The sequence below is a fragment of the Rhynchophorus ferrugineus genome, unplaced genomic scaffold (genome assembly GCF_030347505.1).
Source record: "Rhynchophorus ferrugineus isolate W39M unplaced genomic scaffold, kcgeb_rfMv2 rfM3, whole genome shotgun sequence".
Classification (NCBI taxonomy): Eukaryota; Metazoa; Arthropoda; class Insecta; order Coleoptera; family Curculionidae; genus Rhynchophorus; species Rhynchophorus ferrugineus.
Window position 1 is genome coordinate 54,615,630 of NW_027472582.1, and position 52,959 is coordinate 54,668,588.

Below are 52,959 nucleotides of genomic sequence, written 5' to 3' on the forward strand. Positions count from 1 at the left end.
GGTTTATATGTATAATACATGCATAATATACTAAGGCAACATTGCTAATTTTAGAGGTTTCTAACGTGATGTCGTAAATTAACCTATTTTTTAGGCTTATTTAGCAATTAGCAAAAACGCTGCCTAACCCTACGAGTTAGATCAAATTAATGTACTACAGTATTGTACACCATAAAAAGGTCTACAAAAAAGTCCGCGATGGTATATGTTTATCTTTTAGGGATAACCCACATTAACCATTTTTATTGTTTACTTTTTACGTGAGAAAATGGCTTATTTACGAAGCTATTTTAAACAATACGGCATTAATCCTTATCGAATTAAGTACCTTAAATACAGTGTGCAATTAATATAGATCAATATCGTTCCTTACAGCATGTAAATTAAACAAATATTTTCGGAGATATTACAAATTTAAAATTTGCGTTTAAAAATGTGTAATGTAATAAAAGTTGTATGAATTTAGATATTCCAAAGATAGCAGGAAATCTTCATAGTAAGTATAGGGGAAGAGGAATTGTTTTACTCCAAATTTAATGCGTGCAGGCCAAGGGCAGTAATGAATGAACCAAAAATATTGGATCGATTTTAATCATGTTTTCATTGAGTGACATAGGCATATATATTTTATGCCCGTGCAAAGTCGGAGCGGGCCACTATGTTTTTATATACAATGTTCATATTTTTTCTGTAGTGTATTTAATTTAGTATCAGCATTGCACCCGTGCGAAGCCGGGGCGGGTCGCTAGTTAAATAATAAAAAAAATTATATAAATCGGCAATAAAACATTTATTTTAACTAAAAAAAAGTGACATAACATAACATAAAAAAAACATATACAAATTCAAGATCCTAACAAAATATAAAAAATGTAATTTTTAGAAAATATAAGTCAGCAGTAAGTAAACAATTTAATTTGAATAAAATGATTATTTGCATACAAATAAAATATCAAAACCTAGAAAATAAAACAATACATTTAACTTATAAACCAATTAGAACATATATTATGTCTATTGTCAACATAAGAATGAAAATGAATCAATATTAGTTCCTATTAGATTAATTAAAAGTGGAAAATATTTCATTTCAAGGAAAAAAAAATTAGAAACCATGCTTTACAAATGAAAAATCAATTTACAAATGACAATATTAGACGGAAAGACAAATAAAATATGCTAGGTGACAGACCAAAAAACCTTTTCTATGAATGAATATAAAAAGGAAAATCAATCAATAACAATTAGATTAATTAGGAGCCCATTATATAAACAGAATGTATGACAGACGTTGAAATTGGCGACGGAACAGGTGAATTAGGACGATTGCACTGAAAATGATGAAAACAAATTTAAATTGTATGGGACACATATAATATAGGGAACTAATGAAATGTTCAATCCTAAATATTCAAAAAAAAACTTTTATTTGGTGACAATATTATTGTTTGAGACTGATTTGTTATTTCTCTAGCTACTATATTATAAATTAGAGATGATTGTTAAGAATTGTAAAAAAGTGTTATTAATTTTTTCAAAGTAATATAATAACATTTAAACTATAGAAATGCCCCTATTACGTAGCTAGCACATGCAATTTTAAACTCACTTATGAAATCAATAGAAATAAAATAGACAAAAAGAAACAAATGAAATGTATTAATTTAATGTCTTCATTTAAGTACTTAAATTACTTAAAATTAATAGTAGATCATATAAAAATAACAACATGAAGTTAATTAATTTTAACAAACAACCTAACATGTAGTAAGCACAGGTGTAGATGGTTTATCCTATCTTTCCATCCACCTTACCGAAATCCATCTGTCTCTGGATTCCATTGGCTGGAATGGGACGATACCGTCTCATCCCGAAGATACCCGATCGCATCTCTACTGTCAGTCGACACATCCATGCTCTTCCCGGGTTTAAAAATATGTCACTTATGACTGTCATCTTAATTACGATATGGTGTTTAAATGGGTAGCATGGACAATTTTGGATCCAGCCACCACAGATACTTTTAATTGAAATTGATGGCATAGTGAAGGTGTTATTTTTCGTTTTTTTTTATTTTATTTTTATTTCTATTCTGTTTATTTCGCGTTTATTTTGTTTTTGTATATACATTTTTTTTATTTTGTGCTACGAAAAAAGTGGAAAAGTTCTGTTTCCCTTTCAACGAGAACATATTGGAAAAGAAGGTAAGTCAGTTTAATTGATTATGATTTTTATTATGTTTTTAACTTTATATCTTTTAGTTAGAAAATATATATGCAATAATATCAAAAATATATACAAAATATAATTCAAAAAACTCATGACTTACGCAGAAAATTTAAATAAATTTCGAAGTATAAATTTTTAAAAATTTATGGTTAATTGAATATTGTGTATTTTCAACAATAAAATCATAAGAAATCACAACAACTTACTAAAAAAATAAAACTAATCCTAATTATTGATTAGTAGTAATGTTTAAAGTATGAACTTTATTAATAAAAGTAGAGATACTATATTATACTTACATTACTATTATCATATTACAATGTTAAAAGAATTAATTTAGTAACAATTATTACATGATGAAAATAGTATAAATAAAACCCAATCTAGATTCAAATTATTAATATTAATAGTTCTATATTAGGTAACATTTTGTACACTTTAGATCATTTATTTTATTTAATTTTTTAAAATTGTTATTTTCTATACAAGTATATTTATATTTTTAATTCAGTAATATTAACCTAAAATTATTCTTTTTGCTTGGCACTTCGACAAACTTTACACAAATGTCTTAATTTCCAATGTTCTTTGATTTCAAAATCTATAAAAAATGACTAAATTACTTATCTATATCATATACTAGGTCATTATTAAATTATACGAATGAATACCATTTTCAAAAATCGAAGAAATTTAAATTTCGTTCTAGAATTATTTATATCCAGTATCTTAATCTTGTAATAATTTACTTTAATTTTATCTCTAATTACATATAAAATTTTCAAAGGAGAAGCTTCAACATACAGCTAACATTTGTTAAACATATTTTTATTGAAACCGTATATGAAAAAAGTGTTTAATGAATTATCAAAGTAAATTAAACATCTAATTAAAACAAATTTATGTACATTATTTACGCTATATATCAAATTTCATCCCGACTCGAATTTCAGCCATCAGTAATATGTTACTAGAACATTTCATTGTAAATTTCCAGTTTTTTTAATAACGATAAAAACAACATTTGTTTGTTTTAAAATGCTTGATTATTTTGATACAATTTCAGTAGCACCAAAAATAAATTACCAAAGAAATATAATTTAATCCCAAATAGCATCCATGTTTATGGTATTCTTTGGCTATCTTTTGAATCACTCTAATCTTCAACCTTTTTTTCACCTTCTTTATAATGCTGTAAGTAATAAAATTCTTATTGAAAACAAAGTTAAATCAGAAAGAATATATGGTCTTATTTTCTGGTAAGAAAATTCAATACATTTCTTTCAGTGATTTTATCCATCTAGCAACATGTTTCTGCATATTGTTTTGCTTTGAATCTTATAGAATAAATGCTATTAGGGCAAAAATTAATTATAAAGAAAGATAAATCTTAAGAAACAAAAAATGTTTCAATGTATTTTCGCTCTGAATGACTCCATATGAGTTGTATATGTATAATTCCGCTATAATTTATTTTAGGACGATTTTTTCTAATATTAATATTATATAATAATATTACCATGTCCGAGTAACATAAAAGAACATTTTTATACTAAAAACGACAATCTGTAGTGAGTATTAACAAACATATTATGTTTTTTTTTATCAAAACTTTTCCTTTTTTGGGTTTTTAACAATGTATTTTTCCATTCTCCATTTTTTATGCATTATATCTTTAAGAAAGAGAGATTTATAAACAAAATTAAAAAGGCTTCCGATTGGTCACTGCCAACTTAGCCATTCCTTCTTAATGGGTCGAACTGAGCGACCTCTGTGTCCCAATTATGAGGAACCAATATCAATCTTTCAGATTTTGGCGAAACTCAGAAATATATTAACTGCCAGAACAAATCATAGTTTGTCTGATTCTTCGAGGGATGCGTTCTTACCTCAAAACATGCCCAAATTATTTGATTTCCTCAATGATCAAATTTTTGTTGTTGTTCTAGCTTGGCCAGAACATTTGTCAAATCATCTAGGTTAGATAGCGGACCCGGATGCCTGAAGCGTTCCTTATTTTCAATCATTGTTTCTTTATTCATATTTTTCCTCATATGGGCTGCACCTTTATTTGACCTACTCATTATAATACTTCATATAATAACTGCGTAATTTATTGAGTATATATCTAACACTGAAAAGAGAAATATTAAATATTTTTAACAAAAAAATTGAACCGACTTCAAAAAATAAATAAGGAACTCGTTAAAAATAATCAAACTTAGATTTTTAAACAAAAAAAAAGTTTTATATTATTTTATAGCCCAAACAATACAAACCTAAAAATATAATTTTGTGAAATACACAAAAAATTAAATTACGAAAAAAACAAATCTAATTTGTTGGTAGTACTTAAAATAATATTGTAAATAGATAAATAGGTTTAGGTAGGGATTAAACTAAATTGTGTGTATATAGTAGAATATAAAATATGTGTAGTGGATATGTTAAATAAGGTTTTTGTTTATTTTTATTATTTATTATAACGACTCTTATCCACATATTTTATTTTAAAACGTTGTTTTCTTGTGTTAAAAATCTAAGTACGATTATTTCTTTAATTTTTAGTGAGTTCCTTATTTATTTCTTGAACTCGGTTCAATTCTTTTGTTAAAAATATGTTATAAAAGACAAGAAGATGACATTTATCTATAGCCAATTTTATTAATTATTTAATTTATAGCCAGTTTTATTAATTATTTGTCTAGATATGTGTTTTATTGTTGTGTCGGTTTAGTTACTGTTTTATTTCATTGTTTTTAAATTCTAATAATTATAACTGTTAACTGACCCTGCCTTATTGTATTTGGAATTCCTTAAAACTAGTAACTGACTGTGGGGGTTTCCATTAATATTTCTTGGTCTGAGTCTCCAAAAAATGCTAAACGTTGAATGCTAAAACATTCAATGTTTTTGTCAATTGAACATTTTCTAGGATATAACAAAATATTAGTTACATTTTTTATTAGAATTAATGGATAAGTATTATATCTAATTTATTTTATCAAACAAAACTAATTAAGTATTATTTTCAAGATGTTGCAGAAATCCATCATGGAAGGACCTTACGAAGCAACAGAGCCAATATACAACCCCCTGAACAATTACACCCAAACCGAATTAATGGAGAAATTCAATCTGGCCTTCTATGAAGCCCAGTCGATCACTAAGTCGGACATTCTGGAAACGATCAACAATTTTACAACCGCCCCCGCTACCAAGACCCCGTCGGCGTTTCCTAACGAAGATGACGACAAATCCTGCGACGATTACCTCATCGATTATCTGATATCGGAGGATTCGGCAGCTAGTCCCTCCAACTGCGACATCAATTTCGACTTCAACGACTTCGTTCACGACTTCGAAAACGTCCGAGAATCATTTTCCGACTCCACCACGACCGTGGAACTAGATACCGAGACGTTCACCACCGAAAGCTCGACCGAGACGAACGATTATTGTACGAAATCGAATCAGTTTTCTAATTTTTATATTCCTCCGCCTTTGCCTGTCAGCATGGAGAGGCAGAGACAGATCTCCGAAAGTACCGGATACGGGGAGACGGAACCTTCTCCCAAGTTCGCCAACACATTCGACGACATCGATTTGTGCGAGGGTTTGTCCAACACATCTATCACCGATATCGGAGACTGGACCGAGATCCAAGACTTGGACGAATGCGAGCAGAGATATGCCAGTCCTCTACCACCAGTTGGAACGATAACCAAAAATAATTTCGATTTTAACTGCTACATTCGCAGTATACCGGTGAACGATATGGGTTTCCAAAATTTTAAACAGGTTGGTAAACCCTAATGTGAACATAAAGTTAACAACATTAAAAAACGAACCACTTGATTTTCAGGATTTCGAAAATAAAAACGAATACGGCCATTTACTTGGATCCTACACACGCAACAATGAGTATATATCAAATTGTAGCGAAAAAGAAAAGAAGTTATGTACGGGCGTTGAACAAAACCAAATGGTCCTCACCCAATCAGATGCCCTGCTTAATGACGATCCATTATTAAGGTACGTTGTCCATGCAGTAATTTTTTATTTAAAATTTCTAGTCGTTACTTTTTAGCTGATAAAAATAACAGTTTTTGACCTTTTTCTTGTTTTTTAATTTTGTTTTTTCTGTTCTAAGTTATGCTAAATTAAAGTACTATAAATAGAAGCAGTATGAAAATTTTAAATTATATTTATTTGTATTATTAATTTTATTTAAAAAATTTAATATATATTTACAAATAAACAATGAATCAAAATAGCGCAGGTTTAAGTGGTCAATAGAAAAAGTAAGTCATATATTCTGAAAGAAAATGACGAAATATTAACTTTTCTTGTTATGCACAGTAGAATCCTCTTTCATTATAAACTAGTATTAATCTGCTAACTTTTATCATTCCATCTTCCTTGATAACGCTCTTCTATCTGTTTTATATCCTGGTGAAAGCACACCTTGTACGTCACTCACCATTCCAAGATCTGAGGGAAAAATCGAAATGGGAATACATGAAATTTATTTTTAAAGACATTCTGTACTCCATCATTTTTATTTTTTGTAACAAGCCGTTCTCTAAAAACTCGGTATTTTAAGTTTTAAAATTGCCTAAACATCCATGAATTACTTTCTTTGGAGATAACCAAGCCGCTAACTCTTACGCGACAAGATTTTCATGGAATCCATTGTTTTTAATACGTTTTCTTATTTGTGGGCCAACAAAAATGCCTTCTTTTACTTTAGCATCACTTAATTTAGAGGAAACAAATACAAAAATCCTTTACTTTTTTATATGTAAGGGTAGAAGAAACACATATTCTTGGGGAATAAGATGTTCATGTGCAAAGTCAGTTCTTTTTGGCCATTCTTTAACTTTATTTTGGTGTCTCTACTGTCCCACGAACAGAGTAAACAACAGTACTTCCTGAAAACTCCCTGTAGTCCACGCAATATAGCAACAACTTTTAAATCAGTGCAAACTTTCCAGTTATATTCTTTGTATTTGATTAAGTCTAAAATTAGTTTCAGGTTTTCATACCTTTCTTTTAAAATCACTGAATATGCATTGTGGAATAGCACAGCTTTTAAACGTAAATAGTATTCACACTGTTACTAAGGAACGTGACGTGTTAGGTAACCAAACCAATAGACAATGTTTTTAATAATATTCCAGAAATTCAAAACACATAATCTTATTTATGTTAGAAAAATTAGGTCACATGGTGTAATTATAATATTTTTATTTAATAGTATAAATACTATGTTATGTTAGGTTATGAAAGAAAATCATTACTTCCTTTTTATCCATAGCCAGCTATTAAAATATTATGTTGTGTCTAGTTTATGTTATTGTTCGTCTCTTATTAGAAATGATCATCTAGCCAGCATATATAGCGGACAAAAATATAAGTTACGCCTTAAACATGTACATTTCAAAAGGATTTTAGTAAATATCTTTGATTTTGATTTTTTTAAATTATGATATAATTGAATATTTAAGAACCTGTATATTAATTAACACGGTGAGACAAAATAATAAGCAATAAAAAGTGTCAGAACTTATAAATTGTTAACCACATTGATTTCTAATGCTATAATATACCAAAATATGCAAAACAATTGCTTCAATGATGCTGGAAATGTAAGTCTACACTTCACTCTTTGCTCTAAATCAATCTACGATGGTTCAATTATATTGAGGTCTGGCGGTTGTTCTATCCGGTGAAGATGTTTGGCAGCAATATGCAATAGTGGTAAGAACTTCACTATTGAGTGTTTCAAGTTCATTCGCTGTAATCTGGCCAGTGATGTGAATAAGAGAACCAGTTGAATATCACGATATTGCTGCTCAAATCATAACAGATACTTCTTCACTATTAACTGCATGAAGCAGGCAATACAGGTCGTAGACTACTTTTGCGGTTCACCATACCGATACGATTGATTGGACCATACCACATTTTTCCAGTCATCATATGTTCAGACTTTATGACCACACAACATTTTTGTAGCTTAGCGCAGGCTTCCGTTATAAAGAATTTCGCAACCGCAGCTTTTCCATGACTGTCAGCTTTGTGGAGTTATCACCAATAATCCGTCATCAAGAGTAAAGTTATTTTTGCTAAAACAGTTGTATTCCACAATTGTGTTTTACCTTCTGCCATCACTTTTACCGCGGTAGATGTGTGCCAAAATCCATTTAATGTTCTTCGGTCTATGTTAGTTATCTTTGGGTTTCGTCCACTAATCCTCTTCGTTGATCTTCACCATGTTTGGTGTATGTATATACGTTAAATATTCCAGTTGTTTTCGTGTTATACACTGCAAAAACATATATAACACTAAAATATAACCTACAAGTCCTGGCATGTAAACAGAACAATACACACATGTCGCCTTATTTACACGAAAGCAATGTTGCCAACATGCAACAAAAAGTACAATATTACATGGTATTTATATTATGTTGCCTATCCCCTGTATATAATTACTCAACACACATTCCTTTTGTTTCTATTAAGTTAAATAATGTCAACTACTGTTCTTATTCTCATTCTTATTATTATATCTTATTCCGATAATTTGTTCGCTTTAAGAGGTTTTTATTTAAAAAAGTCGATATATTTAAGTCGATAAAATAACAGAACAATTGAAAAATCACCGGCCTACCATAGTAAAACACATTTTTTTGGTAAAATTAGTTTTTTTATTCAACATAATCCCTTCAAGGGCGATATACTGATTATAGCGATCCTCCAACTTTTCGAAACCATTTTTGTAGTATGATTTGTCCTTTGCTTCGAAATAGGCCTTAGTTTCAGCGATCACCTCTTCATTTGACGAAAATATATTCCCAGCGAGCATTCTTTTGAGATCTGGGAACAGGAAACAGTGGCTCGGGGCCAGATCTGGAGAACACGGTAGATGAGGAAGCAATTAGAAGCCCAATTCATGGATTTTTACCATCCTTTTCACTGACTTGTGGCACGGTGCATTGTCTTGGTGTAGCAGCACTTTTTTTTCTTCAAATCCGGCCATTTTTCGGCGATTTCGTCCTTCAAACGGTCCAATAATGCTATGTAATAGTCGCTATTGATGGTCCTTCCCTTTTCAAGGTAGTCAATGAAAATTATTCCATGCGCATCCCAAAATGCAGACGCTATAACCTTGCCAGCGAACTGTTGCGTTTTGCCACGCTTTAAATGCAGTCCACTCGGATGACTGTGCGAATGATGGAGCCATGTGTCATCCATTGTCACATATTGAGGCAAAAACTCTGGTCTATTACGCTTAATAATCTTCAAACACTGCTCCAAATCATCAACTTGTCGTTGTTTTTGGTCAAAAGTGAGCTCACGTGGCACCCACTTTGCACACAGCTTTCTCATACCCAAATATTCGTTAATGATATGATATACACGTTCCGTTGATATCTTTAGATTGTCTGCTATTTAATTCAGTTTCAATTTACGATCATTCAAAATCATTTTGTGGATTTTTTAATGTTTTCGTCGGTAACAACTTCTTTTGGGCGTTCATCGTCTTCGGTGCTCATTTCACCACGTCTAAACTTAACATACCAATCCTTAATGGTTGATTTTCCTGTGGCAGTGTCTGAAAACTCGGCATCAAGCCAAGTTTTTGCGTCAACTGTATTTTTTCCTTTCAAAAAACAATATTTTATCAACACGCGAAATTCCTTTTTATCCATTTTTTTCACAATGACAAATGTTGCTTGACTTAAAATGCTATAATTCACAAACCAATGATCCGACAGCTGTCAAATTTATACACGCAACTTTTGAGCTAACTAAAAAACAAATGAACTTAATTCTCGTAGCGCCATCTCTGCCAAGCCGGGGACTTTTCAATTGACCTTGTTATATTTTAAACTAGTTATTTGTTGTCTATATCAAAATAATAATTTTTAGCCGGCTTGGTTGGCGCAGTGGTAAAGACGGCAGGACGGTCCTCCTACTCTTGCCCTAGTCGCAAATTTCGTGATCGGTTGTAAATTTATGTTTGTGATTGTCCTAGGCAAGAGTGCAAAATCCGACAAGGAATATGATCCGAGTCACGCCAGTAACCAGGCTCCTACTCTTGCCCTAGTCGCAAATTTCGTGATCGGTTGTAAATTTATGTTTGTGATTGTCCTAGGCAAGAGTGCAAAATCCGACAAGGAATATGATCCGAGTCACGCCAGTAACCAGACTGAGTAAAACCGGATCTCTTCTGGGATGATCATTGGTCACTCGCCAGTCGGTAGGTTTAATGCTAGGGACCGTGGTTCGGAGCCCACGTTAAACTGTAGGTCCAGTCCAAATAAACCCTCGTTGGTAAAAAGGAAATTTTAAAGTATTGAAAAAAAATACAATTTTTAAATATTTGAAAATAAAACTGACTAATGGGACATGATTGAGTAGCATCATCATAAGTTTCTAAAAGAATGGATGTAGAGAAGTGTCAATTAAATTTAACAGTTGTTTGCTTAGATGCACCTAATAAAAACTTTTTAATTAATTTTAATTTAAAGAGATTCATTTATGTACTTGTGACAATTATTTATATAGTCAGTAATGATCTTAAGCCAACACTATGGTTTCATGTAAAATTGAACATTACTGTTAATTTTAATATCTTTCTGTAGCCCAAATACCTAGATGTTTCCCATATTAATTTTACGAGATCTATACTACGAGAATGTATTTAAACATTATCTTTAAATCATACGTATGATATAAAACGTAAATATAATTACTGGGTGGAATATATTGTTCAATTCTATCATATCGTTCATTTAGTTTGCTTCATCATGTGCTTCAAATAAGATAAGTGGTACTGTTCATTAAAACCTTGAATTTATTCAACCAAAAATGCTTTTAAAAGAATTTCAGCTTTATAGAACATCAGAAAAAATAATAATTGTAACAAGAAAAAATTACAGGTTGTTTGAAGAAAGAAGTTTCTCTGTTTTCGATCTGAATAATTTTACATGAAATGATATTTTTAAAAAATTATAATTTTATTCAAATTATTCATACTTAAATTATTATATTCTGATCTAAATATTTTGTTTTCGTCAATTGGCTTATTAGATTAATGCGATTTAATATTTTTTACAAAATATATGATATCTAATGTTTCTTTTTAAACTCTCAATTCGTTTCTATTTCATTTTTTAATTTGTATGAAATATAAAACCCAAGAGAAATCCAGTAATCAAATATCATTGTATCTACTCGTTTCACTAAGGAACTCCAAACTATAATCTTAGAGTCATAGAACATTCCACTTACTGAGGCAATATCATTGAAACATCTAACTAACAAGATTAAAGAAAAAAATTCTTTATTAACGTTCACTTACCTACACCATTTAAACTGCATATTTAGTTCCAGCAATACATTTTACGTGAATCAATCGCACGCAATACCTCCGGAATATGAATACGACCAGAACGTACCTTACGTGGAAACACCGGCAAAACTTCAATGCAAATGGGAAAAATGCTACCAAATATATAATAGTCAAAGCAGTTTAGTGGCTCATATAGAAAAATCTCACGTGGAAGTAAAGAGAGGTAAGTAAAATTTCCTTTAACAGGAAAATTCCATTTAAGTAAACTCTTTTTATAGGAGATGAATTCACGTGCTATTGGGAACAATGTCCAAGAAAAACCAAACCGTTCAACGCGAGATATAAACTTCTCATTCATATGAGAGTACATAGCGGAGAAAAACCAAACAAATGTCCGGTAAGTAAAAAACAAATTTGCATTGGCACAGAAACGGTATAATAAAAACACATTTACCCTTAAACGCTATAGGGATCATCAAAATATTAAATTCAAAGACGTAATTGTACTAAAAGCGCCTTTTAATTTCGATTTACAGTGTCATCATACATATATAAATCCCTTATATAAATCGCATTATTAATACCATGTTATTATTAAGTGTTATATACATCAGTTACGTTAGTCAGTGTTATATAAAAGCTCCTCCATTTCAGTAACACCTATTCCCAAAGCAAAGAAAGTTATTTTTAAAATCAGGATGTGTGTCAATTCTAATAATATTACCAAATTTATATAAGAATTTTTTAATGATTTCACAATATATTTTTACGTATCCTAAAATTGTTCAACTATAACTTTCAACTATACTTTAATACTTCCATGTATTAATAATTAAATATTCTAATTCTGGATCATATACAGATTGCCTTTTGTATGTTGTTTTAAAACACACCATAAGACAACTGCTGCGGCTGGTAGACGGTTAGTAAATTAAACCGTGGTTTGTCACTTCTCACCTTCCAAAATAATAAACAAATGCCGTCTTGGTATTTAGCTTAGGTTAATAGGTCGAGGCTTGACTAACCCTTATATAATATTGTCTTTATAACAATGATTTATTATGGACAATAAATTTTGCATTAAAATAATTATTCAAAATTGGCCGAACTATTAATGTGCAAAGAAATAATCAACATATGCAAACGTTCATTCATTAAATTGCACTCGAGCAAACCAAAGTATAAAATAGGAAAAAAAAACAAACCAACAACACGACATCGTTTATAAACGTGAACGGTCCAAAAAAAAAGAACACCCAGCTATCTAGATACGTTAAAATAAAAATAAATATCTCGTAATTAAATCTACATGAGCTCATATGTGCCAGGACTTGTCTGTTTTTCAGTTCGGTGTTTTTTTATTCTTCAAGTCATCACTGAAAAGCTCACTGACTTTCTCGTTGTGGCAGGTGGTTGTATATATTAACAGTGTCGGCGTTTCGAACATGTGGCAGTGGCGTACACCAACCCTTGTTTGTTTACAATATTTTTTCGGTTTGATTATAGCCATTCATAATTTTTGTTTGAATATTGTAAGAATAATATTTTGTAATTAAGTTGTAAGATTTATAAATAATGTCGTAATTTAAAACCGTGCATGTTTTTAATACTCTTTTTATTTGTATAGATTAAAACAAGACCTATAAAATTACACTTCTATAGTCACTATGAACACGTACCCTTCAATGAAATCGTTTTTCATGTATGCATTTGTGGTGAAATGTGGGAATAGTCAGGTATCAAAGAAACTTTAGTATGGCAACAGTTTAAACCTTAATTGATTGTTTTCGTACTGGGTTTTAAGCTGCGCTGACTACATGAAAAATAAATATTTTCATAAACTATTAAAGTATTTTCCCAGAAATATTTACATTCAGCTAGTCCAAAATTATATTATATTATAACTTCTATTATAACCTGAGTTTACACCCAAATTTTCATACAAAAAACCCATTTTCATACAAAAAAACTAATGCTAATATTTTCATTAATTATTGAATGTCATTTTACTTCAGAACCGAATTATACAGAGTTCATCAATCTTAAAACTCAATGGACTCAAGACTCAAGTCATACCCAAAACTTATGAAATAGCCTAAATTGTCAATTTGTATATATGTAGTGTATATGTAGATGAAAATAATTATAAAATTTGTTCCTAAAATAAATTAATATATACTACGCCAATGGTTGCAGAATACGTTAGACACATATGCTCAATACAGAGGATACGTCCAGATTATATTTCTAATTCTATTTTTGAAATCCATTATAGCTTAGCGGTTCTAATAGTCTTATTATGTTAACTCTAATGACCCCAGAAGTTATAGTATAATTTGATACTGTTCGCTTGGCGATACAGACAATTTGGCTCGAACGACCAAAAAAAAGTATGTCGGAAAACGGAAGTGTCGATTTCGTACACACATATTATTTGTTGTCTTTGAATGGCGAACGAGTGACACAAAAAATTGCACACATTTGCGCTTGTATTCAATTACATCCGACCATGATGTAATATGATTATAACGAAAGCTGCTGCAATAAAAACATTAAAATAAAATATTAAAAATATCCAGAAGGTGGAGAAATAATATTAAAAAACGAAATCGTAACAGAGATATAATACATATATTTTTACAGTTTAAAGGATGCAACAAGGCATTTTCCAGGCTAGAAAACTTGAAAATTCACCAAAGGAGTCACACAGGAGAACGTCCCTATCTTTGTCAGTTCTCTGGTTGCTCTAAATGCTTCTCAAATAGTTCGGATAGAGCTAAACATCAACGTACTCATTTTGATACTGTAAGATAAACAAAAAATATTTGCGGGCCGTTACTTAATATTTATTTTTAATTTTTAGAAACCCTATGCTTGCCAAGTTTCTGGTTGCTTAAAGAAGTATACAGATCCAAGTAGCCTACGAAAACATGTAAAAAACCATACTATAGAAGAACAGATGCAAATTAAGAGAAGATCTGTGGAAGATTCAAACAATGCATCAAATATTTTAGCCAAAAAGTACCTGGACCCTAGCAGACAAAAAGCTATAAAAGTTAAACCTCAAGTTGTGTACAATACTAGTATAGACCACACCTACTCAAATGTCCCTCAGTTATTATCAATTAATATTAAACAAGATTTAAAGAACAAAATTGAAAAAAATAAACTCAGACGTATCATTTATTAATAAAAATATTTTGATGTCTTTAGTAATTGTATATTGACCAATCTCATGTGATATATGTATTTAAGTATTCTATAGTTTATATTTTTTATTTTTATTTTAATAAAATATTTTTAATAGTATATACATTTATTCACTCCATTGATAACAGAAACATACAAAGACCTACTAAAACATTCATTCGCTGTCTTCTTCATCACTAAAATAACAGTTTTTCTTAATTTTCTTTCTTCTAACATCTGTATCATTAAGTTCATCATAACAACCAGTAGCAACTTTATGCCTATATTCTTCCAATTCACGTTTTTCTTGCTATAAAATATTTAATTAGATTGTTAAATATGTTATATCAGAAGTTTAATACCTCACTTCGAATAGCAGCACTTAAGCTTTCTTCATCTGGAAGTACCTTAATTTTATCTTCATCGGAACTTTCAAAATATTCCCTTTCTTCCTAAATTAATATAATATTAAACTAATTAACTATTCTTTTCATTAATATGAAATTTACCTGTGTTAATTTACGCTTCTCCTTTTTCTTCCTAATTCTTACCTTTTTTGGAGGAGGCTCTCTATTACCCAATAAGTTTTGCGAACAACTATAACTTAAATGACCAATTTGACCACATTCAAAACATTTTGTTTTATCGGGATACTCCTATAAACTTTTTGATATATATTACATAAATTTTACATATTTAACATACCTTTCTTCTAATAAATTCAATTGTCCTGCCATTATCCTTAGCTATACTGGCTTTTAATGTCCTCCCAAACATCTATAATACTAGTAACATCATATGATAAAATCGAAATATATTTACTTGCCTCTTTTAAATTTACTTCCTGGGCACATAATTTAGCATCTTCCTGCTTCAAAAATAATATAAAGGCCACCCCTTTGCTTTTTCTGGTTTGCCTGTCTTTCATAACAGTCACCCTACAATTAATATGTGTAATAACAATAAACAAGGCATATATAGTTACACCAACTTTACTATTTTTCCATATTTCTCAAAGATCTTATGCAAATCATTGTTTTTTAAATCAAAAGGTAAGTTAGAAATATAAACTGTAGTTTTACTAGGAGCTAAACCACCACTCATTATTAAATTAGCAGATCTATATCACAGAATAAAATCTATATACTTTAAAAATTAAAAACACCCTTCTCTGAATAAATGTTATATTCATAGAATAGAGAATGAATAGAGAATAGTCTCTCTATTCTATGGTTATATTTAATCATAATACAAGGTTATGTTTACTAAACATGGAATACGGATGCGGAAAAATATCGATATTAAATTCCTTGTCTATATTTTTATATTTGTTATATCGATATTTTTCGATATTTTTTCAAAATAAATTGAATATAATTTTTAATAAATATTGTAAATAGGTACTTAAGTGTAAAGGTTCATCACATTCACGTTAAAGGTTCATTTTTAAAAAAAATATTGGGATTATAAAGAAAACTTACTATAAAAAGATGTAGCAACTACAAATAGTATAATTAAAAATTGGCTTATACATTCCCTTAATTTATTATAAATTTGAACAACGTAATGTGAGTTTAACTAGAATTTTGTAGTTTTGTAGTTTTTTTAGTAAAGGTATGTCAAAAATATCACTACTTCTTAAGAAATTTAGAATTTTTTTTTTGCTAATATTTTAATATTTTTATTTCCTCTTATAATTGTAGATATATATTTTTTTGTAAAATATCTTTTTTTTAAATACTTTTGAAAAAAAAATTATTCTCTGATATATCAATAGCTCAATACTTTTTTAAAAATATGAAAAACCATATATCGAAATTTTTTTGAATATTCATAATGTAATATCAATATTTTTGGGGGGCTAACACCCCCAGTTACAACAAAATATCGAATTATTGTTATAAATAAAAAGAAGAGGATTGCATCTTTATAGCCTTAACTAGTGTTGGGAACTATCGACTGATATCGACTAACAACAGTTTAATAATTAACTACTTTTTACTAACGACTATTTCAGTCGCTATTTTTGGTTCGACTGTTTTTACTAGTAACTGTTTTCAGTCGACTGTTTTCTGTCGCTATTTTCGGTTCGACTGATTTTATTACTATTTACTATCGACTGTTTCAGTCGTTTACTTTTAGTTACTATTTTCGGTTCTACTAGTTCATTCGACTTATTTTTAACGTTCTGGCCTTCCGTCCTAGCCGCGACCTTGCAAGTAATGCGCCGAATTTATGCTTATATAGATTTATATATAATATATGTGCTTTTATGTTTTTTTTGTAGTTTGCTTGTGAATAACTATATATTGTAAATTAATATAGCAGCAATTTGGGACGCTAGTTTTCGAGGCCAAAAAATTAAATTGTAAATGATAAATAGTAAGATACTTTTGACTGGCATAATAGGTAATACTTTGGACTGGTATAATAGGTAATACTTTTTGATAAACTTTCAAGATTTTTGACCAAGCCTCTTGTTTGACGAAACTTTTTTCCTAAAATCTTGAAAACTAAAATTAGGTTCCAAGGGTTTCAGAAATTGAATAGATCCAAGAGATTTGAAGAGTTTTTTACAGTGGCAATTGTTAAATTTATTTTAAAAATATTAACGATAAAGAGGTGAATAAAGTATATTAAATACTTGTAATAAATACATTTTCTGATAGGAAAACTCTACTTTCATATTTTGTTAGCTATTAAGAAGAGCGCCACAGTTTTTATTTGTTAACGAATGGACTATCTTAACAGAATGTCTTCAACATTTAAAACCCATTGAAATAATGATCACCGAGTTATCTGGTGAAAGATATTCCAATGATGTCTTTAATTATACAGTTAATAAGAGGACTGCAACATTACATCAAATCCAGGATTTTAACAAGTGAATGGGGCAATTACAAAATTGCCTATTAGATGTCATCAATAAAAGAGTGGCAATTTTAGAAATGAATACGATATGCGGGAAATCCACATTTTTAGATCCTAGATTTAAAAAAATCAAGAGTTGGTATTGCAAGTAATGCTGAGGCGATACAAAAAGTTGTCACAAAAGAGGTATCTTCCATTCTAACTTCAAAAAATAAAAATATAGTTCCACAGTTCGAAATTCAAGACAAAACTACTGACCAAGGATGTATTGACATCTGGAGATATTTTGATAAAAAAAATGGCTAGAATGAAAGAAGTAATTACTCCTAAGTACTGCAGCAACTTTACAGATTTAGTAGTATTTGGAAATTCCATTTATTTGGCGTAACCCTTTGGATTTTTAGCAAACCCATAAAATGAAACTGCCTGAATTATATCAGTTACACATAAAATATTCCTTTATACTCGAAACATCTGTCCCCTGGGAACGAGTTTTTTCAAAAACTAGGCAAATAATTAACGATCGAAGAAACCGCCTCACAGAAGATAAGTTGAACATGATAATATTCACAGTAATTTAAAAATATTTCTGTTCAAAAATAAATAAAACTTTTATTTAAAAAGGGTCTGGTAGTTATTGTATGATCATTTTTAGGTTCATCATGGATTAGATTTTTCAATGATTAGGTGTACGTTTACATTCTGTTTAGTAGTTATGGTTATTGAAAATCATTAGTTCTTAGGTTTTATTTAAGTTATATTGTACTATTTATATTTATCATGCTATGTTATTTAAAAATAGCAATTGACATATTAAAACACGATAAAACATTTGTGATGTTACTATTGCATTACTTTTTAGATATCCACAGAACATTCAGTATAAAAGTAATCCTACTTCCTTTAAAATTATATTATTTATTACATGTTAATAGAAATTAGTAATTTTTTTCTTTTCTTTTTTAAAGTTATCAGTTGAATGAATATATATACATCTCTGTTTGGCTTATACTACCATTGGCTAATATATAGACATTTAAAATTAACTGCTCCAAGTATTTATCTCCGTCCTTTCCTATCTCACATTTTATACAGACAAAAATTGGTTCATCTTTGTCTGACATCACTAAAAAACAGTCGAATCGTGCATTTGACTGAAAATAGTAATTACTATTTATTTTTTTATTAGTTATTTTTTTGACTATCGACTGTTTCGGCTATTTTGAGACTATCGACTGTTTCGACTCTTTTCTGTCGATAGTTCCCAACGTTAGCCTTAACATTGACAGCTATGACACTTATGATAGTTGATGTACTTGTTTTTTCTATGACTTGTTTGTCCCTTGTTATTTATGTTTTGTGTATTAAAAAGTATTTTGTTATTAATTTAGAAGATTTTATACATTAACTTGTAAAATATTTAGTTATACATGATATATCAAGTGTTCAGTATAGTAATAATGATTTAAAGTATGGACGAGAAGTTCCAGTTAACTCAGCGTCTTCTAGTAATTCTTCTATTCCTTGTGTTTGTATGGATATGTCGTCAAATATTTGAATATAATCTTGCAGATTTGTCTCTCTGAATAGTGATATTGATTATTATTTAATTAGCCATGTCAAAACATCGAGTTTCTTATTTTTTTAACCCAGATGTGGGAAACTTCCATTATGGTACTGGTCATCCAATGAAACCTCATCGATTATCTGTTATTCATAGTTTAATCCTCAATTATGGATTGCATAAACGTATGCAAGTTTATAGGCCTTATGTAGCTAGTGCACATGATATGTGCAGGTTCCATTCTGATGAATATATAGGTATAGAAATTTAATATATTTTTGAATATATAAATTAATTTTTGTTTTTTTAGATTTCTTGCAAAAAGTTACTCCACAAAATATATCTTCTTTTACCAAGCATTTGAGTCATTACAATGTTGGTGATGATTGTCCAGTTTTTTATGGTTTATTTGATTTTTGTTCAATGTATACTGGTGCATCTCTGGAAGGAGCAATGAAATTAAATAATAATGACTGTGATATAGCTATAAATTGGTCAGGTTAGTAGACTTCATAATTGTATGGCCATGTTTTAATTGTTTTGGTTATAGGTGGTCTCCATCATGCCAAGAAATTTGAAGCTTCTGGTTTTTGCTACGTAAATGATATTGTAATAGGAATATTAGAATTATTAAAGTATCATCCTAGAGTTCTCTATATAGATATTGATGTCCACCATGGTGATGGTGTTCAGGAAGCCTTTTATCTTACTGATCGTGTTATGACTGTTAGTTTTCATAAATATGGAAACTACTTCTTTCCCGGTATGGAAGTATTTATTATTTTCTATATACTTTAATTACCTATAATTTGTATTACAGGGACTGGCGATATGTATGAAATTGGTGCTGAAAGTGGTAGGTACTATTCTGTAAATGTACCATTAAAAGAAGGTATTGATGATGCTAGTTATTGGCAGGTTTTTAAACCTGTTATATCAAATGTTATGGAGTTTTTCCAACCAACGGCTATAGTATTACAGTGTGGTGCAGATTCATTAGCAAATGATAGGTAAATCCATAATTGTGTATACATTTTTTATAAATTAATGAGGTGTTTTACAGGCTTGGGTGTTTTTCACTAAGTACAAAAGGACATGGAGAATGTGTCAAATTTGTGAAGAGCCTAAATGTTCCAACATTAGTTGTAGGTGGTGGTGGATATACATTAAGAAATGTTGCCAGATGTTGGACATATGAAACATCTCTTTTAGTGGATGAACAAATATCTAATGAACTTCCATATACTGAATATTTTGAATTTTTTGCTCCAGATTTTACATTGCATCCAGAGGTTGTAACTAGACAAGAAAATGCAAATACTAAACAATATTTAGAAGCAATAACAAAGTATGGTATCTCATTATTTGATTTTCTCTAAGAATTAAATATTTCTTGTTTTAGGTTTGTTTATGATAATTTAAAAATGTGCCAGCATTCACCTAGTGTACAAATGCATGATGTACCAGGCCCTGCCATTCCAGAAGATAGTAAAGTAAAAGAAGAGGAGGATCCAGATGTTCGTATAAGTCAGGAGTTGGAAGATAAAATGGTGGAAGCAAAAAATGAATTTTATGATGGAGATAAGGATAATGACAAAGATGATGTTAAAAGCTAATGAACTTGTTTGTCCATTTTTAAATTTAAGAATATTGACAAATTAATTTATATTAGTTATGTAGTCTCATTTGCGTTGTATGCACCGCTGGTTATTTTCAATATTATGTGCTGTCAAATAAAAATATGAATATTGAATTTGTTTTTTAAATCATAAATGTAGCATAGTGTAAACCCTGAAATAGAAATAATAGAGTAGCGAGTGTATTTTAGAGCTTATGTGTTTTTATAGTTTACAACATTTTATGAATATGATTCTTAATATGTATTCATAAAGTATATAATGAAAATTCAATGCAGTAGCGAGTTAGCTACAGAATAACTATAATAAACCTACTAGTCTTATCTCACTCTTTTAAATGTGTTTTAATAGAGAAAATGTTACCTAACTTCGCTCCTTACAATTTGAATTTTTTAAAAGTGACATCTGTCAAAGTTCTTTTTCGATCGTGTTATTACTTTTAGAGACACGGTTTTACTTATCATTTAATATTTTAGCCATCGGTAAGTTTTCTTTTTATTTACTGTGACAAATAATCTCATTTATAAGTTAAATATCAGTTCTTATTAAAAGTTGTGTGAACTGCGATATTAATTCAGTTATTATTGGTAATGTTTATGTATATGTACATATAGGTTAAAATGGCTATCCGACCAGTTTATAGGCCTACTATTGTTAAAAAAAGGACAAAGAAGTTCATTCGCCATCAGTCCGACAGATATGATAAACTTAAGGTATGTATAACATTATCTCTACCGTTTTTACTTCATTTTCACAGTTTTGAATTACAGTTTCTAACCATAACCTATAACGTAAACTATTTTGTTTAACTCGTCCCTTATAAATCAATTGTAGAGAAACTGGCGTAAACCAAAGGGTATTGACAACAGAGTAAGGAGGCGTTTCAAGGGACAATACTTGATGCCAAATATTGGTTATGGATCAGCAGCTAAAACTCGTCATATGTTACCAACTGGTTTCAGAAAAGTTTTAGTCCACAATCTTAGAGTAAGTTTTTATTCTTGTGTTATCTACCTAATTAGGTGTATTTTTAAACATGATGTTTATTGAGGTAATTTGCGCCTGAAGTTAAACATGTTGCAGATAATTTAACTGATCTCATGCAAGTTCTTTATATATTATATAGGTGATACTAAAACATTATTGATATTTATATTTTGTTTGTAGGAATTGGAAGTTTTAATGATGCAAAATCGGAAATACTGTGCAGAAATTGCCCATGGTGTGTCAGCAAAAAAACGCAAAGAAATTGTTGAACGTGCTAAGCAATTAAGTATTAGGGTTACAAATGGACATGCTAGGTTACGCAGCCAAGAAAATGAATAAGTTTTAGTTTGAACCTTAAAATAAAATTTTAAAAAACCTACATGTGTTTAAGTTACTTTTCACTTCAATAACCACAACAATTTTCAAATTTTAATGTGTTGTGTACTATAAATATGGTTTATAATTACTTCATTAAATACCAGACAAAAAAATCTAAAGTTGTATATTCAATAATAGTAATATTTCTAATGTAAAGTTCAGATAATATGTCGGCATATTTAATAGTTAAGGACTATTTGATAAAGTAGTAAGGACATTTTTAAATTTCAAGTCATTTAGAATAGGTATAAACTGCTTTCTTTTTGAAAGCAGTTTATCATAAAGTTGTCTCTGGGGTTTAAGAATTAGAAAATTATTTGAAGGGGTTGGTAAATCTAATGGATATGATGCATTTGTCTAAATCAACTTGAATGTGTTAAAATATTTCAATCATTTTTTACATCTAAAACAAATATGTGAAAATAAATGAAAAAAAATTAAAGTATATTTTAAAACATTTATTTTATATAGATTAGAACAATAATTTTTGTAGCAAAGTGTAACCCATAAACTATTACAAATGATTTGTGAAGCTTATATACTAAAATCAGAAATGTTTTCAAATGTAAGATATTTAATAGATTCAACATCGATTTCAATATTGTAAAATCTGGAAAGGGTTTGCTTGATTTCCAGAGCCATTATAGAATCAAGCCCCATTTGCGACAAAGGTCGGCTTGTGTCTACCACAGCTAAAAAATAAATAAACGAAAAGTAACGTTACTAAGTTATGAAGGTACATATACCAGTTACCGATATCTGTTATCCCTAAAATAGAAGATACTATCTCAATTGGCGCTTTCTTTCCTGAATTGGATGATGCTGAGGTTTGTTTTTCAATAACATAACTGGTAGCAATAGTAAGCTCTTGAAGAATAAATTGTTCCAGACTATTAAGACAAGAATCGATGGTTTGATGGGTTAAACCAGCCACTGACAGAGTCTAAAAATTAGTTACTGTTATAGTTATTGATTTATTGAAAAGTCTCCGGTCTGACACTATAATGCGCTGTCGATTGGACTTTGGAGTGAAATGATGGAACCATGTTTCATCCATTGTCACATATCGACGCAAAAACTCGGATTTATTGCGCTCGATCATCTTCAAACACTGCGAATCATCAACTCGTTGTTTTTGGTCAAAAGTGAGCTCGCGCGGCACCCATTTTGCACAGAGTTTTCTCATACCCAAATATTCGTGAATGATATGATATACACATTCAGTTGATATCTTTAGAGTGTCTATTCTAGAGTCTGAGAGTGGCTATTTCATTTAGTTTCAATTTACGGTCATTCAAAATAATGTTGTGGTTTTTTAATGTTTTCGCCGGTAACATCCTCTCTTGGGCGTCCACTGTGTTCACCGTCTTCGGTGCTCATTTCATCACATCTAAACTTAGCATACCAATCCTTGATGGGTGGTTTTCCTGGGGCATTCCGGAAACTCGACATCAAGCCAAGTTTTTGCTTCAACTGTATTTTTTCCCTTCAAAAAGCGATATTTTATCAATACGCAAAAGTCCTTTTTATCCATTTTTTTCACAATAACGAAAGTTGCTTCTCTCAAAATGCTATAATTCACAAACTAATGATCTGTCAAATTTATACATGCATCTATTGAGGGTTTGGGCTAACTCAAAAACATATGGATTTAATTCGAGTAGCGCCATCTATGTGTCAGGCCGGAGAGTTTTCAATTCCTCTGTTATGTTAAGTACAAAGTGTTTATCGTAGAATAAGTACTTTGTAATTATAATGGTAGCAAATTGGAATAAAAACAAACAGCTTATAAAAAAAAAGAAGCGCACTATTAAAAACTCCTGCAATTCCCCTAAACTGATATTATCAATCGAAAGTAACTTCCTAGCGAAGCTATTTATAGCAAAATATTGTAAGTAGAGTTGCACACCTATTGCCAAAGGTAATCCTTATATTACTGATTCATAATACTCATATGATTTAATTACAGAATTTAAAAACACCAAAGTATATTCCCTTCATTCAAAATTAATTCAATTTAGTCCTATATCTTGATAGACCTACTTTATCAGTATTTTCTGAGTCAGCTACAGCTCCAACATCTTTAACAAGACCAAATTGTATTGCTAAAGCAGGAAGTCCGTCTTTACGCCGTCTCTCGCATAATCTTTCTATGGCGGCATTACCCATTCCATAATTGCTTTGACCAGCGTTACCTTTGCCACCAATTACCGAACTGAAAGCTACAAAATACTCTAAATTTGGACACCGTTTCCTAAAATAAAGTTTAAACATGTATTAAGGATTAAGTTTAGGCTGTTTATCGAATTAGATGATATCATCATACCTCGTTACTTTGTCCATGTTATTTGTAGAGTATATTTTTGGTGCTAGGACACTTTTGAAGTTATCTGCAGTTTGATTTACAAATGTTCCGTCGACTAACACCAAGGCTGCATTAAAAATACCTAAAATATTGGATAACAATGGCATCGATCTTTTAATAACGTTTAGTATTATTTTTTACATGCATTAAATGACTAAAAATGAACTTTAGCTTTATAGCAACCTAATTTACAAAACATTCATCGTACTTTAGATATAATTCAACCAAAATAAATTGTTAGCTGTGGAATACATTTTAAATCAGAACACCACCTCATATTCGAAAAATGACAAAAAGAAATAAGATATTGACAAGAATAGCATCGATATGGAGCATTCTGATGTTGAGTTGGAGAACACGTGACCGTTGAAGGCTTTACAAATATCTGCGAGTTATGGAAAGAGTGAATTTTTTATTTGTTTTCACAAGTAAAAAATAATGTAACTCAAGCCAAAAAAATCCTTTCATAATAAGATGTCTAACTATTCTTTTATTTGTTAGATACATTGTCTATTTTCTACTTCTTGCTCTAATTTCTTGCTTGTTGAAACTACTCCTATTGATGCTTTATTGTTTTCATCTACTCTACTATGGATAAACATATATCCTTATATTATTATATTATTCTTAAACATAAATATAAATTTTTTTTGGGTACCGCTGGAATATTCTGTTCAAGTGTTTCCACATTCACATTTTCCAAATACTTCTAATTCTAATTTCTAATCCCAAAAATTGATGATGGTTTTTCTATTCCTCTCTCACCTCTACCATCAATCCATCAATTGCTTCAAGTCCATATCTGCTCATATATTATTAATTTCTGATATCTTTCCTTACTGTTTTGTCCCTCTTCTTCTATCCAATCGCTTCATTTTCCTTATATTCTATACATAATAGTCACACATTGTTAAATCCTATAGCTGAGTAGTAATAATTTCTATAATTATTAATACTATATTATTAATATTATATTTCTTAAACTATATATACATAGCATGTAGAAAATCACTTCATTAAGTGATCTCCTGTATAAAATACTATTTTTATTAATTAGCCTTATTCTAAAGCTTATTCTGAAATGTATGTCCAATAATCAGATCAGATGATGTTTTAGTCTATGCACTTCACTGTCACTTCGCATATTTAGCTGATTAGCGAGCACATTCGGATGCACTCTTTCGAAGTACTTCACACAAATACGTTGAATTACACTCGTTATTGGTTCTATCGCGTTGTATCACTTCATTTCAAACATAGTACGGAGCATTGACAATGGTACGCAACACGTTATTTTGGAACTGTTGCATGCTGGATATGTTAGCCTTGCTAGCAGTTCTCCATAGTTGGATTCCATATGACCAAATAGGCTTCAGTATAGATTTATACAATAATATCGGGTTATCTAATGATAACTTGGATTTAGTCCCGATAAGCCAATACATTTGGTAGAGTTTAAGTGAGAAGTAGTTTCCGTTGGCGAGTATGTGCTTCTTCCAAGTTAGGCGTCGATCTAGGTGCATAGCAAGATATCTAGCATCATCTGCTTGCGGGAGTTGGCAGTTGTTGATATAGACTGGAGGATTCCAATCTTTAATCCAAGATTCAGTGTCAATATTGGTTCTAGTCTTTGAATTTGCACATGGTGGCAACACTGTGCTTGGAGATAACGTTTCAAAGTAGATTTAAAGTGTTTTATTACATTTATTGATGATATATGCTTTGTAACCATGGAAAAATAATGACAAATGAGCTCAAAGGTGCGCATTTGCAGACAAGCTGTCGCATATTGGTTGAAATAATGTAACTTTGAATCAAAATCAAAATATTGAACTGATGGGTTATTCGAAAACTGTCATTAAGTTTATTGATTTAGCACCCAAATAATATATAAAAATTAATTACTTGTTCAACGTGGTTACAACACGGATAAGGGAAAAATGGTACAAGAAATGGTTAGAAATCTAAATAGCAACCCTCGTTCAACAATTCCATGTTTTAAATTACTGACACTTCATGGACCCTCCGAAATTATTATTGTCCCCAGTTTTTTCTAGATTATAACTAACTGATATTTTCTACTCAATAATTGTAATTTATATCATTCAACATACAGATAAGTGATATATTTCTTATAAAAACTTACCTTTTATATTGCCTAAACTTTCCGAAAACTGCACTAGTTTTTGAGCTCCCTCTAGAGTTGAACTGTCTTCATTTGATATTTTCACTGTTAATCCGTCAATCATTGACCATTTTTTAAAGCAATAAGTCTGATAGCTATTAGATAATCCTCGTCTAGAGTTCAGTATTATTTTTCTGGCGCCGCGACTGATCATAAAGTCAGTAAGTGCAAGACCAAATCCACCAAGACCCCCAACAATAATATAAACGCCATTAGCACAAAAGTATAATCTGGGTGAGGCTTTTATGCTTCTGGTTGGGTTTTTTATTGTTATTGGGGTTTCATCTCTTAGTTTAATAAGGATTTTTTCATAAGTAGAACTTAAATCATCTCGTGCTTTATCTATATCAAGGTCGGTGTAAATTTTTGTTGGCAGTGGATGGACTATACCTTTTGATATACCTAAACCGAGAAATGTATTCTCACTAAATATATAAGAGAGTTTAGTATATTCTTACCATTATTCAATAAATCATAAATATGGTTTTTGGAATTTTCACATTCAAGTATGTTGGATAGCTTTATCAAATGGACTACAATACTCTTTTCCAGAATATGACCATATATGTTTTCAGTATCAAAACAATTATTATTTAAAATTTGCGCAAAATGGCCATGTTTTGCTAAACAGTGGATTATTTTTTCGATTGCATTTTTGGGCGGAATTCCCACTACAATGTCAATACCTTTTCCGTTGGTTCCTATCTTTATACTGTTTATAAATACATTATTTAACGAGTTTCCTGAAAATGGCAATGTAAAACAATATTTTACACTTAATTTATTAATCTAGATACCAATATGGGTAGATTTTAATTTTGGAAACCTTCTTAACATAAAAGCTCGCGCTTCATTGGATTCCGCTATCGTATAAACTTCGCAGTTCATGCCGAAGCAAATGCTGATGGCGGCTAAGCTAATATTGTCTGATCCGGGTAGGACAAGAACAGTTTGCTGTGGTTTTATTTGAGCTTTGGCGATTAACGCATAATAAGTCTTAAAATAAAAATTATTATATAAAGTATATTAATTTTCCTATATTAGTACGGACTGTTTAAGTCGATAAGTTTTGTCGTCACTGAACGGTTATGTTAAACAGTTGAACCGATTTTGATGAAATTTTTTGTGTGTGTTCGAGAATTTTCTAGATTCACAACCCGGTAGATGACGTTGCGATGTCAATTCTAGAATTTTTAAACATGTTTCCATTATAAAAACATATCATAACAAAATCATTAATTGGACGTTGTTATGGCTATGTTATAGTGTTATATTGTCGGATTACTGTTAAAATACACTTTCAGAGCTGCTATTACAATATATCGTGTAGTATTAAAGCCATGACAGCCAGTGATTATTTGGTCACCAGGGAGGATGTGGCACCAATTTGTGTTGTAATTCATTGTTTTTTTTGTAACATTTGATAACATAACGAACAATCTTTCTTGCATCCCAAATAACCGACGATATGCTTTCTTGGTTGATTTTTTGTAACTAAAACCTGTTAAGTTAACCTTAAGGCTTATTTTGGTTCAGAATTATTTCAGCAGGACCAAGTCTCATTCGTAGTGATGAATTGATGCATAAAATCCTTTTTATTATTTAAATATTGGTAAACAAGTCGGGTTTGAATGTATTCAGTATCGTTGTTAATTGAATGAAGTATGAACATATTGTGCCATCTAGATATCACACGATTACATATCTCGATCATATTCTCCAATGTTGCTTAGTTATTTAATCCTTCTTAATTAAAACAGGTTATTTTCAAACTATAACCAATAAATTACTAATGATTTCTGATCTTGTTGAACTACAGTACTTGTGCAGTTTATATTCAATTCATTTTTATTATTCTAAGTGAAGAAATTCTAATACACTTTTAAGAAACGCTGATGAATTTATCTTGGTGCTACATTTTCCGAAACTAATAGTTTTTGAACGTATTCTCTCTTAACATATTCAACGACAACAATTTTACGAAAATTGTAGGAAATATGACATTTCTTATTGTGACTTTTCTAATTACGACTTCATGAATATTAATCTGCAACTATATCTTTATACCTGTTAAAATAATTAGAGTTCTTTCTTACCAAGTAATAAGAGAGTGGTACAGTTGCTGCTTCTTCTAATGTCCACTTATTTGGTATATTCCATGTCAACAATGAATCGCTAGCAATCTGTAGGGACATTTGACCTAATCCAATGCCCATTACTCTCGACCCATTCTGTGTTACGCCGGAGTAATCATATTCACAAAGTGCTTTATTCTCTTCCATTGATAATGATGATACTCTTCTCGATATAGGGGTGGTGTTTAAACCAAGGCTTGAGTAGAAAACGTAGACATACTCTGATGACCAACCATCGCTGAAAATTAATATTAGCTTGAAAACAAGAAGTCAAATAATTAGCTGGCTTATTAAAGGCGTTCGAACTTTGAATTTAAATAATTACATTAACATTTAACAACTTATTACAGTTGAATTACAAACATTTAGGTTCTAGTTTTAGTTCTAAACACTAAGTTCATTCTAGTTTTAGTTCTAAACACTAAGTTCAGCCTTTTAATGTAGGAGGGAAAAGGCAAGAAGTTACACCCTTAATATCTTTGTCAAAGGTGTTGTCGCTTGTTATGGCAATTCGTACTTCTGTAGAAATTAACTATAGATAATTTGTGAAGGTAAAATTGCATGTTTTTAGTACACACTCAGTGGGCGTGAAATGGTTGAACAATTTCTCGATTCAAAAAGAGATTGATATATAATATATAATGTCTACAAATAGAAGGAAGTGGACAGAGAATGATGAATATTGCATAACAGCATAGAGTTTATTCAGAATCCTTGATGAATAATACTATTCTGGGATAATGAGCTATACCAAGTACATCGAACTTTCATTTCAAAATAATTTTATAGAGAGAAAAGTTACAAAAGGTATTGTCAAGTTTAATTTTTTTAATGGCAAAGGTTCCAACTGCATTGCTTCATTAGTATAATATGTTAGAATATAGATCGTAGTAGCTTCGTATGATGGACTTCTTTTCATAGTATAAATGATATGGCATAAAGATTCCCCTTTTTGCATGATTTTCATTAATGTAGCTCCATAAAAAATATGTTAGTTGCTTGTTCTCGTGTATGAGATAACATCAAACAATAGATAGCCATATTAAATCAATATGTAGTCAAAAACCCGCTGTATAATAAACCTTATATTGGAGCATTGCACATTTGATGCTCTTATTTCCTTACATCATACGTTTCTTTTTCTAAGTTATGCAGTGACTAGAAGTAGCACACAGTTCAAGTTGGGCATCAATTTTGTTAGTAGTGTTTAATGATGTGTAGGTGTAGTTCAACTGAAAACGCCGACCATATATCTTCTACAAATTAATTAGCGAGCATAATGAAATATGTGATGTCCAAGTACTCCCAACTTCTTGGATTGCAGGGAAGAGCTGGAGAAGATTCTGGAGAAGGTCGTGGAGATTAATCTGGCGAATCACTTATAGCTTGAATCTATTAATTCTTGCAGCCTAGTGGTTGTGAAAACTATTTAATAATTTAAAAAACCATTGTGTCTTTTTATGGTGATGTGTTTTATATTAATTACCTCTATATTTATCCAAGATTGAACTACGCTATTAGTAAATTTATCATTATTCAATATTTTCTTATAAATATACCTACTGTGAATAGTTTGTTGAGTGTTCATACCATCTGTAGATACCGTCTTCAATTCCTTGCTCATAAGACGCATGATAAACGTCATTTTCTTTTAACTCCTTGGCCGGTACGTATCGATAACTACCCCAAACTCCATTTTTTAATACATTGAAAGCTAATTTCTTCGCAGCTTGGTTTCTGTAAAAAACGGAACTCAAACTGAACGGCGCTGAATTTGTTTCATCCATAATAAAACATTTGAAAGCGGTATTTTCGTATGGTTCAAAATTCAAACATCGCACTAATCCCATAATTCCACAGAGGTCGTCGGATGAATTAGTTAAATATACCACCTCGATATCTTGTTTTATTGCCTCTTTGATTTTATCGATCCATTCGAGATTATGGTTGTTAATGTCAATTATTTCGAATGAATTTGGTTGTGTGACATGCCTGAGTAGATATACACCTAAAATTTAACACTTTAATTTTACTTAGACTTAAGACTTTGATTACTAGTTATTAGTAATATTTTATTATTTATTAGGAATGTTTTTAACTTTGAGGGATTTAAAGTATTTGACGTAAGTGAAGCTCTCTATCACTTACGATAGTTCTGTGGATGCCAAAGCCTCGTTAGGTTTTATTTTCACAACAAACAGAATGTTGTAAAATATTTATATATATCCTGACAACTTCCTTAAACATGACATATATACCAGGAAAAGCTTAAATGGAAATCGCTACCCGATTAATAAAATTAGGGGGTTCCTCAGGGGGTCTTCTTAGCCTGAGCTTTGAGGATACGGGTGTGACAATCCCGGGGCCCTAGTCATCTTCCTAGGATCCTTCCTAGCTTGGGTCTTCGAAATACGGCACTAAAGAACCCTAAACTTTATTTCGTTCAGACGCATTTCTTGCTTGTAATAGATTATGTGTCATAATCTAAAGCAAGTGAATGTGCTAATAGCAATATCTAAGCTATTAGTAATATGAAATATTGCAGTTGGCAAAAAGATAGTAACATATTAGGAGATTCAGAATACGTCACTAAAACTCAAACTAAAACAAATTAATTACACCTCTAAATAAGTATAATAACAATATCTGATGTATAGATTTTAAAACTTCAAAACCCAGACAATTCTTAAACAAACGTATTATATTCCTTTTTAAGAAAATATCTGAAAATTATTCATCGTTAAAAGATATGTGGAGCTTAAACTCCGCCTGAAAGACGGACTGAACTGGATGAAAATGTCTGGCCTATGTTGACGTGTCGTCGCGAAATTTAAAAAATAATAAGAGGCCTGACATTGAAGAGCCCTGAAGAGCAACTGCAACAGCCAAATGCCGGTAACTAGGGTACTACAAATACAAATAAATATACTGCGAATTCAAAATGTAAAATTAAGACAGCCAAAGGTGAATACTGCAGTCTAATATAACATACAATTCAAAAATATAATTAAATAGAACCAGTTATCTAAAAAAACTAACCAAGTAGACTAACAAATCTGAACCCAAAGAACTAGGTAGTTGTAAAAACTATTGTCTCCCTAAACCCCGTAATTCAATTTATTTAATATTGTTTACTCAACGCTGTTAATGATGACAAGTCTTACGACGTATGCCTATATAACGAACAATCAATAACGCCTATAGAATAACAGATACAAGGTACTTCATATACGTATCTTCGACAAAGTTTGACACAAATACCAAACGATATGTAGAGGTGCTAAAACATTATGTAGATATATTAACATTTTGTATCTTTTAATCTTTTGAATTAAAATAAATGTAAGCTGGAATGCCCCATCCCGTACAAGTGATGCACCTAAAATAGAATTAACATAGCTACATGCGCGGATGACTTATTTTGACAGTGGACAAAAAACATCAAGCATCTTTAAAGAGATGTCAGGCAAATAGTGATGAAATGATAGATTGGATGGCAAAATGAAGTTTTATATGCTCAAATATGTACCTCTTAAATTTATAAATGAAGGACTGAAAAATCCATGAATCTGAAACTGAAATGGTACTATTACACCATACGAAAATAGAGCCCAATATTTATGGGTAGCCCATAGATGGCGCTATTATAAATAAATCCATATGTTTTTTAGTTAGACCTAACCCTCAAATGATGCCTGTATAAATTTGACAGCTGTCGGATCATTAGTTTGTGAATTATAGCATTTTGAGTGAAGCACCTTTTGTTATTGTGAAAAAAATGGATAAAAAGGAATTTCGCGTGTTGATAGAATATTGCTTTTTGAAGGGAAAAAATACAGTTGGAGAAAAAATTTGGCTTGATGCCGAGTTTCCGGACACTGCACAGAAAAGTCAACCATCAAGGATAGGTATGCTAAGTTTAGACGTGGTGAAATGAGCACCGAAGGCAGTAACCGCAGTGGACGCCCAAAACAGGTTGTTACCGACGAAAACATTTAAAAAATCCACAAAATGATTTTGAATGACCGTAAATTGAAATTGAATGAAATAGCAGACACTCTAAAGATATCCACTGAACGTGTACATCATATCATTCACAAATATTTGGGTGTGAGAAAGCTCTGTGCAAAGTGGGTGCCGCGCGAGCTCACTTTTGACCAAAAACGACGACGAGTTGATGATTCGGCGCAGTCTTTGAAGATGATCAAACGTAATAAACCCGAGCGTCGATATGTGACAATGAATGAAACATGATGGAGATCATTTCACTCATCAATCAGATCACATCGAGAGTCGTCCGAGTGGACTGCACACGATGAACCCGCTCCAAAGCGTGGGAAAACGCAACAGTCGGCTGGCAAGGTTATGACGTCTGTATTTTGGGATGCGCATGGAATGGTTTTCATTGACTACCTTGAAAAAGGAAGGACCATCAACAGCGACTATTACAAGCGTTATTGAACCATTTGCAGTACCGAATGGGAAATCGCCGAAAAACGGAATCGTTTGAAGGAAAAGAAAACGCTGTTTCACCAACACAATGCACCGTGACACAAGTCAGTGAAAGAGATGACAAAAAACCATGAATTGGGCTTCGAATTGCTTCCTCATCCAGCGACTATTTCCTGTTCGCAGATCTCAAAAATGCTCGCTGGGAAGAAATATTCGACTACAAAAGTGGTATCGAAAAGTCGGAAGGTCGCTATAATCAGTGTATCATCCTTGAAGGGAATGAAAAAAGCAATTTTGCCAAAAAATGTGTTTTTTTGCTATGGTAGACCAGGGAATTTTCAATGGATCTGTTATGTAATGAAGAGTTACATCGAGATTCAGGAATTGCTACAGTTGAAGAAGAATACAAAGTTGACGACACATTGTTTGTAGACTGAAAAGGACAAAATTATGGAAATGTGCGTAAGCGTGAATTATATACTATAATGGACTGATTTAAATATTCTTAGAAATAAATTAGTGGTTACGGTAGGAGACCAGTTTTATTATGGTATGAAACTAAAAAAGGTTCCCTCATAAATATCCCTCAAAATTAATTCAAATTTCTACTTTTATTAAACAATAAATGAAAGAAAATAATCTTGTTACGTATCAAATTAAAATTTACCTGAAATTGTATCTTCAGTACCTCCAGAATAGATTAATTGAAACCCGTCTAGAATAGAAGGCTTTTCTCCGATAATCAAAAGAAAACCGTCATTTATTAAACTCTTTTTCATCGATATATCAAGTTGATTTGAAATAATCACTTCAACAGATGCGGTCTGTTCATCAATAAACTCCATAGTTTTATAGTACTCGCTTTTAAGTATATTACCTATGACATTACTAATTTTTTCTGATTCACTCGCATTTTTGAATTGCAGTCTGCTTCGTAAATTTTTTGTAATTCCAGAATTTTCAAAGATAATCTGAATAGCCATGGAAACACTGGAAACTTCATCTGTGTTTAAATGATGCTCATAGGGAACAAATACTTGTTCTTGCAGTATTAAACTATCCTGTTTGATTGTCTTTTTATGTATATTTGAAAATGTTATATTACTAATTTCCACTCCAGTACATCTGATTTCATTTTCTTGGGTATTGCGATGAAATATAATATCTTCAAAATATTTTGTTATGAATTTTTTACTTAAAACTTTTACTTACTATTGTTACCTCCTCCATCTGTAAATGTTGTCGGATCAATAACAATTTTCTGTATATTTAGTGGCATCAATAAGGTATCGTCCATAGATGAGACAGCTGGTACTTGAAGCAAATTACTGAGAAACGTAGTATAGTTGCCATTCCATATGACAACTCCAACATCTCCATTTAAGTTCATGTTTTTCAGGCATCGGAACTGGTTTCGTAAACGTAATTCTTTCAAGTTCAGGATTTTGTAAATCTCATTCATTGTTAATAGTTTATTATCAGACCCGACTACATGTTCTTGATGTTTGACTGAAAATTCGTCGTTGATATTTTCAGGAATGTTTGCCTTCCCTTGGCAACAAATCACTTCGCCATTAAATATTTCGAAATATCCAGAATGTTTCATGATATTGACGTAAAAATGTACATCTTGGTCTTCTGGTAAAATCGTATTTGAACGTAAACTAACTGATTCAAATAGTATTGGCATGTCGTTTATGGCTTTTAATTTAAGATCAGCTAGAACTTTCCATACCATTTCCTTAAAAAAAACATGAATTTTTATGAAGAATTTTTTTCGAGAACTTTTTAGTAGTGTAATATGTTTAAAATTGAGGCAAAATGCCTGAGGACAAATCGACTTTTTGGATCGAAGATACAGCGACCAGTTCTCAGAAACCGGGGTTTATAATCATACCAACAGCGATATATTGATTAAGAATTAGACAGTCTTCCTGAGCGTTAGCTGCGTGTTTGTGTTCTGCTACCTATCTTAGGGAAGTCCTTTGATATGGTTTGGTTATTCACAAATTAATTTCAATTAGACTTCGATGCATTACACTTATCAATTCACTCACATTATTTTACATATTTATATAGAACTAATTACATAGAACGAGCCAGATGCAATTTGAAACTACGCCTTTAACTAAAATGTTAATACTTGTGTTATACTTATATACTGTGAATAATATCTGCTACTGCTGTAACTACTCCCCATACTGTGAGAATATTATATTTTCCAAAAGCTAGTACCTTTGTGGCATTGACAAATATACTGAAAAACTATATTCTATGAAATAAATACAACACAAAACAAATTATTAGATCAATATTGATTGTTGATCCACTAAAAGTTCCCAGACGCTAGCTGTCGGATGATGATGGTGGATAATCTTTTATGGAAATTACAAGAATTTATCATCCATATTTACCAATATTATAGATTAAAATAAAGATAAGACATATGTTCTTCGGCCATGCTTCAACGTTATTACCAAAATTTCTCAGCTAAATAGTTTATTATAACTATAGTAATCAATTAATAATAATAGTTATCAAACTGATCTGCTCTGTACGAAACTTTAGGTTTCGGTACGGGTTTTCATACATTATAACACATTTTTGGTAATTGCACTTTGTCAAAATTCACTAAAAAATATCTTTGATGTTTCTTGATAGAAGAAAACCATATTTTGGAGCCTCTCTAATGTTTCCCTCAAACCTATAAACTAGTGGTTAATATAAACCAGTTCATGGTAACTGTAATAGTAGTTAAGTAAGTTTTAAAACAAAATTATAATATGAATCGCAGTGTAGAAGTGAAGATGAAATAAACGCTTTGAGAAAACTATGATTATTGACGAAAAATTTTGTTTACAAAGAACTGTTTATATTTCTGTTTAGGTGCATTTTTTTTAAAATCTTTTCAAGCCCCTTTTTTACCAACGAGGGTTTATCTGGACTGGACTTTAACGTGGGCTCCTAACCACGGTCCTCGGCCTTAAGCCTACCGACTGGCCAGTGACCAACTTAGAGAGCATTTCAGAAGATATCCAATCTTATCCAGCCTGGTTATTGGCGTGACTGGGATGGTTATTCCTTGTCACATTTCTCACTGTTGCCTAAATACATGTACATTTATAATCACAAACATAAAGTATATTCATGTCCGTCGAGCGAAGCCGTCATTTAGGTGGATTAATGTGGAATTAAGAAATTTATATTAGTATATTTACACATCCCAATGTCATTATTATATAAACTATACATGTTAAATATTATAGATGATTTCATACTCAAAAGATAAAACTTTTCACATAAAGTGAGATATTCAAAAATGTTCTAAATATTCTTAATTGTCAACTAGCAAGAAAAAGAAGAAGAGTGTCGATACTCACCAAATATCCTGCAAATGGCATTAGTACTTGACCATTCAATTCGTAGTCCAGAAGATATTGAAACTTTTCTGTACTGGTATTTACGGTGATTTTCTTACCAAATTCTGTTTTATGATTGAAAAATGGAGTGTACCTATATTTTTTATCATTTCAAGTATTTTAATAAAACACTGCTTTGTTGGTCTTACCATTTTACGCTGTGATCCCATTTTATTAGTGATCCTATATTTGCTGTTCCTCTCCCAACAGGAAAACTAACACTATTATAGAGCTTTGTTAAATTGGGTTGGCCACCACTCAAATAAAACCTTCAAAATAATATTAAAATATTGAGTATAATGTATATTTATATGTAATAATATGTTGGGGAGAAAACAATTTCGGAATTTTCTAATAGAATGCTTTAAAGTTGCATATTCCTAGTGGTAAATATTCAGTGAAGTCACACTATAGATGGTTTGAAATGGGACAGTCTATAGAATATTCTTAATGCCAAGGTAGACGTCATTCGCTTACTAAAAAGTGATTGCGCTTTGAAAGTAACGATACCTGAATTTCGTCATATTTGCATAACCCAACTTGAAAAGGGAAAAAATGCATGCAGCTCTTGTTTCTTAAAATTATGATATTTATAGTAATGCCCTGAAGTTTCGATATTAAATCAATTGTAGAAAAAGTCGATAAAATTGTTAAATATATCGTACTACAAATAGACAATAAAACAGTTTTTAACCTTTTACAAAAGATTTGTTACTAATCATAAGAAGCTCGATATTTGGTTTTCAGTAAAACAAATAGTGGGACTTTTTTCACTTGTGAATCGTTACTGAAAATGACTATTTTGTAAATTAACGACTACGAGAAATTGAAAATGAATTATATATGACGGCAATGTGCAACAGCGATCATTCTTGAGGTCTGGCGTAGTTTCCAGATATTTGTTATAAAGCTCACTGTGACGCCAAGAAAGGTAACATTAAGTATTTAGTGGAGTTTTTCCCTATGAGCTGTTTGAATCTAGCCATACCATTAATTCGACTATCTACTAGCAAAAAGTAATGAGACTGAAGCACTAGACTATTTAGAAAAAGAGTGTGTTTTGATAAGTATTATTTACATTAGTTATTATTAATTATTATATTATTATTAGTATTTAGTATAATTTTTGTACTTATTGTAGGAAATATTTGCTATCAGAATAGGTTTAAAATAATACTTACTTTCCAATATTTTCAAGGAAATGCTTTAAGTTATTTTTAACATTCCTGTTTCCTAACGTTAAACAGGTCACACTGGAGCCCAATTCTCTTTTTATCAAAGGAGTTAATAAACCATGAGGAGAGACTTCAATCACTATTGCGTTTTTCGGTATACGTTTCAAAACTTGGTCGAATCTCACCATATTCTCGAAGTTATACGCGGTATAATCAGCCGAATTCATTCTGCAATGTTGATCGTCCCATTTGTTCTCCGGCCACGAACTCGATATCCATTTTGGCGATCTGGGTTTTGGATCTGGTATAACTTTACAGGCGAAGTCACGCAAAATATCTGCGGCTTTTCCGGATAGTTTGGAATGGAAAGCATAACCACCTGTATTAACAAGCTTAGTGAATACATTTTTCTTTTTTAGGACCGAAACAAATTCTAGTACTGATTCTCTTATACCAGACACTGTCACCGTGTAACTGTTGTTGATGCAAGACACGAATAAATCCTTTGGTAGTATTTTGATGCATTCTTGATAGCTCAAACCAACTGCGACCATTTGTCCGTTTTGTGGTAATTTGGCTTGAACTGTGGAGTAGCCTCTTGCAAATCCCAAGAGAACTGTCTGTTCTACGGTTAAACCTCCACTATAATAAGCACAACCTGTAGAAAATATATTAATGTTTTTTACTATTAATAATATTTGTATTTATTATAAAATATATGTTTAATGATACGCAGAAGTAATACATTGTTTTGACATAATTTTATTCAAACTCGAAATATGATTAACAATCTAATATGTCTTTGTAATTTTATATTTTCATTTGAAATGACGTACGTTTTTCACCAAGAAGTTTCTGTGAAAATGGAAGCCGCTCTCTTCTATTTTCAATATTATTCAATATTAATTTACAGTGACTATTTTTATTCTAGAATATCACGAAATGTTCTTATTTATAATTCTTGACAGAATATATATTAATGAAATAACAAGTCAGTTGAAAAGTCCCCGGCCTACCGTAGTAAAACACATTTTTTTGGCAAAATTATTTTTTTTATTCAACATAATTCCCTTCAAAGGTGATACACTAATTATAGCGACACTCCATCTTTTCGATATCAATTTTTTTTTGTACGATTTGTCCTTTGCTTTAAAATAGACTCAATTTCGGCGACCACCTCTCCATTCGACGAAAATTTCTTCCCAGCGAGCATTCTTTTGAGATATGAGAACAGGAAGTAGTCGCTGGGGGCCAGATCTGGAGAATACGGTAGATGAGGATGTAATTCGAAGCCCATTTCATGGACTTTTGCCATCGTTTTTGACTGACTTGTGGCACGGTGCATTGTCTTGGTGAAGCAGCATTTTCTTTTCCTTCAAATGCGTTTACGATTTCGTCCTTCAAACGGTCCAATAACGCTATGTAATAGTTGCTGTTGATGGTCCATCCTTTTTCAAGATAGTCAATGAAAATTATTCAATGGGCATCCCAAAATACAGACGTCATAAACTTGCCAGCCGACTGTAGCGTTTTCTCACACTTTGGAGCGGGTTCATCGTGTGCAGTCCACTCGGATGACTGTCGATTGGTCTTCGGAGTTAAATGTTGGAGCTACGTTTCATCCATTGTCCAATATCGACGCAAAAATTCGGGTTTACTACGCTTGATCATCTTCAAACACTGATCCGAATCATCGACTCGTCATTATTTTTGGTTAAAAGTGAGCTTGCGCTTCATCCACTTTGCACAAAGCTTTCTCATACCTAAATATTCGTGAATGATATGATGTACACGTTCTGTTGATATCTTTAGAGTGTCTGCTATTTCATTCAGTTTCAATTTACGGTCACTCAAAATCATTTTGTGGATTTTTTTAATGTTTTCTTCGGTAACAACCTCTTTTGGACGTACACTACGTTCACCGTCTTCCGTGCTTATTTCACTACGTGTAAACTTAGCATACTAATTATTGATGGTTGATTTTCCAGAGGCAGCGTCCGGAAACTCGGCATCAAGCCAAGTTTTTGCCTCATTTTTTCTTTCAAAAAGCAATATTTTATCAACACGCGAAATTCCTTTTTATCAATTTTTTTTTCACAATAATAAAAGTTGCTTCACTTAAAATGCTATAATTCATAAATTAATGATCCGACAGCTGTTAAATCTATACATGCATGTTTTGAGGGTTAGGGTTAACTAGAAAACGTATAGATGTAATTCTAGTAGCGCCATCTATGTGTCAGGCCGAGGACATTTCTCTTGACCTGTTATTTAAAGTTTTATCATTATTTTACTAAGCTTTTAATGACTAGATTTTTTAGTTTTCCAAAATTAAAGCCTTATATCTGCCTATTTCCCTTGGTTTCTGATCTCTAACCTACATTATAACAGTTTCAACATGTTTACTGATTTATATGGAGAGCTAAGAGGGTAGAAGGTGTCGGAGCTACTATTAATTCTTCACCACTTTTGTACCCTCTAATCATTATTAATGGTATTTATTAATTATCATAATGGTTAATTTTTAAAAACAGTGTCATTTTCTACTACTCTGCGAACCTCCTCAGCATACTGGTTTCATTTTACCGTTGTTTGGTTTATGTTTGAGATTTTTGGCTCTACCTGCATTAGTTCGTTTTCAAATTTCAAGTCCATCTAACGAAGTGATATGTTATCTTACAGAAACCAAACAAAACTTTTATCTCTATAATGATATGTTTAACAATTGATATTATTTTAACTATTAAAATGAAACATAGTTTCATTAAATTATTAATATTATTTATTAAAAACCTTACATGTTTCTCCTAATGAATGCCCTGCAAACCCATCAGCTTCAATTCCAATCGATTTTAGAACATCAGTAAGAGCAATTTGAACCGCTGTTATTACAGAAAAGCAATTAGTGACATCTTCTAAGGTAGTTGGATCATCACTAGAAATGATCTTAAACAAATCCAGATGATAAGGTTTCAACGCGTCATGACATTTAGTAAAAGTCTGTTTGAAAACATCGATTTTCATAAAATCTCTTGCCATCCCAGTCCACTGACTGCCCATTCCACTATAAATAAACCAAATCGGTCGTTGTTTGCTTTCCACCCTTTGAATATCCATGGTTGGGTCATCGCCAAGAGTCACATATCTACAATATTTTCTTTTGTCTTCTGTATAAATCACTGGTTGAATGTACTCACCCTCTATAAGTATGTCCATCGATGTTAAACTTATGAATGGCGTCTATAAGGGCTAATGCTTCTGCATCACTGGAAATTGTCCTTACTCCGTTAATATAATGCTGAACAGCATCGTAAGTACGACCAGAGACTGTTACCAATCTATGCACATCCAGATTTGATTTGACATTCTGCCTCGGATTAGACTTGAGAATTACATGTGCGTTGGCACCACCAAATCCGAAGGAATTAAGTGATACAATGCCACCATTCCATTTAGTGTTTTCGGTTACAACCTATATAAAATAAATATATAAATTTAAGTAAAAACATGAGTGATCATGTTGATTGATATTAAGTAGGTGCTAATATTGGTTTAAGTATTTCAAAAGTGCCGATTTTGATATAGTTGATTGAACATACCTAGATTAACCAAAACTATTATAAAAATACCAAACGTATTAATTGTTATTAACGCATTTGAGCTGAGAACTGGAAGAAGAATTCTTAGTTTTTGTAGTGAAATTGTAAAAATCTACATGGAAGCATTTAAGCTATGTCTTCTATTAAAGTAAAGTATTCTAATAAAGTCTCTTTGGATCATTGCTTTCCGATTGATGTCACGTCTTGTTGAGAAGTATTTCTATTGTTATGGAAATGCTTGGTAATTATTTACTATTGGATAAACTCTGATGGGCTACATATTACCAGTATATGGAAAATAGTAGTATCTGGTTATGTCCAAAAATGCGGAAAAATATATTACAAATCTAATGCTTATTAGATATACCACTATGCATGCTTATGCATAGACTTTTCAAAGTTGCTGTTAACATACGTCATCAATATGTTTAATGTATTGCCGGCCGCACTTTGTAAACTCGGTCTAGTCGCTCGGTTGTTAAACGTATGCAGAATTCTTCAAATTAGTTACAGGTTATTAATCTGCAGAGGTTGTTTTATTGCTTTGCTTGTTTTCATACATTTCAAATCGCTCCTTATTTTTATTCTGATTAAAAATGCCGGTGCCATATTGAACAGATTGCCACTCGTATCAATTATTTCTAATAGGAACGATATAATAGAGGCCACCTCTTGCCATAAAATTCGTTGGAGAGGTAAATATTTTTACTGTTAAATATTAATTTGCTGCTGTTTTTATTGAAAATATTTTTAGCGCGTTGGAGCTGCAGTAAATATTAGTATGAATATGGCCACTGTAATATCTAGAAAAATGAAAAACCTTATCTTAGATTCACCGAAAAGAAACCGTTCTCATACGAAGCGAGTGACGAATCAAGATCAGCTTGATGTTAGCACTACCAGATATCAAATATATGAAATCCATAAAAACAGTGAGTGGTTTTATTAATATATACATAATTTAATACAATAATTTCAGAGGAAACTGTTAGTTTGTAAAATATCGAAGAGGTTTAATGGAAATTCCATATATTGCTTTTAAAGGAACCCAATTTTTAAAAGCTGATTATATTATTTATATTATAATAATCAAAAATGTATTATTTCAATTTGTGTATTTAGATGAGATATAGATATTTCAGAATGGGACCAGTATACACAACGGTCACTCATGGCAAGATGAAATAAAAATAGTGTTAAGACAACTAAAGTTGATTGAAAAATGTTAACGTTGGAATAACAATTGATTAGGTTTTATTAGTCATAACATTTATTAATAATTTATTGCAAATATATTGTGTTTCATGCTGGAAACAGGAAAGGTTAATGCTTTGGTTTGGTTTGGACGATCCCGATCAGATACATTGAAGACGAAATTGAGAAATGATGGAATCGTGAACACACTTTCGTTAGATTGGAAATGAACAGCTTAGTTATTCACTTGAGTTAAACTTTCTAAATATGGGATTATGATTAAATGCTGATTATTTCCAAGACAGGGTGATGAGATGGAAACAACTAAAGGTGGGTATATAATTAACTTACGAAAATTGTAAGGAATCACATTGTTAGAGTGTGAAAGATTTATGTTCATTAGATATGTGTGCAATTGTTCAGAACGTACATGGGTATTAGGTTAAAATCGATGTGGAAAGAAAAACTACCAACTGTTTTGCAGATATGGCAAATACATTAGGGATAATTCAGTGATTAATTTTATCAAGAATGGTAGTAGCACAAGAAATAAAAAATGCAGTGATGTTAGAATGAATTGACAAGGAAACACATCATCCAAGGAAAGAGGAACTAAATGTAAAAGGTTAATATGCTCTCTAATGAAGGAAAAATCTATTACTTGGATGTACAATTGTTAATTAGGTAGATTAGGCTTCCAAGGGGATACCACTACATAAACAAAGCGCCTAGAGATTTACCTCGCGTGTGGTGGAGAAAAGAGTTCAAAGTAAATATAATAGAACAATTCTAACTTTTAAGTTATTGTAGTTTTATAACTAACTGCATTAGATGTACTATAATATTCAAATTAACTATATATATTTGGTAGCATTTTTGTTTCATTATTTTATTTAAACTTGATATATGTGGGCGTATATACACAATACTGTGAATGAAACATATGCGATATTACATGTTTAATATATAATTTAAGATAACAGCCTACACAGACGTATTTGTACTCCCAACAATATGCAGTATTTTCCAAAGTGAAGCTTTGAATTTATACAAAAACATCAAAATTAATTTACGCTCCTTATATCTTAACAAATATCTTATTCTCCATAATTAAAAACCACAAATAAAGTAATTGTACTTGAATAATCATATGAATAATATTAGCTAAAATTTAATGCAAACATACCTTTAATTTGCCAGTATCCAATCCAGGAAGGGTCATATCTATATCGTCACAATGTAAATTGGCCGGAATAGTACCAGTTTCCATAGCGATTATAACTTTGGAAACACCGCATAGTCCAGCGGACATTTCACCATGACCCATGTTGGATTTTACTGATCCAACCAATAAAGGATCCTGAAAAAATTCATTATTTATGTTTGCGAACACATTTTTTTTTCAATATTGAATTATATGTGATTTATTATTGTAACTTTCAATTGCTTAGAAACTGCTTTAAGTGTTGCTTGATTACAGTTTCAGAGACTATATTTGTTTTCAGATTTTTTTTGATTCTGATGTTGTCTCTGGGCGATTTACCCATTCATCTGAATAGTTTCTTTGGAATGCGTTGTTTAATTACGCAGTGACCAAATAGATAGAAAAATACTGATATCTCCACTTCACGACATTTTCAAATAGGCGACCAATCTCTTGATTTCTTCAATCTGGCAATTAAGGGTCGAGGCTAAACTATTAATTTTTGTTAAATATTATTCCGTTCTAATAATTTTTACTTATAACAATATACATCATGAATCATGAACGCCACTGGATATTGTTATGCAGAAGCTGCTGTCTGTAAGCTGTAAGCTCAATATTTACATTTTTACAAGAATGTTTATAGAATACTCAATATCAGTAATTCAAATATTCTTTCTTGTATATTCATACACATTATATTAGTTTATACCGAGATCACATTAAAAATCAGTTAACTAATAGCCGTATTGTTATAGACGGTAATAGGTCAATTAAAAAATCCCCGGCCTACCATAGTAAAATACATTTTTTTGGCAAAATTAGTTTTTTTATTCAACATAATTCCATTCAAGGGTGATACATTGATTATAGTGACGAAAATAAGCCTCAGTTTCGGCGATCACCTCTTCATTCGACGAAAATTTCCTCCCAGCGAGCATTCTTTCAAGACCTGAGAACAGGATATAGACGTTGGCGGCCAGATCTGGAAAACACGGAGGATGAATGGATTTTTGCCATCGTTTTCACTGACTTGTGATATGGTGCACTGTCTTGGTGAAGCAGAACTTTGTTTTTCTTCAAATGCGGCGGTTTTTCGTCGATTTCGTTCTTCAACTGGTCCAATAACGCTACGTAGTAGTAGTAGTCGTAGTAGTCGCTGTTGATGGTCCTCCCTTTTTAAAGGTAGTCAATGAAAATTATTCCATGCGCATTCCAAAATACAGAGGCCATAACCTTGCCAGTAGACTGGTGCGTTTTCCCGTGCTTTGGAGCTGGTTCAACGCGTGCAGTCCACTCGGATGACTGTCGATTGGACATCGGAGTGAAATGATGGAGCCACGTTTCTTCCGTTGTCACATATCGACGCAAATACTCGGGTTTATTAAGCTTGATCATCTTCAAACACTGCTCCGAATCATCAACTCGTCGTTGTTTTTGGTCAAAAGTGAGCTCGTGCTACATTCAATTTGCATAGAGCTTTCTCATACCCAAATATTCGTGAATGATATGATGTACACGTTCAGCTGATATTTTTAGAGTGTCTGCTGTTTCATTCAATTTCAATTTAGGGTCATTCAAAGTCATTCTGTGGATTTTTTAAAATGTTTTCGGTCGGTAACAACTTTTTTCGATATCCACTGCGTTCACCGTCTTCAGTGCTCATTTCACCACGTATAAACTTAGCATTCCAATCCTTGATGGTTGATTTTCTAGGGACAGTGTCCGGAAACTCGGCATCAAGCCAAGTTTTTGCTTCAACTGTATGTTTTCCCTTCAAAAAGCAATATCTTCTCAACGCACGAAATTCCTTTTTGTCAATTTTTTTACAATAACAAAAGTTGTTTTATTCAAAATGCTATAATTCACAAACTAATGATCCTATACACGCATCTTTTGAGGGTTAGCGCTAACTAAAAAACATATGGATTTATTTCTAGTAGCGCCATCTATGTGTCAGGTCGGGGACTTTTCAATTTACCTGTTATTAGCTTGGGCGTGAGACGTTTGGATACAAAAATCATTATTTGGAAGATTTTCTGCTGCAACAACAAAAGTGAAATATCTTGGATAACTACTTCCACCGCTGATAATATTAGAACATTTTCGGTCAAAGATTGATAGAAAAACTTTTCAACGCCGATGTTCTTTGGATCTGTTAGAAGATGCTTCAGTTTCAATTATTCAGAAGATCGAGCGAAGAATCCGCAATTGATAGATTACGTAAATTATGTTTAGGAAAACAGGAGTTGTGGTCGTATAAAAATAAGTTTAAAATGAATGAATCGAAAGTGAATGAGATATCCAACTAATCGAAGATACAAAATTAGCTTTGAACTATGGTTGTGTAATTTTGATTTGAGCTTGCTTTTTGTTTGGACATAAGGGCAATGGAGAGTATTTTATGCTGAAGACAACTTACCTTGTCTTTGAATATATGTATATATATGTATATATATGTATATATATATATATATATATATATATATATATATATATATATATATATATATATTACTTTGTCTTGAAATATATAATAATAATTTCTGAACAAAATAAACTTAACATATTTAAAAGCAGGGACGATATTTACCCCATTATTAAAGTAACATGTTTAATATTAATTGTTATATATTAATTATTATTTATTGATTTTAAATTATTTTCCATTTTTCTGTTTATGGCCCGTATCAAAAACATATTAGGTAGTAGGTTTTGGACAGGTTTGACATTACTTTTGAAAAATATATCTTTATCCAACGTAATTGTATTGATCTGTAAGATAATTTGTCATACATATTCATATTTCAATAATTTTTCTGTTCATTACTGGTAATTTATACGATCTATATAATATTCGAATTCTTGGTACAATTTTTAGGGAGTATAACGATTTTATAATAATTTCACCTCATAACAAAAGGAGCATTTTCTGACTACACAGTTATCATGGCAAAAGATGTATATTTGGTTAATGCTGTAGAAAAATTATAAGTAGCAGTCAGCAAAATCGACAAATGGACTAGAAACTGGAAAACACAGCTTTGTAGCTCCAAATCTGTCCAAGTTAATTTTGCATTACGGCTAAATAACAAATATCTAATTATATCACTTGGTGGATGCTCGATTACTCAAGCAGAGTTATCTAAATAACTCCATCTTAGACGAAAAGCAAAGTAGATTAGACTCAAAGTCAAGCAAGTGTACAAGTTAGTCGGAAGATACTTTCAATATAACCTAAAATCAAAGAGATTAGTTTATAATCCAGTAATAAAGCCAATTTAATCGGGACAACACGCAGTCAATCAGAAGATTGCAGCGAATTAAACCACAGAACTTGTAAAGTATAAAAGTCGGGCCAATATTGTCGGCCATAATATTCTCATAAATATTTCTTGTTTCAACCATAATAAACACCAGTAGAGAAGTTCCACATATCCTGCGCTGTTTAAGATTAATATACTGAAGAGATTAGTTTAAGTTGCTTTTGACTTCAGGCACACACGTTTACCAAATCCAATGAAATTACTTACCTTTCGATCTGAACAAAACATTTCACTTATCGATTTACATTCAATATGATCCCCTATTAGAGTTCCCGTTCCATGTATTTCCACATAGGATACATCGTTAACATTCAAATGTTTGCTCTCGTACAAGGTTTTAATCAAATCAGACTGGCTTTGACCTGAAGGAACATTTATGCCTTCAGCCTTAAATCCATCGCAATTCATTCCAGCTCCTATTCATAAAAATATATATTAAAATAAATATTATTTTAGTTTATATATTAAATAATTTGCCTAAAACAGTTGCATAGTGTCTTCTGCATAAAGATTTTCTTTGAAGGAAAAGAGTTACGACGGCTTCAGATCTAACGAAACCATCTCTATTTTTTGAAAACACTTTACAGTTTCCATCCTTCGCTAAAAGCTTCAGCAGAACATATTCCTTCGTATCATATGGATTAAAAATTACGGTAACAGCTACAAAATATACTGTTGCTAATTCTTCATTCACAAGAGGATAATGGACCATACCTGACACCATAGCGTTATCAATATCGCCATTCTCTATTGCTTTAACTGCTGTAGCTAGGGCGTATAAACTAGAAGAACAGGCGGTGTCCATGGCGTAACTGGGTCCACGGAAGTCAAAGCAAAAGGAAGTTCTGTTAGCTATTAGAGCTAAAGATGAACCAACAAGTTTGTATCCGAATGTGTTTTCGTCATCTTCAGAATGTTTTTGGGTATCCAAATAGCCAAGACCAACATATACACCTAGGTTTATAAAAATATACTTACCAGTGTTTTAGCATTAAGAGTACAAAACATGACATTTATTTTAAGAAACATAAAAATCTTAATATCATGAGCGTTGCCTTTTATATTTCGGAATTGGTGCTGTCATGTGTCAATTGATGTTTGAACAATTGGAATTGTGGACATTTTTAAGGGCATGTATATTTTGATCTTTTTGACCTTTTGTGATTATTAATGTACAGTGATTTTTTTTTGATAAAAACGAAATTAAATCGCGGATATTAACCTACAATTTTCAACTTGAATTACCGAAACTGTAACTGAATTGATTACTATTAGTGTTGAGAGTTAAAAAGATTTGTTTTTTAAGCTTTAATCTACAGATTGGGTTTTTCACTGTGAGTTTGGTTACCATGCCTCTATTTCAGTCTACCACATACCGAACGATTACCTACGGCTCATCCAAATTAGAACTAAGTATGGGCTAGAAAATTTTAGAAATGCCTTAACATGAGGATATACAGACAGACTCCTCGGATTTCTACAAGAAATCGATTTTTTTCATAGAATCTAGTCTATTCCAAGTTTGGTGTTACTGAACATTACCACTTCGGTATTGGTGCTGATGTTTACTGTCTGGATAGAACCTCTACTTCGTTATTATTGTGGTTCCGTATTTGTGTTCATTTTAAAATAGTGTATACACTATTTATACTTTTAAACCAAACAAAACAGGGGGGCTGTTTAGGTTATTAATATTATTTATTTATTAATTTATTATTTTATATATTCAATTTATGTCTTTTTTATGGCCCCTTTAAAAGAACACCGTACTATTGTATAGTCGCGAAATGACGCTAGTTTAGCTAAAGAATGATATTTCATTCTACTGCTCCTCTTATTTTTTATATAATGGAAACATTAGTCTCTGCGAAACTTCTTTAATATCAAATTTTGATTTGGGTGTATAGTAATATTTCATCCATATATATACCAAATAATTTTTATTATTTAATATTAATTTAATTGATTAATTGATTTATTTAATAATAATTGATTTTTCAAACTTCCATGACAATTTTAACAATAACTTCAACAGTATCCCCATCAGGAATACAAAAAATTCTGTTTAATAGGTTGTTTTGAAAAGAACCAAAGCTGTCTCATTAAAATTTATAACTTGTAATTTAATAGATGGAATTACAATATACCATTAGAAAGTTATAAAATATTGTGTCGGTATAAAAACAAAAACTGTCAAAACGACGTCCTATTTTTAGCTCGGAATACCATTAAAACAGTAAAATGTTTCTCAGAAGTTTTTTAATGAATTAAGAAATTCAAACATTGAGGTAAACTGTCTTTATTTTTTCTCTATTTCGGTGGCCTCCTGAAATAACTTTTTCGGAACAGATAAATATGTAAACGTTTGAAAACTGTTGATACTGTTTTGGAAGCAGAATTATTTAAATAAAATAATAAAAGTAACGAATACCTAAAACGTAATTATGAGAGTTTCATGTTTAGTATCTTTATTCTCAACAATAATATATTAAAAACAGTTATTCTATGCATAATAATGTGAAAATTATCGAATTTAACAATTATGTTTAGTTGGTTAACAGTTGCTTGTTGTTGTTTCTGAACATTTTTTTTCTGACTAAAATACCTACAACAATTTAATACATTTTAACCTCAATTTATTAGGTATGTTTAGGATCCATTTGTGGAACAAAACGTGTTTATTTCGATATATAAAAGTCATTTAATTATCCTCTAATAAACTTTAAATTTAAACTAGTTTCTCATTTCAGATTGAATTTATAAAGAGAAAATATAATTGGAAATAATAATTGGTGATCTTGAAATATAAAAGACAACTCTCTGAAATGCAAATAAAGCATAATATAATATTGTACAAATTAGTAATTACCTGTTCTGGAACCCCTAAGTTCTTTTGGATTATATCCAGAATCTACAATTGCTTCAAAAACCGTTTCAATAGTAACTCTGTGTCTTGGATCCATAACATTGGCCTGTTTCGAAGTTACTCCAAAAAAATCGGCGTCAAAATATTCTATGTTATCGATTTTACCAGTCTTCCGTGGTGTACCGAAGAGCCCTTTTATAGAATGTATTTGATGTTAGATGATTCTAAACTTATTTGCATCAACAAAATTATTAGATTTAATGTTTTTATGTTTGATATAATTTCTTTTGTTAGCCGAAAGAACATCAGCAGACAGTGTTTTAGAAAAATAACAGTGGATATATTTTATTGAGAAGTAACCTGTGAACGTTAGTTCTGATGTTATATAGTTTTTAAGTGATGATTTTCTTGTTAAGGTTTGTATACCAAGAATTAAAGTTTAAACCAAAAAATATTATAGAAACACTTAAATGAGAAGTTTTATGTTATGTACACCATTATTTTTAAGGGCATGCTTGAATAAAATGAGTTGCTATCAATATTAAAAAGATAGAAAACACGAAAAATTATATAATGCGTATATATATTATTGTAACAGGCGTATATAAAGTGAGTTATGAGCTTGGACAATTATACGTACGAAAAACTAGAAGGATAGTACACCGATTAAAACACACTCGCATAGGGTCAACTTTGGTTGAACACCGGATGAACGCTAGGCACAATATTTAATTCAATAAAATCGAGGTTTCAGCCACTCCACAAAATTATTTTGAGATTTATTTACCCAAAAATATTTTCAATAAAGACAAGGGTTATAATGCCAATTTACCACATAGCAATAATAATTGTTACCTGGTTGGAAACGCTTGGAATCTTCTGTAACCATATCCACACCATTTAAGAGAGCAGATTGGAATTCAGCTACATTGTTGCACGTGGGATATCTACCGGCAATTCCCGATATTACTATCTCTTCAGATTTAGACATGTTTATATTAAATAATTCTTACTAACGTTGCAATAACTCACACTAACACTAACAATAACGTTTCATACGATACAATATTTATATAATATCGTCTACATGGAATAGTAAAAATTTAAGTATTAACAACCAAATTATGTGCACAATTTTTAAAACAAAAAAAATCAAGAGATTAGGATAATTAAGCTTTATTAGAAAACAGTGGTTTTATATCTTAATTAAATATTTTTGTCTATTATATTATTTTACTAATGAGAATAAATATCTGTAATAATTTTCTCTTAATGTAGATTATGTAAAAATGCATTTATTATGAACCACGTTTTTATGGTAGATTAAAATTAACGAAACAAATACTTTAATGTCACTGATTAGATATATTTAAGGAGCTTTAATGTTCGTTAATGATTTTAATTGTTAAACAACAAATAAAATAGCATTCAGGGAGGAAGGTATGCCTGTAAAAATATATTTGATCAGGAAATGCAAATCAGTAATTATTTTATACCTGCGCAGTAAGTTCTGATAATAATGTAATTGCTGATAGTTTTTTGTTTTTAGGGAATAATGTCGATACGAATATGTTCGACATTTGTGATTTTTAAGAAAAAGATAGCAATAAAGTTCAAGTAACTGGATATTATTGATGTCAGTTATTCAAACTACAAAATACGCAAGTAACTTTTAGTCATCTATTCCAAATTTTTTTGTCTAAATGATAATCCCAGTTATATCACTGGATACTACTGTTGACTGTGGTTCCATCAGTTCTACTGGAACAGTACTTTTATTAACGGTGACAAACAAAAAATTAAAATAAAAGACTTTGTATTTTTTTAATATGAAGACTTTAACTCTGAGATATTAGATTGATATTTATCTAATATAATGTTTATATATGAATTTTTCCTCTTCGAGCCACTGATTTTGTTTTTTGTCATCATATAGCAATGGCGACATATAAACAAAAGGGGTAAATTTTTCTTTCATCAGTAGCAGATACTTTGGTTAGTGAATTGCTGAATTAGTGAATCGTGATAATGACAAGTCAGTTAATGTAAACTGTACTAGTAAGTTAAGTTTTTTTTTAATTTATTTGACTTCGGGTATATTTATATTTTTAGTTGGATGGTGTCTTGTGTTTTCTCTGTCTTTTGGTGCTATGTAACTTTAGGTTAAGAAAAGTCAAAAATTAACTTACTTTGCGACCTCTGAATAAATTACTGTTAATAAATTTTTATTTCCATATTTCCATAACAATGCTCAGCATCGCTAGAAGGAACACGTTAAAAATAAAGGGAAAGGAATCGAGTTGATCATCACAATTATCAGTACATATATTACTACCCAAGCAAGTCTTAAAACTTATGTTGATCTACGGATATCAACTATAAGGATGCCCCCCGAAAAGCAATGTAAACATAATATACCTTTTCCAGAATAAATTTCTAAAAGACGTGGTAACTTAGAAAATTAAGACAATCGCAAGGAGATATGAGAAGAAACTCCATTCTCATATTAATATGGAAGGGTTGCAATCTTTGGATAACACCAGAACAGTATACATAGCCAAAAGAATTAAATCCGTTGATCTTGTGTATAAAAAGCAGCACATATGATACACAAATGTTGCTAGAGTAGAGACTTTAGTTACTTAACATGACAAGTGCAGTATTTTTTGGTTTTATTCATCGACTTAATCTCCATCAAGAGTCAACAGTGAGTAAATACGGAACCCACTTTGAACAGAGCTTTCTCATAGCCAAATGCTCATGCAATATAACACCAACACGTTCCTTTGATATGTTTACGGTGTTAGCTAACTCACG

At 31.1% G+C, this 52,959-nt stretch overlaps 5 protein-coding genes and 1 long non-coding RNA gene across 6 annotated transcripts; 4 read left to right on the plus strand and 2 right to left on the minus strand.

Moving 5' to 3' along the window:
- The first annotated feature begins 1,959 nt into the window (after nucleotides 1–1,959).
- LOC143193483 (uncharacterized) lies at nucleotides 1,960–14,905 on the plus strand. Its single transcript, XM_076399712.1, has 7 exons — nucleotides 1,960–2,204; nucleotides 5,266–6,030; nucleotides 6,095–6,264; nucleotides 11,632–11,819; nucleotides 11,875–11,993; nucleotides 14,240–14,401; nucleotides 14,460–14,905. The coding sequence occupies exons 2-7, from the start codon at nucleotides 5,266–5,268 to the stop codon at nucleotides 14,784–14,786; spliced, it is 1,731 nt and encodes a 576-aa protein (XP_076255827.1). The 5' UTR covers nucleotides 1,960–2,204; the 3' UTR covers nucleotides 14,787–14,905.
- Nucleotides 14,894–16,036, minus strand: LOC143193487 (zinc finger CCHC-type and RNA-binding motif-containing protein 1). Its single transcript, XM_076399716.1, has 6 exons — nucleotides 15,777–16,036; nucleotides 15,612–15,723; nucleotides 15,491–15,562; nucleotides 15,295–15,441; nucleotides 15,148–15,237; nucleotides 14,894–15,095 (listed from the first exon to the last, which is right to left on the minus strand). The coding sequence occupies exons 1-6, from the start codon at nucleotides 15,887–15,889 to the stop codon at nucleotides 14,961–14,963; spliced, it is 669 nt and encodes a 222-aa protein (XP_076255831.1). The 5' UTR covers nucleotides 15,890–16,036; the 3' UTR covers nucleotides 14,894–14,960.
- Nucleotides 16,037–16,892: 856 nt separating this feature from the next.
- Nucleotides 16,893–18,489, plus strand: LOC143193490 (uncharacterized). The gene is made up of 2 exons (XR_013005031.1): nucleotides 16,893–17,004; nucleotides 17,073–18,489. It is a non-coding gene; the product is annotated as an uncharacterized LOC143193490 (long non-coding RNA).
- A 446-nt stretch (nucleotides 18,490–18,935) lies between these two features.
- On the plus strand, nucleotides 18,936–20,973 carry HDAC3 (Histone deacetylase 3). Its single transcript, XM_076400383.1, has 6 exons — nucleotides 18,936–19,477; nucleotides 19,531–19,719; nucleotides 19,771–19,983; nucleotides 20,041–20,230; nucleotides 20,284–20,568; nucleotides 20,623–20,973. The coding sequence occupies exons 1-6, from the start codon at nucleotides 19,273–19,275 to the stop codon at nucleotides 20,834–20,836; spliced, it is 1,296 nt and encodes a 431-aa protein (XP_076256498.1). The 5' UTR covers nucleotides 18,936–19,272; the 3' UTR covers nucleotides 20,837–20,973.
- A 233-nt stretch (nucleotides 20,974–21,206) lies between these two features.
- Nucleotides 21,207–22,221, plus strand: RpL32 (Ribosomal protein L32). Its single transcript, XM_076399717.1, has 4 exons — nucleotides 21,207–21,339; nucleotides 21,472–21,570; nucleotides 21,692–21,844; nucleotides 22,025–22,221. Exons 2-4 carry the CDS (start codon nucleotides 21,478–21,480, stop codon nucleotides 22,181–22,183), a joined length of 405 nt encoding a protein of 134 aa, XP_076255832.1. The 5' UTR covers nucleotides 21,207–21,339; nucleotides 21,472–21,477; the 3' UTR covers nucleotides 22,184–22,221.
- A 444-nt stretch (nucleotides 22,222–22,665) lies between these two features.
- On the minus strand, nucleotides 22,666–51,168 carry LOC143193480 (fatty acid synthase). Its single transcript, XM_076399709.1, has 22 exons — nucleotides 50,998–51,168; nucleotides 50,146–50,334; nucleotides 47,991–48,230; nucleotides 47,754–47,936; nucleotides 47,484–47,692; nucleotides 43,933–44,106; nucleotides 41,151–41,425; nucleotides 40,752–41,098; nucleotides 37,960–38,611; nucleotides 36,928–37,047; nucleotides 36,740–36,872; nucleotides 34,581–35,100; nucleotides 34,027–34,524; nucleotides 30,471–30,915; nucleotides 28,869–29,145; nucleotides 27,570–27,768; nucleotides 27,231–27,515; nucleotides 26,734–27,174; nucleotides 24,549–24,669; nucleotides 24,266–24,476; nucleotides 22,976–23,165; nucleotides 22,666–22,914 (listed from the first exon to the last, which is right to left on the minus strand). Exons 1-22 carry the CDS (start codon nucleotides 51,131–51,133, stop codon nucleotides 22,757–22,759), a joined length of 6,003 nt encoding a protein of 2,000 aa, XP_076255824.1. The 5' UTR covers nucleotides 51,134–51,168; the 3' UTR covers nucleotides 22,666–22,756.
- Nucleotides 51,169–52,959: the final 1,791 nt, after the last annotated feature.

What these genes read in the sequence shown, in the direction of transcription:
- LOC143193483 (XM_076399712.1), top strand. Translation starts at nt 5,266, where the DNA reads ATGTTGCAGAAATCCATCATGGAAGGACCTTACGAAGCAACAGAGCCA. An exon ending in GTTTCCAAAATTTTAAACAG is followed by an intron (nt 6,031 to 6,094) that starts GTTGGTAAACCC and finishes CTTGATTTTCAG; the next exon opens with GATTTCGAAAATAAAAACGA. An exon ending in AAAAACCAAACAAATGTCCG is followed by an intron (nt 11,994 to 14,239) that starts GTAAGTAAAAAA and finishes ATATTTTTACAG; the next exon opens with TTTAAAGGATGCAACAAGGC.
- LOC143193487 (XM_076399716.1), bottom strand. Translation starts at nt 15,889, where the DNA reads ATGAGTGGTGGTTTAGCTCCTAGTAAAACTACAGTTTATATTTCTAAC. An exon ending in AGGAAGTAAATTTAAAAGAG is followed by an intron (nt 15,563 to 15,611) that starts GCAAGTAAATAT and finishes CTAGTATTATAG; the next exon opens with ATGTTTGGGAGGACATTAAA. An exon ending in TTGAATTTATTAGAAGAAAG is followed by an intron (nt 15,442 to 15,490) that starts GTATGTTAAATA and finishes AAAAGTTTATAG; the next exon opens with GAGTATCCCGATAAAACAAA.
- HDAC3 (XM_076400383.1), top strand. Translation starts at nt 19,273, where the DNA reads ATGTCAAAACATCGAGTTTCTTATTTTTTTAACCCAGATGTGGGAAAC. An exon ending in TATAGCTATAAATTGGTCAG is followed by an intron (nt 19,720 to 19,770) that starts GTTAGTAGACTT and finishes TTTTGGTTATAG; the next exon opens with GTGGTCTCCATCATGCCAAG. An exon ending in GATTCATTAGCAAATGATAG is followed by an intron (nt 20,231 to 20,283) that starts GTAAATCCATAA and finishes GGTGTTTTACAG; the next exon opens with GCTTGGGTGTTTTTCACTAA.
- RpL32 (XM_076399717.1), top strand. Translation starts at nt 21,478, where the DNA reads ATGGCTATCCGACCAGTTTATAGGCCTACTATTGTTAAAAAAAGGACA. An exon ending in ACAGATATGATAAACTTAAG is followed by an intron (nt 21,571 to 21,691) that starts GTATGTATAACA and finishes AATCAATTGTAG; the next exon opens with AGAAACTGGCGTAAACCAAA. An exon ending in TTTTAGTCCACAATCTTAGA is followed by an intron (nt 21,845 to 22,024) that starts GTAAGTTTTTAT and finishes TTTTGTTTGTAG; the next exon opens with GAATTGGAAGTTTTAATGAT.
- LOC143193480 (XM_076399709.1), bottom strand. Translation starts at nt 51,133, where the DNA reads ATGTCTAAATCTGAAGAGATAGTAATATCGGGAATTGCCGGTAGATAT. An exon ending in GATGGACATACTTATAGAGG is followed by an intron (nt 41,099 to 41,150) that starts GTGAGTACATTC and finishes AAAATATTGTAG; the next exon opens with ATATGTGACTCTTGGCGATG. An exon ending in TACCACTCTCTTATTACTTG is followed by an intron (nt 27,769 to 28,868) that starts GTAAGAAAGAAC and finishes TTTTATTTTAAG; the next exon opens with ACTTATTATGCGTTAATCGC.